Raw genomic sequence first — 72,089 nt, forward strand, 5'->3', positions numbered from 1 at the left:
ACTTGTGAGGAAATCATCAAAACATCTAGGAACATAAGCACTTATCACCTCCCTAATAAAGCTAGCTTGACAGATTGACTCCACACATTGTAATTTTCGATATCAAATAGTTGAAAAGAAATAAGACTAAGGCCATTGATAATAGTAGGACTGAAAAATAGAGGGTGATTATAGTTGATACCTTGCCCTTACATAAAACTGCTTTTGTGAGGAACAAATGTTCCTTAACCATTTTGAGACAAATCTTCATTGACACCTTCATTTGCCATTTTAGATCTGGGAATTGAACATTTGATTGCGAAGCAAATAAAAAAATAACACATATAATGAATACAGATTTTAGCTTTGAATCAAGCTATGACATGCAAACCACCTTCAGAAACCATACTTCACAAAGTATGATGTTTGTGCAACAAACAACAAGGTAAATGTGTGAATCAGAGACCTGATTCTTTGATTCTATATATGCCTAAACCAGCTTTAGCAATATTCATTTGGCCTGATTAAAACAACCTAGGAAAGGTTGTCAGCCTACATAACCAACTTCTCATACCAAGAAAGTCAGGTATCAGATCCCTGTAGTTCGAGCCCTTTTTTTTTCCAGTTCCTGTACGTGGAATGATTTCCAGTGAGTAAAGTAGTCTGGGGGAAAGATAAGCCCTACCCACTATCCTTTCCCAAAAAAAGGGGGCCCGTCCTCGAGAGGACTCAAACTACAACTTATATTTAACTAACCAAAACCACCTCCCCCCATTATTGTTAACGCAATATGTACGGCTTGCGCAAAAAAATCACTATATATCCATAATTATTGGAAGCAATTATAGATATATGACAAGAGCTGTAAATTAGCTTCATTTTGTTCTCCTAGAAAAATCTTTATTACATTAAGTGTAGTGTGTCCTGTTGGGAGTGGCACTAATACCATGTTCGTAAATGAAAGGAGCTCAATCGTGAGTGGACAGAGAAGCTAAGAGAGAACAATTCATGTATTGTGATTGGAAAAATTGATGAGAATACAAGATAGATGAGTTTTATATACGACTCCTTTTAACATTTGTAACTAACTTGCCTAACTAACAATTGGACAAGTTGTTATAACTAACACTCTTAAAAGACTAATCTATCCTTCCTACTTCTAACTACTTTTAATATCTTCTAACAACTTCTTTATATCACAACAAATATGTCACTTCGTATAACAATTAAAAATGATTCACTCAGTAAAGGATATTGATCGGATGTCAATCACGCCTCCTTAGAGATTTTGAATTGTGACAAAAAAAAAATCCAAGCTAATTGTATGATATGATATAAAATAAAATAATAATAATCAATTTTTATGTTTTATGTACCATAAAGTAAGATTAAGAAAAGAAATGTCAAAATTATGATGTCAGTAATAACCGCTATAGATGGATGTTGGGAGGATCAATAAGAAGAAAGAAATATATGAATTAATTGATTTTGCATATAATAATAAAGAGAGATTCTTAATTTCTGATTATTTCTTTTTACTATTTTCTTCATTCTCTTTTATTTGTGCACAATAAATTTTGTACACTTTTTAAGAAATAAAAAATTAAGTGCATATTTTTACTATGATATTCATAATAAATAATAATAATCGTTTTATTTTTTGAGACACAAAGTCACGGATATGATACAATATTTTGACTAAGACAAAAGCCATTAATTTCCAACTTGCACTAGGGCAGAGCTAGAATTTAAAGTATGAATTTCGCCTAACTCACTAATTTAAGTTTAAATTTTATATTTATTTAATATATATAAATTATTAATTTAAAATTTTATAACTTAAATTTATATAAAATTTAAATTCATAAACGACCTTTTTTTTGGAAGATTTTGTTAAGTGACCTAATGAATCATGTGTCACGTGGGGTGACATTATTTTTATGATTGTGTATCCAAACTTACGAATTTTCGTGATATTTTCTCTTTGTTAACTTTTGGAGACATGTCCATGATTCTAAAGATCCACAACCCCACACAATCTTATATATTCTCATAGAATCTATTTCATTATTTGATTCCTAGAAAATAAATAATTTATTTATGTATAAGTTATATAACATTTGGTAGCTAAATAAGAAGTAAGTTATTAATTAGATATAAAATCAATATGACATCTGATTTGTAATTTAAAAACTCGCATAACTAACTGTATAAGTTATGAGGAATCCTATGCAGGATAAAATGTGCAATAACTAATACATATATAACTCTCTGCATAACGATTACCTACATAATATAATGCATAGATTCTTATAACTAATATCTACATTATTTATAAATACATAATTCTAATCAACTACCAAATTAATTTAAATACATATATTAGTATTAAATGATCTACCAATGGTATAGAATTGATCATTAATGGATATTTTGCCAACTTTACTAGTATATATAAATCGAAAATGTCAAATTTTAAATGGAGATATTTATTATAAGAAAATATTTGTCACTGGATATATCATGGTATGCAACTATATATTCATGATGTTTAAATTATTGTCAAGGCAATATAATAGCACGTTCTTCTGACAAAGATCTTGTTGGAATCAACATCCATATAAATTAAAAAAATATTCGAGTAAAAACATGCAAAAATACGTGAAAGGCTACCTAGATGCCATCTAGGAAGAAAGAAAAAATGATATTCGACGATCGAGACTTTTGATTAAGGAATATTTATCGTTTCATGCACAATCTTTGGCAGTGAAGAAAAATGGTATTCATGGATGAGTATTGATTTCGAAAGTGAATGTGTAGAGTAGTAGAGTATATTGTTCTTCGCATATTACTTACATCTCCTTCATTCTTTTGTCATCTTTAAAAAATTAAAGGGACAGAAATACTGCTCTGTAAGAGATAATATTCGTAATTTTATTCTCGATCATACTTTGAGACCGTCCAAACCGTTATTGTTAACAATTAGAAATAAAGTCAAATGCAATAATAACAAAAATTGGCACAACAAAACAATTTGCTTCAAATGTATGAGCTAAACCAGTTCATCTCCTGCAAAGGAGCTCAAAGCATTGGATGAGTTCTATGAGCCTCAAGCAAAACTTATTTGGATTGGATCATCATCTCGGTGTGGTTTTACGTAAGTCTCAACTCATATTCACCAGCCATGGTAATATACCGCACCCAAGGAAGAGCCTGATATCCACTTTTTTCTATTATCTTCAAATGATCTTGATCCTAACGTAGAGATTCAAAAGTATAACGGAGGGTAATTAAATTCCTTAAATTTATATAAACAATATAATGTATGTATTAGTCGTTGGGCGTAAATTTGAATCGCTCTCCTTCAAGAATGTCTTTATCTTCTTTTGTACTTGGAAATATAATAATAATAATAATAATAATAATAATAAGGGAAAAGGGTCAAATATACCCCTAAACTATTCAAAAAGGTCTAGATATACCCCGTATATCTAAACATTTTCGAATAGTTTAGGGATATATTTGACCCTTTTCCCTAATAATAATAATAATAATAATAATATGCCATTATAATTATTTAATCTGTCCAAAGATTCACTATATACTTTTAAAGACTGAAAAGTCGTCATGATTCATGATTCATGAAAATGTGAAGAAGTCAAAGGGTGGTTAGAATTTGTATATATGACAAATAAATATTTAGTGGCGGAGTCATGATTATTAATAAGGAGATTTAAAATCTAAAAAAATAGACGCACGAAGTAATTGAAGGGGGTTCGATATCTACTATATATATCTAAAAAATTATTTTAATCATATATAAATAATATAAGTTTACACCGAAGAAAGTTCGGATGAACCCTAGTGGCCCCGCCACATTGGCAATGTGCAAATATTTCCCTTTTTTTTTTCTTTTTTTCGTTTTGCCAGCTTTGTTGTAATTGCAGTAGTAGTCATGCTTTATGAATTAAAAAAAGAATATAATAGGCTTGACAGGCATAATATTTTGACTAATCTTTGGTTTTGGATTTCAATTATACAGCTCAATAGTTTGACTATCTTTTATTTTGGATATATCAATTAAGAGGCTACAATCATGTAAAATACTGCCCAACTTTTAGAAGTAAAATAAAAACCTAGGGTGTTTGATAAAAGAGAATATTTTTCATTTTTTAAATATTTAATTAATCAAACAAATTAGAACATATTTTGATAGAAAAACACGTTTATTACTAACAGGAGTGGGCTTTTGGTATTCGATTTAGATTTCTAAATTTTGAATTTCGTAATTCGGTAATTGATAGTTAAAAGTAGATATTATATATCAAATTTTTAAATTTCGATTCGATAATTCGATAAACGGTAAATTAAATTTTGATTTGATACAGTTAATGTTGTATTGAAGTATGAAGACATGAAAAAAAACAAATTGATACAACTAAAAGACGTGTACTTGGATTGTTAATTTATGCTTATTCTTTAAATTTCTCTTTGGGCTTGTACTAATGAGTAATGAATATGTTGATATATGACCTTCATTAAGTAAATAATTTGATATTTCAGAAAAACCGAATATTAAAATGGTACTAATGTCTCATACCAAACCCAAACTCAAATCCAAATACCATAACTCTAAAATTTTACTCCCGAATACCATATCAAATACCAAATTATCAAACAATTTGATTCGATTTGATAATTCGATTTTTGATATTTTATGTCCAGCCCTACTTATAAACAACTAAAATGACTCTCTAATAAAAATAGTGAAAACGTTGATTATCTCATCCCACGGCCATACCCCCATTATACGATAATAGTCTCCTCCCCCTTCCATAAACATAAAAGACGGATTTAGAATTTGAAATTAATAAGATGCTACAATAATTTTAAAATAAATTAATATTTATAAAAATTTAGTGATTTTTTTTAGTATATATGCATAATATATGGGAAAAAGCTACTGGTTACCAAGAACTGGACCTAAACCTTTGAATTAACCCTGGTAGGGCAGGTTAATTTTTGGTCTCTTTCACTATGAACTAATACAAGATTAATTAAACATGTATTATTAAAAATGACTTGGAGTTAATGGTAAAGTTATTTCCCATTACATCAAAAATAATTTTTAGCTGCAATAAATTAAAGATAGTAGCTTAATTATCGTTATATATATATATTATCAACGGCAATTACTAGTGACAATTACTCCCTCTGTCAGAAAACATTTCTGTACTATTGACTTTGCACACTTCTTACGAAACTATAAATAGAAGGGTAATTTTACTATATCACTCTTTGAATAAACTCCTATGTCCCTAATTACTTGTCCACTTTTCCTTTTTTAGTTGTCCCTAATTACTTGTCCATTTTGACAAATTAAGAATGGACAACAATATTTTACCTATTATACCCTCAATTAATTATTTTGAAAAAGGTAGAACTTCTTGAAAATCTTAAGTTTTTAATTCATCCACTTCATAATTAATAGGGGTAAAATGGTAAACTCACTATGTGAATCATTATTTTCTTAATAGGTGTGTCAGTTCAAAAGTGGACAAGTAATTAAGGACAGAGGGAGTAATAAATAAAATGTCTTGAAAAATGTAATAGGGAAATGACTATAATTAATGATAAGGGTAAATTAGGAACTAAGTGTAAAATTATCCATTTATTTCATAAAATGGATAAGTATTGCTGGACATTCCAAAATAGTATAATGGACAACTATTGTTGGATGCGGGGAATACATTTTAGTACCCTTTGTAAATGTTGCTAAAGCTAACCTATATCGACATTGAATTTAATGGCAATTAACTAATGTTGATAAAGACTTTAACACTCTTTGTTAATGTGCATATTTACTGCCGCTAAAAGTTATTTTTGTGGTAGTATTCGTGTGATCTATTGGCCACATGTTCGAGTCGAAAAGTAGCTATTAATTTTTGCATTAGGCTAGACTATATTCATCACACTCCTTAAGGCTTGTGCATCCTTCCCCAAATTCTACGTGAACACAAAATATTTTGTACATCAACCTGTCTTTTTAAGCATATATTTTTAAAGGCATAAGACATAAATATATCATTTAACTTGACATCAACTTACATCTATGCCCTCTAATTTTGGGTGTACACAAGTGGGCAATTAAATTTGTATAAAATTGAAAAAATAGACACATTTGTTCTACCTTTGTGTCCTACATGATGTCCAATGTGTATTATGTGACATAGGACGTGTGTGTTTACTTATTTAATTTTATATAAATTTAAGTGTCTACTCATGCACCTTAAAGTTGGAGGACATAAATGTTAGGTGAAGCAAGTAAAATTGCATATTTATGTATTATGCCATTATTAAAAATATCCATATACTGTAGAATTCTCTCGTCTAGGATTAGAGAAATCAAGGGTTGTGTTAATAATTAAAATTATTGAGTATATGCTCCTTATGTAGGGAAAGAATTGTAGAGTCATAAGTTAATTATACTTAGTGTCCTACTACAATACCTATTACTACTATAATAATAAAGCAATTATGAATAATTTAATTCTAGTTGTAATATAATCCTAGTCGACTTCAGCTAGTACAAGAAGTAGCAGTCTAGTCGATATAAGTGACCTAGACCTAGAGTGACTCTAACTCCGTCGTACACGTTGATTGGACTAGATTGTTCAACATGTTTCATGTCTTCAATTTCCTTTATCTTCTATACTTCCTCTCAAGCTAGAGAGTGGAGGAACGATTACTCCTAGCTTGCTTAAAATATCTAGCAAAAACTTGTTTTGTCAATGCTTCGGTATGAATGTGATGTCAAGTTATTGCTTGTGATAGTTCATCTGCAGATTGATACGAGTAGTCCCACCTGTAGAAACACTTAAGAGCAGTACGATTAATCCTACCACAGATTTGATATGGCTTAATACTGCTTTTCTCCTTATTTTCACTTGTGAAACTTTGATTATTCGGAGAACCTAGTCCATATTGACTGTTCTGAGAACCCATTCCATGTTCAGCAGGCTTGAAACCTCTTTCTCTGGAGTGAAGTGTTGTTTTCTCTTCCCTAGCCCCTTTGGGCAGAGAATACCATTTTATGGTTTTGTTGAGGCACATCTTCTTCATCTTCCCTTGTATCAAAACCACTGAAAGCATTGATAAATTGACTAAGGGTGGAATATGGTGCCTTACCTAACATGACAGTCCTGAAGGTCTTGTATTTGAGACCTAAACCTTTAGAAAAATTGATTACTTTGCTATCTTCATCCATAAGTTTGTGAATGGTTGCAAGGCTATCAGATATGAGATAGTTTGTTGGCCTAAGTTTAATGGAGCAAGCAGCAATGAATTGGTAAAGTGAGAAAGTCGACATAGTGTTGATAGAAAGGGTCATTGCAATTTAACGTGTGATTTTTTTTTTTATCAATACTCAGAGAGCTAAAAAACTTTTAAGCTCTGATACCATGTAGAATTCTCATGTCTAGGATTAGAGAAATCAAAAATTGTATTAATGATTAAAATTGTTGAGTACATGCTCCTTATATAAGGAGAGAATTCTAAAGTCCTAAGTTAACTATACTTACTCGTATTCTAATCCTAGTACAAGAAATAGCAACCTAATCGATATAACCTAAACCTAGAGTGACTCTAACTCTGTCATATGCGTTGATTGAACCAGATTGTTCAACTTGTTCTATGTCTTCAATTTCCGGTATCTTCAACATATACTTGCCTTTTAAATACACAAATAAACCTATTAGCTGTCTATCTGTCCCTTCATATGCCTGACACGTCATTGGCTCTTTTAGACCTGAATTTCATACCAAAACGCAATTGTTAATCACATTTAAGAATTGAAAATAAATTATATATATGAATTGAAAAGATTGGTTACAAGTTGGATATGTCAAGTCAAAATCCAGAAAGTCCAAAAGGATGCATTTGCCAATTAAGATGCTTGTGACAAGTTGCTGGATACTTTACATGATTTTACTCGACTTGCTATTTTTGCCTGTCCATTTATGCCTATGCATAGTACAAAATAGTATAGATCACAGTCCTTTCTTCCAAATTAAATATAATGGTTTGATTTTAAGCGATCATTACGTAGATAAGTTAAACACATATTTTTTTTTGTCTCAATTTATGTGTATTTTTTCGTTTTTAAGATTTAAACAATTTAAGTTTGATTGAGAATTTACGCATGGAATATTCATTTTTTTTTGAAATAAAATTTATATATTTGTAAACTATATAAAATGTACTATAAGTCACAATAATTGATAATTCAAAATGTTTAAAAAATCTATAAAAAACGTTCAAAGATAGACTTGTTTGAATTTCGAAATCTGAAAAGTGTCATATAAAATGAGACAAAGGGAGTGATATATATATATATATATATATCACTCCCTTTGTCTCATTTTATATGACACTTTTCAGATTTCGAAATTCAAACAAGTCTATCTTTGAACGTTTTTTATAGATTTTTTAAACATTTTGAATTATCAATTATTGTGACTTATAGTACATTTTATATAGTTTACAAATATATAAATTTTATTTCAAAAAAAAATGAATATTCCATGCGTAAATTCTCAATCAAACTTAAATTGTTTAAATCTTAAAAACGAAAAAATACACATAAATTGAGACAAAAAAAAATATGTGTTTAACTTATCTACGTAATGATCGCTTAAAATCAAACCATTATATTTAATTTGGAAGAAAGGACTGTGATCTATACTATTTTGTACTATGCATAGGCATAAATGGACAGGCAAAAATAGCAAGTACAAATCAACCATAATTGGAATAAATCTGCATTATTCTACTACTTATTGAAGCTATTCCATTTAATTAAAGGAAGTAATATATTTTAAGTAGTTAATTTATCCACGTAACATGCTTTTGATCAATACATGTGCATAGTTAGATGCTTTTGAAAGTGTATTCTGCATTACATCCTATTTTTGGTCATAGAGCTGGTACAACAATATTTTTGGGGGCATAAATTCCCTGAGGACAGTAATTATTATCAAATCCACCATTCCAGCTAATTTTTATTAAAATTTAGCAACACTTATTCCAGCTAATTTTTATTAAAATTTATTCTATTTCTCTATATATCACTTTGACTTTTGTAAATAATAAAAATGTAATTAATAGCACCATACATTATAAGTCAATAATGGACCCAAAAAAATACATTTAAGTCAATAGGAGATAACATTCTCTATCCACTAGTAGTAATAACAGATCACGAGGACCATTGTCCATCTACAAGTACTACTCCTTCCATAAAAATATGACGTTCTTTCTTTTTAGTCTGTCTCAAAGAATATTATTTTATTATAATTAAAAAATTTATTTTAAATTTTATTTTTATGCTTAATGAAATAATTTACGAAATAATCTTCTTTAAAAAAAATAAAATTATGTCAAGTCAAACAGTGCGACATAAAATGAAGCTGAAGAAATAATCTTATTTTAAAGGAGAAAAAAAAGAAAAGAACACTAGGATAATAACCTCTTACATCCATGTGTTTTCTCAAGTTGACTTATTAGTTGGACTAATAATAACATTAGGTCCAATTCAAATAATTGAAACCTTATGTACTCCTAATTATAATTTTTGGGAATTAAAAATAGAAAATATATGCAACATTTTTATATCGCAAATTTATGAAAAACTTATATCCAAGAGAAAAAATAATAATCATTTTTTTTTGTGGTTTACGTACCATAAACTTGTTTAGTAAAGTTTTTTTTTCCCTTTAGACTAAAAAAAATTGTCAAAAGTTTTAATGCCACTTATAAGGTAACCAATATAGATGGATGTTGGGGAGACCAAGAAATAAATTCTAAGTTCTAATCATGCAAGAATATTAGTGGACAATTTAATGGTTTTTTTTTTAGGAAATGAAAAAGCACCCTAATAAATAAAGATAAGAGTGATGAGTTGGGAACCTTTAAAGCACACACGAAAATAGATTTTGTTTTTCATGTATTAAATTATTAAATTTAAGTTGTTGACATAAATTAAAAGTCATTACTTTACGTTCAGGTAGCACTAAAAAGCATTATTACTTGTATTTTTCAAGTATTTCAACTGAAATGTCTACATTATGCATTTTCTATTTCTTATACTAATTCACTGATGGTATGATTCGATCGATCCAATTATAATATTGTAATAAGAGATTGTTTTTTGTAAAAAAATAATAACCTAAATCCCGATAAAAATTCGCATTTACACTCTTTAGGAAGAAATAGAAAGAGATTTGTTTTTCTCCATATTGGATGATTCCAACTATAAATATTTTTTAATATTAAAAATTGTTGAAATGGAGTAGTGTAGTTGTCAACTAGAAAAATAGGAGGAGATGCTTTTCATACTTTTGGCTTTATATGCCTTGAAGACTTTCTCAAGTCATCTCATGAGTCATGTGTTCTGCCAATTAGTTGACTTGTTAGATGAAAATCTTCTTATAAATCCAACAAAATGGGGGTTAAAATTCCCTATCTTATCAGGATAATGAATCAACATCTCGATGTGATAGATTATCTAATATCAGTTTTGGAAGAAGTTTATTTGAGTGTGGAAACCATGATTTTGGAAATTATCTTTGTTAGAAAACTAGTTAGTGAGACTTAATTATAATAGGTCTCATTTGAAAAGAAAAAAATATCACAATACCTATGGACTATGGTTCTCCCAAAATTGGCATGATCCAAATTTGTGTTAGGGAGTCAATTGTACTTGTTGAATACAATGTAGATGTATGTACTCAGCCTTGTATTACAATATTTTTGAGTTTCCCTTTCAAGCGCAAGTGAGATTGATATTGTCGCGATCAAAGTTCATGGTATATCTAGTCCATTTTGGCCAAATAAACCTCACAAATTTGTTTTTCTTTTTTGGGCTAAGTTATTTTTGTGCCAAAAATGAGTGTACCATGTGAACTGTGTTATATTTTAAAAGCTTCTCTTGCGCACTTTCTTCATAAGCTTGACAACGTTTAGTCTATCGGTCCTTTTTGTTGTAATGGCTCAACCCACTAATGATATTGTTTGTTTTGGACGTAGACCGACATATGATTTTTGCGTCACTAGTGTGCAAAACCTGTTAACTTATATATATGTCCAACATCTTATTTATGTTTTGTCGATGTGGGACTTCTTATTTGTAACGACGGGAACCATTGTTATTTAGGAAAAATAAAACATTGGGAAAACACTGGGGTCACTGTCTCGCCAGTGCGGGCTGAATCCCGCTAGAGCGGCAGCGCCACAACGGGATAAGTAGCCGTCAGAGCGGGATAGGCGAGGCAAAATATAAATAACGCGAAGTCTTATTTTCTCCTTCTTCCAAAAACACCTAAAATAGGCGAGGATTACCCTAGAAATCCTCCAAAAGTTGCTCTAGGCTTGGGAAGGAAGGAGGAAGAGAATTCTAGCATAAGGAGATCGATGACTTGCGGATTCTTGGCCAAATTCACCATCTTGTCGCCCAGAAAACCCGAATTGGAGCTATAATTCTATGTAGCAGCTTGGCGCCCAGGTAGGCTAGGTTTATTAAATTGAATAGTTATAAATCTGTTATTCACTGCATAGAATGTTGAAATTGACGGTAGAATTCAAGTGTAGGCTTCTTGTGCACCGAAAAAGGAGTGATTATGCGTATATTCCTAGTTGGTGAATTAGGGTTTGGGAAATATGAGATTTCCTATTCATGGGATGTTGTGACTGGTGTATGTATGATATGTATGCGTATAAACGAAGTGTAACCATAGTAACAAACTTAATGAATTGATTATGAACAATGCGTGCCAGGAACTTGAGTACTTGACTATATGATGTGAGTGGTGTACGTTATGGATGTGATCAATGGTGGAGCCAGAAATTCTAATAAGGAGGTTCAAAATCTGAGAAGTAAACACACGAACTAGTGGAAGGGGGTTCGACATCTATTATACATACCTAAAAAAATAATTTTAACCATGTATAAATAGTAATATTTTTCTCCGAGGTCTGAACCCCCTCATTATATGCTGTCTCCGCCCCTGGATGTGATTGTGTTTGTATTATTTGATGCATGGGATCGGGTGTCACGAACCGACACGCTAACTTGCATTGGATTGGGTGCTACGTTTCGGCACACTAACTGGGATTGGTTGCCACGTACCGGCATAAACATTGAAACGGGTGTCACAATCCGACACACTAACTTGGATCAGGTACCACGTACCGGTACACTAACAGTTTGGGCATGAGTTCCATAAGAGGACCACTGAATTGTCATATATGTGTATTATTTGAGAATGTGGGATTGGACATGTTCCACGAATTAATTGTTGGATTATTTCGTATGCCCTTTTATGCAGGGGTTGCGAAGTGGTAAGTTAATTGGAGATATCTGTTGTGTGAGGAACTGTGAATGGTAGAGTCCCAATTCGGGTTGTAGTATGGTAAGGGGGGAGGGGGGAGTAAGGGTCTAGGTGTTATCCTTGTTAATTAGAATGTGGTCATGGGAATTATTGTTGAAGCTCAGGATGGTGTTTAGGGATAATGTTGATAGTTGGGTTTTTCCCCTTGAGGGGGTGGTAATATAAACGGATAGTAAGCCCCGATAGGCGTAATATGGAGTTGTAAGTTGAGTAGAGAGGAAGAAACGTAAGGGTGTGTCGTGAGTGGTTGGCCGGGTTGGTAGTGATATATACGGGAACTTCCTTAAGGGATAGATTGATTAGGTGTAATCACGAAAGAAGCGAGTAAGGGGCTAGAGGCAAGTGAATTAGCATGATAATATATATATCCGGAATGGTAAGGGCAGGAAAAATATAAAGGTGGAGGAATAATTAGTCTTATTGCATGTTTCTCTAGTTGATTTCTTATATTATGCGGTGGGTATTCGGGTTGACCGATGATGCCTACCAGTACGTGTGTTGTACTGATATTACTCTTGCTATGCCTTTTTGGGCATAGTCTGATTGCAAGATCAGTGATGTTTCATAGGTGAAGACGAAGGCAATCTCCAGCAGCTTCTATTTTCCTTCCGCATGACGGAAGTTATTTCTTTTCAGTATTATGTTTTACTTGTACTCTTTGTAGCTCTTGTACCTGTTTAGACTAAATCCTTGGGGTGTTAATTACTTTACAAGTCTTAACTTTGAATCGTTTTAACTCTTGTTTTTATAAAAATGTTATATGAAAGTCCTTTATTCTTTAGTTTTATTAATTTTCTGCATGGTTTTAACTATTGGGATATGAGGGTTCTCCTACTTAGGTGTTAGAGTAGGTCCCCGCACGGCCCGATGGGTTGGATCGTGACATTATCCTAAGTTGAGGTATGACACTTGTTATCTTACCCTAAATCCCTTATCAACTCGCCTTCATTATATGTGTGTCACATACACCTTCCATTAGGAGTGTACAAAACCGAACCAAGCCGCAAACCAAGTCAAATCGAAAAAAAAAAATCTGACTAGTGGTTTGGTATTGGAAAAAAAACCCAACTATATTTGGGTTGGTTTGGTTTTAACTAAAAAAAACAACCCGAGACCAAACCAACCCGACATTATATATATAATTTTAAAATTTTATTTTATACATAAAAATATTTACTTTGATATAATTTTAAAATATTTCTTATACTATTTCATAGTGTTTATCTTTCAATAGATTATTTCAAGTTTAAAACTTAGAATTCGGAATGGTCCAATAAAGATTATAGTTCATCGATGTTGATAATTATAATAAAATTTAAATCAAAATCAAATTAATACTAATGCAAAAAGAAAATCAATTCAACACAAAGAATGACAATAATATTGAATAATTGTTATTTAGTTTTACATTGGTTTAGACAATTAAAAAACATAATCTAATTTTATTTTTTCTTAAATATTTAGTAATGTAACTAATACTTATTAAACTTATAATTTTAGCATGATTTAGTACTTTTAAATTATGATCATTTTCATTATGACTTTGCAATATTTATTTTATATGATGATTTTATTATTATTTTTAATTGAATATTTTTGTTCATCAGTACTCATCTCATAGTTTGTGTTATTTTTTTAAGAAATACCTTAGATAATTGTATTTTGGTTGGACTAAAGAAATATTTGGAGTACAAGTTAATTATATGTTTGTATGCAAACTTTATCGAAAAAATCTGAGGTTTATTAGTTTGGTTTGATTTATAAATTTAAAAATTCGACACAAACAATGATTTGGTTTGGTATTTGAAAAACCCGAATCAACCCGAGGTTGAAAACCCCAAAAAAAATCGAATTTTATTAATTTGGTTTGATTTATAAATTTAAAATTTTTACATAAATAATTTGATTTGATAGTTGAAAAACTCGAACCAATCCGGTCATTTACACCCCTGCCTCCCATCTTAAGGACTCATCGTACTGAGGTTTGCCCCATTTCCATACTAAGTGAGCGCCATCAAAATCATGGTAAAAGACAGCCTTATCCTCTGATGTTTCTTTCCATGTTATATTAACAAGAACATATATGGATGCTTCTTTTTTCTTTTGGCTTTTTTATCCATCAAAGTGAGAATGGAGCTAAGTGGGAACAACCTAATCTCTTTCAATAAAAAATTATATTATATATAAGAATAATTTTTATATATATATATATATATATATATATATTGAATCATCTTTTTTTTTTTATTTAACTCTTTTAAGAAATATTCTGGACACTGTGATAATTCGAAAAACTATTACTAAGTCTCCCAATGAGTCATGTCAGAGTGACATTATTATTTTTGTAACTTTTGGAGACATGTACTTCATGATTCAAAGGATCATCAATCCCGGACAATCTTATAGTCTCGTATCTAGTGGCATGTTCTTAATAATATATTAAGATGTGAATTAAAATTAAGATGTTTAAATTTATCCTCATATGTATATGCAAATTTGAAGATTAAGAGATTTTTATTATGATTAAGATATTTAAATTTGAACATGTATGTCTGAATGTGTGTACATTATGATTAAGACATTTGAATTTGAGTATTCAGATATTGTTACTAGATCTTATCACTGAATAATTAAGAATGTTAGTTTTAAATATATAAATGTACAAATTTAGTATTTTAAAAATAATTAATATGAAATTCAAATAAAATTAGTAATTAATCATTTGTATCAATAAAATGTTACAAAAATCTCATTTCAACTAAAATTAAATTATTTTTTTATTAAAAATAATGAAGTTATAAATTAATATTTTATATTTGATTAAAATATTGTACTCTCTCCATAATGCAAACAAAAACTAAATCATGGTATGCATGATGTTTAAATTATTCTCCAAGGCAATATATTGACAGAATTAATCTTGTTGGATATTCAACATCCATATGAACAATTTTGGAATAATCGAGTAAAAACACATGCAACATATACGTGAAAGACAAAACATATTCTGTGTGTCAAAAGTAATGAATTCGAATGAACTTGATGTTTTATATATATATATTATTAACAAAATGTCTCATATATGATTTTGACTACTGTGACAGATCTCCAACCTGAAACAAAGTGTGGCTTCAAATGTAGAAAGGTAGATCGAACATTTTTTGACAAAGTACTTTGACAAGTAAAATTCATCTAATTATCACTGGAGATCCATTAAGTCAAGGATAGATACGAGACAATTTTCTAATAGCGAGGATATGAATAGCCTCAAAGTAATAAGAACAATAAAATTAAAATATTTTGTATATGAAAAAATAAGTGAATTTAAATATTCTTTTGTCGAAGCATATATAAAGAATCAAAAGTATTTTAATAAAGTAAAAGAATTAAAATGACATATCATTTATTATATGCACCAACTACAAAAGAAGAAGATCAGATATGCTTCGACAAAAAGAATATTTAAATTCACTATATATATATATTCTACTATATTATAAAAGGCAGTTAATTAACCTGCTCAAGCAAGCAGCAGGTCAACATGCCTGCTTGCTGCTTGAGAGTGTTTTTGTAATTTTAATATTTTTAGCATTTTTCATTGGCTTGATTTGTACATCTATCAAAATTAATTTGCTATTTTTAATTGTAAAGACAATTTTATCCTTTGTAGGTCAAGTCTATTTTTGTGATGAATCACTTTGGTGTCCGCATACATGATTGCCAAGTGTTGCTAGCATGGACTTTCTTCTCAAATTAAAGTTAATTGAATAAAGATTTAGCTTTAGTATTAGTTGAAAATTTTCACTTAATTGTTTTAGTAAATTCAAATAAAAATCGCATTTTATCATTTTGATATTATTTTATTTGTCTTGTTTTTTTTAAAAAAAATTGATCATATACTTAAAAAATTATATTTAAATTATCATAAAATACAATAACTAATAACTTAATATATCCGCGTGTGTATTTAAATATATTATGTAAAAAGTACTATTTATCATTGACAATTTATAACATTTACAAAAATATATATAAAAAGTTGGTCAATTCTCAAAATTCTATCATTGTTACATAAATTGCGACAAAGGAGTAACCTATATCATTTTATAATAACATAAAAAGTAATATAAATTACAATAAATATAATTTAAAGTACTTAATTATATTAAAAAATTATTTAATCTTTTAAATTATTTATGTGTCACATAAATTAAGACAAAATAAATAATATGTATTGGGCTCGTGCTAACACGGGCTCCTAATATCTAGTATATATATATATTCCAGATTTTAAAGAGTGAAAGTCGTCATGAAGCAATGAAGTCAAAGGGTGGTTAGATTGTACGGCCATGTGCAAATATTCCCTTTTTTAAAATTTTTTAATATTTATATTGGAGTCTTTAACAAAATTTATTATATATTTAAAAATAATTCGAGACATTTAATTAAATTGAATCATTTCGTTATAGTCTATGTTATTTAGTATAAATATTGCTAAATAATTTTATGGGAAAAGGGCCTGATATACCCCTCAATTTTGCTATTTGGGGCTGATATACCCCTCGTTATGAAAGTGGCTCATATATACCCTTACCGTTATATAAACGGCTCATATATACCCCTACCGTTACAAAATGAGCTCACATATACCCTTCATATAACGAAAGTGAAAAAAATAGTTTTGAAGTTATATTTTTGACTTTTGATCTTTTTTAAAAAAATATTTAGGGGTATATATGATTTTTTTTAGCAAATTTCAAGATATATTTTAATTTTTCGGACATAATTATTTTTTTTGACTTTTTGATTATCATTATTTGAGTTTCTTATTCTTATTTTATTTTTTCTTTCATTCGTTAGTGTAAAGAAAAAACTTTAAAACTATTTTTTTAAAATATAATTTAGTTTTTGTATTTGAAGAAAAAAATTGGGTCATCTATAATAAATTTTACAAGAATATTAACAAACTTAAATAAATTTGACCATCAAAATAATAAATCTAAATTAGTTATTGAAACAAAAAAAGTTAAAAATAATAATATATGTTTGAGGAAGATTAAATATACCCATATGGGATTATATTTTTTTAAAATAATTAACGAGGGGTATATATGAGCTATTTATATAACAATAGGGGTATATATGAGCTATTTTTATAACGAGGGATATATCACCTCTAAATGACAAAGTTGAGAATATATCAGACCCTTTTTCCTAATTTTATTAGTTTTGCCAGCTTTGTAAGTAGACTAGTAGTCATACTTTATGAATTAAAAAAGGAATATAATAGACTTGACGAACATTATATTTTGACTCTCGGATTTCAACTATGCAGCTCATAGTTTGACTAATCTTTTGTTTGGATATGAATTAAAATGGTACAATCATGTAGGGATGGCAGTGGGTGGGGCGGATGCGGAGCGGGATGAGTTTAAGGCTATGTGGGTGGTGGGTGAAATGTGGGGCGGATTGAAGTGGATTTTTTTTAAAATTAATGCGGGGCGGGTTGTCGATATATGTGATCTTAAGCGGGTTCAAACTTAATTTAAAACTTTTTACATGTTATAAGAGTGATAAAACATTATTTATTAATATGATTTTTTTAAAGCTACTAAAATATTGAAGACAGTAAATGAAAATGATCTAATAAAAAATAATACAATTTCTTACATGTTTCCCAGACCTCTAAAAATAATTTTTCAAGTCATTATCTATTAAATTAATACAACTTAATAAAAAATGAATTTATTTTATAATTTATTTTAGTATCAAACTTAACTAGAAAAAAAATACTAATTTTTTTTTTATGCAGGACGGATTCATGCGGACGGGTCTAACTTTTAACTCGCTCCACTCCTCAGAATTACTAAAGATTGTTATGCAGGACGGAGCGAATTAAATTTTTTAAAGATCAAGCTCAACCCGTGTCCCAACCCGGCACCGCCTCATTGCCATTCCTGTAGTAATTCTGCCTAACTTTTATGTCTACCATTATTACATTAGCAAAATAGGTGATAGCCATATTATAAATAGATAGAAGACTTCTATAAAACGAAATGACTTTCATTTTCGTAATAAAAATAAAAGAAAAGTCAATTTTGAATTAAAAAAGAAGTAAAAGAAAAAAATTCATCACTATAATATTTGGTGTAATTTCATATAAAGTGAGATTAAAAGAAAATAAAATGTACAAAAAATCTTATCCTTGTCTTTGTGGGTTCAATAAGCAATTTTTGATAGATTCTCGCTTAAAAGAGGTGAAATTAAAAATAAAAAAAAAAGAGATGCGTTGACTTTGGAAAATATTTGACAATTACAATGTGTCAACTAATCTTAAAGAATGAAAATAAAGTCCGAGATGGAATAATTTTAGGCTAAATTACCTATATACACACCTTTTATTTTCATAATTTCCATTATTCCCTACCAGTTTTTAAATTTTCCAAAATTCCTTATTATACTCCCAAACTCCAGACGTTTGATACATAAATTCTAACTCCCAAAACTAATGTTTATCCCTTCCTTATTTCACTCCACAAATCACTCCTTATAGCACACCAAAAATGAAATCAAAATTTTAGAAAAATAATTTTTTATTTCTCAAAAATAAAGTTCCAGATCATAATTAAAAAAAAAACTAAAAACGAAATTAAATTTTCAAAAATCAGAATTCTTATTTCTAAAAAATCAAATTTTATATTAAGAAAATAAAAAACAAGATCAAAGCAAAAAAACTTTTAAAAAAAAGCAAAAAATAAATAAATAATAAACTGATTGAATCAGAAAAAAATTATATGTTGACCTAAATTACGAAAAAATATTTGGTGATGAAATTTAAAAAAAAATTACCAACTGATTGAGAATAACGTGGAAGAAAGAAATAGGAAGAAGGATAACAACAAAAATAAAAATCAACTAATAGAAAGAAAATCAATTGGTTGATATACCTTATCAATCACAAATTACTATATTTATGGAAAATTTTTTTGTTATTTAATTATATTAGGAATTTTTTATTTTATTTAATATTATTTCAGCTTACATACACCCTTTTTTCACAACCTATTGTATCAGATACATTATTATGAACTATTAAATAATACATTATATAAAAAAAATGTATCTTATCAACTTGAAATCTTTCACAATTGCATGTTTATCTTTCAAGGCAAACAATGTATCTTCTTCCAGAATCATAGACTGAATAAAGTTACTCAGATGATGCAACAATATGTTAACATTAAAGAAATTAGTGATACATTCCATAAAACAATTATTTCTATGTATCAATCACAAACAATCAAACAACTAAACTTATACTTAATATCAGGTGCAAAATATAACTATAATCTGATACCATCATTCTTGAACATTTTGATACTTTTACAACAAATTACATGTATAATGTATCATCTATAAATTATAGTATTTCACAAACACAACAAGATACAAAAATAGTAATGTATCATGCTAAACATTTGGTCATGATACAATAATTTAAATTATTACCACATGTATCACACAGTAACCTGTCGATCTCTAAGCAAACACTTTAAATGCAAAATTACTTATTTAATGTATCTAATTAATAGGAGTATAGTTCTTATCAGATTATACAAGAAACATAAATACTAATGTATCACGATTGTATAGTCATCTCGAAAACACAAATAAAAAATTGAATTAACAACACAATATATGTAATTTCATACCTCTGATAGTCAGATCTATTTTACTATGAAATTAAAGCTCTGATCTATTTTATACATTGCAAATCGAGGCTCATATTTTTTTCAGATTCTTGAATATCAGATCTTTTTTTCCAAATTATTCACTGTCTCAGCAAAATCAAAATATTCCTGATGTATCTTCTCAATTTTTTTGATAATTTTGAATCAAAATTGAAAGGATCTTCGACGAATTGGGAGAAGAAATTTGAAATCCATCACTTATGTATCGTTCATAACTCACCTTGGTTTTCCAGATTCTTGAATGTATTCATCATGTATCGGCTATTGTTTTCGATTTTTTTAATCTATTACGATTTGGGTAAGAATTGAAAGAAGAGAATTTGAATTGTTTGAAGCCAGACGAATTTGGAATAGAATTGAGAGAAGAAAATTTGAATTGAAGGTGGGTGAATTTGGAAGAGAATTGGGAGAAGAAAATTTAAATTTTGATTTGATTGAATCTGTTAAGATTTGGGAGAGATTGAAATCAATTAGATTAGCGTGATTTGGGGAACTCACAATCAATTTTATATTCTCTTTCATTTAAAAGTGTAACTGAATTTGTTTTAATGTATAGGATTTAATGTATCCGACTTGTTTGCTATATATCCGAATAACATTGATTTTAAGGGATTTTTGTAAATTGAAAAAGAGTAGGAATTGAATGTAATTTAGGTCCTTACACTATAGGATTTATGTAAGTTATACATAATTTTATTTAGACTAAAAACCTAATATGAATATTATATATTTTCTTTGTTTCAATTTAAGTATTTATGTAAGTTATACATAATTTTATTTAGACTAAAAACCTAATATGAATATTATATATTTTCTTTGTTTCAATTTAAGTATTTATGTAAGTTATACATAATTTTATTTAGACTAAAAACCTAATATGAATATTATATATTTTCTTTGTTTCAATTTAAGTGTTATTATTTTTTTTAGTCTATGCAAAAGAGAATGACAATTTGTTATATTTAGAAATAATTTAATTTTGAATTTTTTAATCTACTCTTAATAAATAATTTATTGCCAAATAAACTTTTAAAGCATCTTTTAAAAATAAAAATAAATCTCTTTTTAATATTTTCTTAATCTCTGTATTTAATCAAACATCAATAACATTAGGAGTAAACCAATTCACCGGCTCAAGGAGGGAGGTTATTTCTTTCTATAAGGAGCTAATGGGTCTGCTTTGCTAGAATTTCAACTTTATAAGTTTTAAATTTTATAATGACGATTTTAAGTGATGATAAATGAATTCTAAATTTAACATTTATACATATTTAATAAATTTATTAAGACAAAAATACTATTTGAACAAAATCGACTGAATTCAACCAAACCTGTATGCAGGCTACTAGTTCTCTCGTAGTTTCACATCAGTAAAAGATGACGACAAGGCATGGTGTCTGAATAGGGCTAGAATGGACGCACCAACGACCTGCACATCTTCACTTGACTGACTTCCTCAATTGCTTTACTAAAATACTTATTCGTAATCTGATGTTTATATCAAATCATATTAACAAGTGAAAAAGGTATATTAATTAATTATAATTAAGTAATAAATACTTTGTCTGCAAATACATCTTATTTATTTATTTATTGAGTTAATAAAAATATCAAAACCATACTGTTTTATTCAACTGATTGTACTGCATAATCTTTTAAAAGGCACTCTAAGTGAATTATTAAGCTCCATTCCATTTTCCATTTGAATAAAAAGTCAAGCAACACTGACATAGAGCACAAAGTTTAATTATTTTATTTGTGTTTATGAAAAAAAAAGTGATATAGTTTATCACAATCAAAGTAAATAAGATAATAATAACATTTTCTTCAGTGGTGGAAAATCAAAGTAAAAAAAAGTGATATGATTGTGCCTCATTTTCCCTATTTGGTTTTTGAGCTTATAGAAAACAACCAGCAAGTTACATCACTAGACCATATGCTAAGTCACATAGAAGAGGCCACCACTTCTTTAATTAATTCAGTGATAAGAGTGGCATGATGAGAGTTAAGTGCACTTAATGAGTCAAATCATGCAAGAGACTAAACTTCTAATGTCGAAGTGGAGAGAAGGTAGAGGGGCAGACCCACCATCCATCGACTTTCAAGTCTCGTCTTCAGGGACTTTTCGGTTAAAAAGGACAAAGAAGACATGTTAGGTCATAACTCATGATTGGGACCATACATTCACTCTATATTCTAGTACTGCTTTTTGAGTGACAATGATTTCTCCAAAGAATGACTTAGGATCCTTGGAAATCCTTTCCAGTAAGCTAAAATAAAATAGTTGGATGAATAAACAAAGACTGTTAATGTAGGCCTGTTTGCAAAGATAACCTTTCTTTATTTTAAATAAAATCCTTGTGCCTAACATGTATTATTGAAGCTGATTTACAACAAACATACAAGGGATTCTGAGAAAAGATGGTTCCTTGTAGCAACACTTATTCCGACTTAGCAGTTGTTTTCACAGTCGCGGACTTGATGATATCAATAAATTCAGGCTGTGATGTAACAGAGATTTAACGGTCAGATACTACACAAGTCTACACCAAAATCAATGACACATAAATGTTGAAACAAACCTTTAGTGAAGCACCACCAACCAAAAAACCATCTACATCAGGTTGTGCTGCCAACTCTTTGCAGTTAGCTCCATTCACAGAGCCTGAAAATTGTTTTAGTAAAGTGTCAGGACATAAATTATTTGCAAATCGATGGGTGTTCTACAAATTTATCCATTATTTCAACTGAACTAGAAAATTATAGATTTCTGATTATTCAGGAGCTAAACAGCGACGATTCACATCCAAATGTGATAAAAGATCCCAAAAACAGACACAAATAGTTGCCCCATGGTAATTCAACTTTGACTAAATCCAGTTAGAAAAGGTGAGCACAAATACAACTACCTCCGTTTTGACACTTTCTAGCGCAAATGCCGAACTGTTATTACAAGCAAACGTATTTTACTTCTAAAATTAACAGGACAAAAAACAGAGAAATAGTGGTCCTACTTCACATTCTGCATTTATAATGAGGCAACAGGTATGATTCTACGTACCACCATAGATGATTCTAGTTGAAGCAGCAACTTCTGCACCAACATTCACATGAAGCCATTTCCTTAATTCAAAATGAACCTGGTAGAGATATGAAAATTTCCGTGGTTAAACATGTTCCGATAGAATTACAGACCAAATTAACTTAAGAACCCATCAAAGTTTCTAACATAGAATGCTAAACCTATGGAAAAAAAGGGAAGCAACTTTTCTTTTAGGCAAACATCATGTGTTGTGCGTCTGTCACATAGGTGACCAAGTTTTCTTGAAAATACATACTGAGAAATAAGGCCCCTAGACATGAACCTCGAGATGGCCTCTAGTTGGCCCTGATCTACTACATGATGTAGGCAGGACGGAGCCAGGCAGAGGCTTGACATGCAACAACTATGAGATATCCAGCAAAATACATGTCTGCAGCTTCCAATATAGTCCAAGGAGCATGACATGAGGAAAATAAAGGTCCAATCTAAAGAAGTACTTTCTGCCTTTGAAAGTTGAAAATATGAAGACATATTTGCTGATTATACTGTAACTGTGGAAAAGTTCCCCTAAACACGTCATCTTTACTTTAACCACAATTACAAATACATAAAAGCATACATCATCAGTAATTGAACAGCTAAGAAGCTAAGAGATATTCAACGTACTTCTTGAGCTTGAGCTGGAGTAGCAACCTTTCCTGTTCCAATGGCCCATACTGGTTCATAAGCCAAAACAACATTGGACCAGTGCATGACTTGTTCTGCAGAAAAGATGGTCATCATCATCATTCATTTTTTTTTATATTTCTATAAATGATGATAGAACAGTACATTGGTGTACTTGCACCATATTATGTCAAAAGACTAATAAACTGGAGCTATTCTAGTCTTCAAGAGGGAGTGTAATACATCTAGAATTTCAACAGTTTCTTCCGAGTGAGACTGTCTACACCAAAAACAAAAGAGCAAAATGCAATTCATCTTGAACTGTTGGATAGAATTGCTCGTACTTTCAAAACATCTGGAATTCCTCTATTTCCATATTGTCCAACCATATACAAGCTGGAACCATTCTCCATTTTCCTCCGACTCTGACCTCCAAACCTCCAAACAAGCTTCTTCCCAACTTGCTAGAGTTTCAGAGATCTTTCCCGGATTTATCCATGTGATAATTCTGAGTGCAAGGAGCATCCTGCATAGTTGACCCTGTTATCTTGCAATGGTAAAGATGATTCACCATCTCTGAAGTTTCCCCACATAGGCAGCATCTAAGGCAGATAGTAGTCCCTCTTTTCATCAAGTCATCTTAAGTAAGAACTGCTTCTCTTGCCAAAAGCCAGACATAACATGAAACCTTATATGGTATCTTAGTCTTCAAAATGTGCTTCCAAGGCCATTCTACCATTTGATGATTGGTTTGGGTCATATGTTTGTAAGCTGCATTCACTTTGTAAGCACCACTACTGTGTCTATTCCACCAAAATCTGTCAACTCCTTCCTGTAAACCTCCAAAAGTTCTCAGCAGATTGAAGAAAGCAGTCACCCTACTCACCCCTAGTCATTAGACATTCTTCTTAAGGTAATATCCTAACCTTGAGTGATTGATAAGCTTGTCAACAAAAACCAAATGGCCTTTATTAAAGGAAGACAAATAATAGATACAGTTCTCATTGCAAGTGAGTGGGTTGACTCCAGGTTGTAAGGAAATATTTCTAGAGTAATGTGCAAGCTGGACATTGAAAAAGCATACGATCATGTAAATTGGGGTCTCCTACTAAACACCTTGAGACAAATGGGTTTTGGAGAAAGATGGGTGGGATGAATAAAATTTTGCATAAGCACTGTGAGATTCTCCATTCTTGTAAATGGACAACCGGTGGGTTTTTTCTCTTCAGGAAGGGGAATTGGACAGGGTGATCCTCTTTCACCCTTTTTATTTACCCTGGTAATGGAGAGATATGATAGCTTGATAAGGATTGCTACTCAAAACAGGTGGAACAGAGGTTTCCAGATTAGTGGAAACAATGGTGATATTAAAGAGATTTGCCATCTACTCTATGCAGATGACACAGTGATTTTCTGTGAGCCACAGGAGGAGCAATTTAGATTAATCAAACTAATTTTGTTGTTTTTTAAGCTTGTACAGGTTTGGAAGTTAACTAGGGAAAGAGCAGTTTATATCCTATCAAGGATGTGACAAACATCCAAAGGCTAGTTGACATTTTGGGCTGCAGAGTGGATAAATTGCCCACAACTTATTTGGGTATGCCTTTAGGTAATAAACACAGATTTGGAGATATGAGACAACATAGTGGAGAAGACTGAAAAAAGACTAGCCAGATGGAAGGCTCACTACATTTCTTTTGGTGGTAGACACATCCTTATCAACTATGTTCTAGATTCTCTCCCAATATATATTATTTCTCTTTTCACTATATCGGTAAAAGTGGCTAAGAAATTGGACAAACTTAGGAGAGATTTCCTTTGGCATGGCTACAAAGAGAACAAAGGATACAATTTGGTCAAGTGGGTTTGCATAGAAAAGATAAAGGTGGCTTGGGCTTCAGAGATTTGAGGAAGCATAACAACAGTCTTTTGATGAAATGGCTGTGGAGATACACTGAGGAGAGGCAAGCTTTGTGGAAAGATTTGATTAAATTTAAATATGGAGAGGATGGATTATGGTGTAGTAACGTAAGCACGGATGTTTATGGAGCAGGGGTTTGGAGAGCAATTAGAAACTTATGGACTAAATTAAAAGCAAATTTACATATCAAGGTGGGGAATGGAAGGAGAACTAGATTCTGGTGGGATCTATGGATCAAACAAATCCCCCTAAAAGACCTGTTTCCTGGTCTATTTATTTTGTGCACCAATTCTGAGGCAATGATCAGTGATTGCTAGACAGAACAAAGTTGGAATCTCTATTTCAGAAGACTACTAAATGATTGGGAAATAGAGAGTAGCCAAATTATTGGAGGAAGTGGGGGATTTTGCAGGCACCAATACTACCAATGATGATGTAAGATGGTCTCACAGTAAGGATGGGAACTTCACATTTGGCAAGGCATATAAAAAGGAGTGCAACTCGCAAAGTAGCAGATACTGAAATTCATGGAGAAATATCTGCAGGACTGAAGCACCAACAAAAGTTAAGTGCTTTACTTGGTTGGTCATTAGAAAGGAATGCTTGACACAAGAAGTCTTGAGGAGGGATAGAAAGATCATACTTCCTTGGTGCTCTTTATGTGGGAAGACAGGGGAAACTAATAGTCACCTATTCTTACATTGTATTTTCACAAGTCCATGTTTCTCAACTTTTCAGAAGTGAAATGGACTATGCCAGAACATACAACTAATTTACTTAGTTGTTGGATCAGGAGAGGAGGTAACAAGAGACGGAAGACCTGGTGGAATTTAATTCCACATTGCATTTGGTGGACAGTGTGGAAGGAGAGGAATAGTAGGAATTTTGAAGATATATCCAATTCCATTCACAAGGATAAATGGAATTGCATTGTATCTCTATATTTTTGGTGTAAAGAGATAGGATTAGAGGATTCAGATCAACTTTTAGAATTCTTAGGATCCTTGTAAGTATTATGCTTTTTGTTCTTTTCTGATTTTCTAAAGGTCCCCAGCATATCCTTAATGCTGAAGAAAACAATGTTACCAATTCTCAAAAATATCCTAACCTTAATTTGACCACTGTTCTGCCATTGTATTATGTTGATGAAGTACAAGATTGTAGATGTCAGGGAATTTCTCTTGTAAACTCTTAATCCCTAGCCATTTATCCTTCCAGAAAATAGTTTCACTACCATTTACAACTTTAATGGAGCTTCTATTTTCCAGCGAAGGCCATAAGACCCTGATAGATCTCCATAAATTAACCCCATATGGAGTGTTGATCTCCTTTGTCATCCATCAGTCATCTTCCTCATACTTTGCTTTGATAGCCCTTACCCATAGCATTTGTTCTTCTTGTGTGAATCTCCAAAGCCATTTTATTTTTAAAGCCTTGTTCTGGAACTTCAGGTCTTTGAGTCCCAGTCCCCCCTTCTTATTACTCACTGTTAAGGCCTTCCACTTCACCAAATAGATTCCTTTCTTCTCCTTATTTCCCTGCCACAAGAGTGATCTTCTAATGTTGTCTAGTCTTTTAATAACAGTTGTTGAGACTGGAAATAAGGACATCATGTAAGAGGGGAGGGCATATAACACAGAGTTGATGAGTATGACTCTTCCACCCAGTTTCAACTTCTCCGTCTTTCACTCAAGGCTAAGTGTTTGGTTAAATTTATTTTGCTGGAATAAGCAGAGCAATGTAGATAGTGTAGATCTTTTTTATTTTTCATTTTGTCAGCTCTTCACATTTTGATTAGCAATCAAATGTCAATGTATGGAGCTGCAGAGGCTCTTGATCAGGATTGTACTTGATCAAAAGAATTACAGGTAGCATTTGCAAAAGCATCATTAAAGGTTGCCTAATCAATCTTTCCAGACACTTTCAAAGGCTTTCATTTGACTTGTTGTGCCTATATCTATATCCAGCTTAGAGGTAGGTGAGAAGTTTCTGGTTGCTAGCTTTGGGACAAAACCTGATAAAATAACAGCAGACTTTGCACTGAAGCACGGCTTTACGATGTTGCCACAGAAGCAGCATGCAGTGAGTGGTCTGTAGGTTGAGTACAACACTACAACAATGCTCCAATCACAGACTCATTACATAAGTTATTTCTAATGCTACAGCAATAATGTTCACACATAGATCCACCAAGTATTATGCATCCGAAGTCCAAATCATACTTATATATGAGTCTCATTCACACAGTAAAGTGGTACGGGCAGGACTCAGATCAGGGTGGCTATGGCATCCAATTCACAACAAGCAACATTTCTTGGATATTACATAGGTAAAAGCTTTTTAGTTGACATTTCACAGGGACTATTCAAAGACATACCTGCAATTGCTTTTGTTTGCGCTGCAACTACAGCCATTGTAGATCCAGATTCTCGCTGCTCAAGAGTCTCCCCAACACAGGCAATCACTTTTAGGCCTTGCGAAAGTGCATATGCAACTTTATCAGCCACGAACTGCAGCAAACAGGAAAAAAGGCTATAATCTGAGCAAGAACATACGAAGCTAGTGCATGTCCATCAATTAAAAAGATGCAAGGAAAATATCACATGTTTCCATATCATAGCTTACGTCATTTGATTCATTCAATAAAAGCCTTCTCTCAGAGTGACCAAGGATGACCCAGGGAATGCCCAAATTGACCAGCATCTCAGCACTATAGACGCAGAGAATAGAATTAGTAAAATGCTATATTGATTAAAATAACTATCAACTAAGTAAATAAAATTAACTTAATAGTTGACCAGATTGAGTATACTCAATAATAAAGCATTCCGTAAATCAACCACGAAAGATATACTTGTAAAAAAACAAGAATCAAAATCTTCTGATATGTGTGTGCCTGTGTGCCCTATTTTTTGAGCAAATGGTTCTAGTATATGTTTTACAAAGAGCATAACAACAAACAGATGTTACTTTTTTGTACAAAGAAAGAAACCTGAAAACAGACCAAAAATAGATGACTAAAAGGGTATATTACAAACAGAAAGATCAAGTTACACCGGCGTCTCAAGCTGTATACCCAACAATTGGTTACAGGGACATCTTCTCAGCATGCTTGCTTAAATTTCAAGTTGCAACTTTATCAGATATAGCAAAAGAAAATCAAAAGGCAAATATGAGCATACCTAACCTCGCCAGTAAACGCACCTCCTTTCCTTACCCAACAGTTTTGTGCAGCAATGGAGAAATCACGACGCAATAAGGTTTTGACCAAGGGAAGAAATACAAATGGAGGACTAATGACAACCTCTGTGAGAAAAGCAATCCAAATAAAGCAATAGTGTAAGACTTGGAAAAACCCAAAAATGAAAAAGAAAGACTAGCGGGTAAACTTCCATCTACAACAACCAATAAAAGGTATAAAAGAAAATCACTTTTTATACTTCAGATAGGTATAAATCACTTCATTGAAAATGACAAGACATTAATTTCAAAAGCCAAAGCAAATGCAAACATAGAGAGAGACAAAATTGAAATACAAGAGAAAGTCCCAACGTAAAGAAAGGCAAATAGTAGATTGGTCCAAAGTTAAATCATATGGGTAACCTGATCTGAACATTCTATGCGTGCAGAAATGAGTTGGGAGAGAACTTCAATATCATTTTAGAATTACAACTTCATAAGCAATAAAAATATCTCCATAACCAAACTCTTCTTTTTTCTTCTCAAATTTTATGGAAGCTTAGGATCAGATACTTACCAACAACATCCTCAGATGGAACTTCCGCTTCACTCAATGTGGTCACAATTTTTTTCACTTCCTCCACGGTTCCATTCTGCACACGTATTTCAGTTTAAACAGAGCAAGATTCACAAATAAAGATGTAAGGAAGAGGTCATATCCTCAATCGCTAAGTAACAACTTAAATTAACTAATCATAGATCATCTCTGTGAATCAGCACACCAATACTCTATGGAAAAAGCCATGGGCATCACACATATAGAAGTCCAAGAACTCTAATCCATCTCATACATACTCAGCTAAGCATGCATTGGTTCTACATGGTACATAATAATCTAGATATCTATTTAGAATTTCATAACTTACACATACACTGTATCAAGTGAGCTACTAAATTTAATACCTACAATTTGTGTGATTAAATAGACATGGAATACAAACACCAACTTCAAGTGTTGTATCGAGTCACTCGAATCCAACCACTTAAAGCATACTTGAAATAGTTCTGTATGCATATCCTACTTCTTCATTTCAACTTTTTTCTATTAAGTTAGACAATTGCTTCACCAATTTGGCCACTAAAGTAACCATTGGACATTCTCCAGACACCAATTCCTTACTTTTCTTCCTTTGAGGCAAATACATAATTTTTTGAAGATATATTGGTTGTCAAAAATTTATTCTATTAAGTCCTAAAATGATATTAAGAGTAACACTGCACTCCATTTTTTTAGTAAGGTGCTTCATGCACTTTTTGTAGCAGACCTAATCCTGAAACTATCTCGATTATTGCCTGTAATTTTTTGAAGATATATTGGTTGTCAAAAATTTATTCTATTAAGTCCTAAAATGATATTAAGAACAACACTGCACTACATTTTTTTAGTAAGGTGCTTCATGCACTTTTTGTAGCAGACCTAATCCTGATACTATCTCGATTATTGCCTGTAACATTGAAAAATACTGATAACCTTTTTTTAGGTAGACTAAAGTTATACACTTTATTGTCACAATTTTAGAATTATTGACTGTCTGGATGATTGTGCATGTGTCAAAGCTACTTATATAGAAATATGTTTTGACATATATGAAGATTTAACTAACACATCTCCAGTGGACTATAACTAAATGTTATAAAGATAATCATGCTTAATTCAGCTTTGTTACTTGTGATTATATTTTTATTTTTGCTATTATTCCATAGATTTACCTTTAACCAAGCAGTACCATTACATATTGCAACGAAAATTACCATTTTACTAAATAGATTTTTTTTTCCTTTTTCAAAGATATGGTGAACCCTAACCACTCCTTACCAAGTAGCCTAATAGTGAATTTTCCCTTTGTGCTCGGCAATCGGCTCCAATGCCTATCATCATGTTTGGAGGTGGAGAGCCCTTTCCTCTAGGCTATCCTCCCTTGTCAAATAAATGGATTTAACAAGTAATTGTAGATAAATATTACAAAAGAACCTATATCTCAGAACTCACACATCTTGGAGATGCAAATAGCGGAATGAGGATGTTGAGATGGATGTGTGGGTATCCTAGGAGAGATAGGATCAGAAACAAAGCTATCTGAGCCAAAGTGAGAATGTGCCTCCGTGGTGGACAAGATGAGGAAGGCCAGGCTGAGATGATTCAGGCATGTGAGGAGAAGATACTTGGATGTCCCATTCAGAAGATGTGAGAGGCTGGTTATAGTGGATATAAAGGAGAGGTATAGGTAAGCCGAAAAAAGTCCCGGAGAGATGATTAAATAGAAACGACACTCCTGTAGCTTACTGAGGCAATGACAGAAAAATATGAGGGTCGAGGAGTAGGATAAAAAGTTAGTAGGTAATCCAGCATATTTTCCTTCTCAGTTTTATTAGTGTACTCTCCTGCTATCCTATTCTTTGATTTTAATATTACCTGTTGTTTTCTCTTGCTTCAGTAATTGTATTATTTGTTGTTGTTGTTCTGTTCCTCGTTGCTTTACTTTACATACTTGTTGGCACCTAACACTACAAGATTAAACGCATTGCTAGTTAAATTTTTGGTTCAACAAGCAACTTTAGCACATAGAAGTTTTGAAAGCTGCCTTCAGCGATCTAAAGTGCAGTAAATTGAGTCCTCATTTGAAACTTTTTATACAACCTCAAGCATATAAGAGTTCTGAAAGCTATCTTCAATGATCAAAATCCACTAATTTTAGAGAAATTTATCATACTACACAAAATTTATTGATCTCAAACTTAGTCAAATAAGTTACCTATAAATTGGATACAAAATCTATAAAAACATTTCACTAATGTTTTATCAGCATTCAACCAAAGACATTATACAGACTAGAGACACTTGAAAATCTTCTCAAAAGCACCAACATCTGCAGTTCTCCTACCATGATACAATAACCTGATGCTATTTCATCCTAAAAGTAAGAACACTACTTTCCAGTATCCAACTATGTTATCAACTGCAATGACAACAATTTAAAACAACACCTTTACTATTAGAAGCAAATGAACACACCAGACATAATTTTCAGTTCTAGGTTTACGCATCCAGCGCGTTAAATCAGTATAAATATAGCCACTAGGGTTTAACCAGCTGTGATACCGGTCTAAAATTCCGGTGTGGCCGAGTGATTAGTGAAGCTAGAATGAACGAAGATGATAAGATATTGGAATTGAAATCTCAACATAGTCAATAAGCATGATTTGCAGTTGATTAATAGAAGGAAAAAAGAAACAAAAAGGCATACGCATTTCCAGTTGCCGCCGACGAAGAACTTTCTGGCCATTGTTTTCTTTGAGTTGGGTTGAGAAGAAGGTAGAAGGGTGTGTTGTTGCTGTAAGAATGCACTAGAACAATTGCGCTTCAAGAGTTGGGTAAAAATAGCTAAGACCAAAAATATAATTATGTCCAATAGCTATAATTTGTTTTTATTTAGTCCGTCTCAATTTATGTGATATTTTTCGTTTTTCGAGAGTCAAACAGTTTAGTTTGACTGTCAATTTGCGCATGTAATCTTTAAACTTTTTGAAATGAAATTTAGATAATTATAAACTATGTAAAAGTACTTTAAGTCACAATAATTGACAATTCAAAATATTTAAAAGATATATGAAAAATTCACGGTCAAAGATAGACTTGTTTGAATCTCGAAATCCAAAAAGTGTCACATAAAATGGATGGAAGGAGTACTTTTCATAGTTATATGTTAGAAAAGGTAAGAAGAAATCGAGATTGGGAGAAAGAGGAGAGAGGCGAGTTGTATGTTTATAATTAGGCGAGGTATTTTGATAATTTTTTTAAAAATAATATGGAGTCTAGCAAGGGAGAAACTAATGTAAAGAATTTATTTTGAATTGTTTGTAAAAAAAATGTTCATAAAATATAGTTGCTAGAAGAGAAAGATGTTGCCGGTTGCTAGAGAATCATGCTAATAAACCATTAAGTAAAATTTTATAATTAATTAGTAAGATCTGTTGAAAATTTTGCACATTTGGGTTATAGATATTAGGGGAGTGTAAAAATCGAATCGATTAATAAATCAAATCAAATCAAATCGATCGATAAATCAAACCGAAAAAATGTTGTTGATTTATTGCTATTTGGTTATTGGTTTAACATGTTTTAATTGGTTTTATAAAAAATAAAAAAAATAAAAAATTATCGGTTTTGTTTTGATTTTTTAATATTGAGTTATTGGGTAAATCGAAGCATAATAATTTACTACTTTATCTCTATGTAAATATTAAATATTAATCACAGTAATTTACTAGTTACTCATTTACCTTGTAGTCTTCGATTGATCACATGTAGGGGTGTCAAAATGGCGGATTGAGTTGAAATTGAAGATACTAAAATAGGTTGAATAAAAATTGGGTTGGGTCGTGACCCGGCTAAGTTTACTTTGGCTCAAATGGGCTAAAATGGGTTGGGTCTTGACCCACTTAATCTCAATAATTTTAACATATTGTTATTTAAGTTTTATATGCCACAATTTCAATTTCAACTCAAGAAAATTTTAAAAAAAGTTACAAATGGATAGATAAATCCTAGATGATATAAAGTAGATAGTAATTCATACCTTCAATATAGGAACATACGTTACATCAATGCAAATAAAGAGTCTTGATACGAGTTGAAATTGGAGATTAAATTGAACCAAATTGAAGATTCTTTTAAGGAAAAATTACTTTGATGGATACCTTATAATAAATAATTATTGATTTTAGCGATACTTTTTATTTATTATCATTTATAGCAATACATAGCAATACTATGATAAATCTGTAAAAGTGAATTATGTATGCAATATATATGTATTATAGTTATTTTAAAGTATATTGTATTTGTCTGGTAAGAATTTGACACATTGTATTAAAATGTGTGATAAATATATTATCCATTAATAAAACTTGTATTATATGTGTTTTATAAATTGCTATATGTAATATGTATTACAGAAAACATTCTTACTATATAAAGAAGCAATCAGTGTGGGAAACACAACCGAAAACGGCTTCATGGGTAATACAGAAGATCTGCACAGCTAAACACTACCTGATAAGGGCTGGAGTATGTGTTAACGAGTTTCAACAAGCTAAATCATTCTCTATACAGAACATGTACAAAACATTTCAAGGGGCATTCCCAAAGGTGACATGGAGGAAGCAAGTGTGCAATAACAAGGGTTGTCTTAAATGGACATTTATATTGAGGCTGGCAATTATGGAAAGACTGGCAACCAAGGATAAATTACATAAATGAGGTATTATAAAGGACACAAATTGTCCATTTTGCAATATGGGTGAGGAAACAACACTGTTGGGAATAAACCCGCAACAGAAATAATATTTGTGATAATAAAAGCAATAAAAGCGGAACACAACAATACAGTTAATCAACAAGAATAAAAAGAACAATAATGACACCAAGATTTTATGTGAAAACCCTCATGAATAAGGGAAAAACCACGGCCCGAGAGGAGCAACTGATATCACTATAGTATGGATTTTTACACTTGTAGGTCTGAGTAAAAACTTCAAAGACCACTACACACTCAAAAGAAATAACCCTCTTTTGATTTTCCCACCTCACTACATATCACTCACACTCTCTATTTTTCCTCTGTGATGTCTCACTCTTCTTTTCTCTCCTTTGTTTTTGGTGCATTTGAGAATGAAGAATGACCCTCCCTTTTATAGATAACAAATGGAGCAGCCTCACAATTTTTTTCTTCTTCACAGCTTACTAACATTTGACTTTTGAGAAAAGCTGGAAAAAAAATCAGCACATGTATATCCAATATCTTTCAAATCTGCCAACCCTTTGACATTGTGAGATTTATCAAAGTTTGGCACATGGGGATGGACCCCACAATCTCCCCATCCAAACCTATTCACCTAAAGGAAATAGCTCTAAGTTTCTAGCTTGAGTGCATGCCGACAAGTTCTTTGCATAGTTCGAACTTGTCTCTTAATACCACCTTGGTCAGCATATCCGAAGGGTTTTCACTAGTAGGGATCTTCATGACTTGCATAGATCCGTCCTCTATCTAATCCAGTGATATCTCACGTCGATATGCTTCGTCCTTGCATGATACATGGTGTTCTTGATCAAGTCTATTGCACTTTGACTGTCACAATAGACGACATACTCCTTCTGATGCAATCCAAGTTCTTGAAGAAATCGTTTCAGTCATACCATCTCTTTGCCAGCTTCAGTAGCTGCAATATACTCTGCCTCAATTGTAGAGAGTGCGACACACTTCTGCAACTTTGACTGCCATGATATAGCTCCTCCTGAAAATGTAAACAAATATCCAGTAGTGGATTTTCTGTTATCGAGGTCACCTACCATATCAGCATCTGTATAGCCCTTCAAGATTGGATCAGATCCTTCAAAACACAAGCAGTCTCTTGTGGTACCTCTCAGGTAGATGAGTATCCACTTAACTACCTCCCAGTGTTCTTTTCCAGGATTTTCAAGGAATCTGCTAACAACACCAACTACATGAGCAATATCAGGTCTTGTACACACCATTGCATACATCAAACTCCCCACTGTTGAAGAATAAGGAACATTGGTCATTCCCTCTTTCTCCTCTCTTGTTGTAGGACACATCTGTTTGCTCAACTTCATATGACTCGCAAGTGGCGTGCTAACAAGTTTAGCACTCTTTATGTTGAAGCGTTCTAGTACATGTTCAATGATAGCCAACTTTCTTTTTGTTCGTTTTCGAACAATTTTCATCCCTAGAATTTGTTGTGGTGGGGCCAAGTCCTTCATGTCAAATGACTTGGACAAATCTCTCTTCAACCTTGCAATCAACTATTTGTCTTGTCCTACAATTAACATGTCATCCACATACAACAACAAAATAATAAAATTATTGTCAGAAAATCTTTTGAAGTATACACATGGATCAGAATAGGTCTTTGTATACGTTTGACTTTTCATGAAAGAGTCAAACTTTTTGTACCATTGCCTTGGTGCCTGTTTCAACCCATAAAGACTCTTATTCAATTTGCACACCATGTGTTTCTTTCCAGATACTTCAAATCCCTCTGGTTGCTCTATATAAATCTCATCTTCAAAATCTCCGTGAAGAAATGCAGTTTTCACGTCCAATTGCTCCACTTCAAGATCTAGGTTGGCTGCTAGGCTCAAAATAGTTCGAATAGAAATCATTTTGACAACAGGTGAAAAGATTTCATCAAAATCAATACCTTTATTTTATTCGAAGCCTTTTACAACCAATCGAGCTTTCTACCTGACCAACTTGCCATTTCCATCTTTTTTGAGTTTAAAGACCCACTTGTATTTAAGAGGTCTTTTGCCTTTTGAAAATTCAACTAGCTGGTAAGTGTCATTTTTCTGTAGAGATTCCATATCTTCTTGCATAGCTTTTATCCATTGGCTCTTTTCTGGATGAGTGAACATCTCTTTAAGACTTTCTAGCTCCCCTTCATCATTGATGAGGACATACTCTGAGGAAGGGTACTTGGATGACTCTACCGTTTGTCTTTCTGATCTCCTCAGAGGTTAAGAATGTTCTTCTTTTTTCGGGTACTCCATTTACTCGGTATTATCACCAAGTTGCTCCCCATGCTCAACAATCTCATCAGGTTGCTCTTCTTGTTCAGCAACTTCATCGATCGTACTTTCTACACTTATGGGATGGTTAGAAAAAGAAGGAATGGTAACAAGATTAGAGACTATACCATTCTTTTTCTTGGCCTTCTCGGATAGATCATCATCAATTCCAACTTCATTTTCTTGAAAGATTACATCTCTGCTTCTAATGACCTTCTTCTTTACAAGATCCCACAGTCTGTACCCGAACTCTTCATCTCCATGAATATGCAGGGAACTGATATATCATCTAGCTTGGTCTCTGTTCCTTCGGTACATGTGCAAAAGATTTGCAACCGAACACCTTTAGGTGCAAGTAAGAAATCTCCTTGTTGGTCCAAACTCTCTCCGGAATGTCAAACTCCAATGGAACTGATATACTACGATTGATAAAATAACATGTTGTCTGAACTGCTTCACCCCAGAATGACTTAGTTAATTTAACCATTCTGAGCATGCTTCTTACCTTCTCAACAATGGTACGATTCATTCTCTCAGCTAATCCATTGTGTTGTGGGGTTACATGAGCTGTCTTTTCATGTCTGATTCCATGGTTTGAACAGTACTCTTCAAATTCTCTTGAATTGTACTCACCTCCATTGTCAGTTCGGAGACGTTTTAGCTTTCGACCCGTCTCTCTTTCTACTGGAGCATGAAACTTTTGAAATACTTGAAACACCTGATCTTTGATTTTCAAGATATAAACCCACAATTTTCGTAAAGCATCATCAATAAAGGTAACAAAAATTTATTACCTCCCATCGATTCTATATCCATTGGACCACAAACATTAGAATATACCAAATCAAGTATATTCAACTTTCTTTCAGATGATGTCTGAAATGAGACTCTATGTTGCTTACCAAATAAACAGTAGTTACAAGGTTTTATCGTTGTACCTTTGGCAAAAGAGATAAGTGATTTTTTGGAAAGAATTTGCAACCCTTTCTCGCTCATATGACCCATTCTTCTATGCCATAAATCTACAGAAATCTCTTCGTGAGCCACAATCAATTCACTTTGGCATATTTCTGCATTTGTCATGTACAACGTGCCACGAGCAACTCCTTTTGCAATCACCAATGCCCCTTTGGTGAGTCTCCATTTTTTATTTGCAAAGTAGTTCTCATATCCATCTCGGTCCAAAGAAACTCCCGAGATCAAGTTCATCAGCAGATCAGGTACGTGGCACACATCTTTCAAAACTAATGTGCATCTGACATTTGTCTTTATGCAAACGTCTCCGATCCCCGCAATCTTTGAGTAACTTCTGTTACCCATTTTCACATTGCCAAAATCACCAGCTACATATCTGTAAAAAAAGATCTCTTACCGGTGTGGCATGGTAATATGCTGCTGTGTCGACCACCCATTTCGACTCTACACCTGCCAAGTGCATGCATTCCTCTTCCTTGTTTATGAGGAGAACAACATTGTCATTATTTTGCACCATTGCAGTTGTGTTGTCATCATTTTTCTGGCCGCTGCTTTCTCCTTTGCCCCTTTTTAGATTTGGACAATATCTTTTGAAGTGACCTGGTTGATCACAATTGTAGCAATTTCTGGCCTTTGATTTTGATTGGACCTTGTACTTTCCACGAGCTCCGAATCTACCATAGTTACTTGAGCTTCTTTGGTAACTTTTGCCTCTACTTTCAGTGATGAGAGCCTGCCCGTGATTCTCAGGCTTTTTTCTCATCTTCTCATTAAGCAGAAGGGCTGATGTGACATTTTTCAACTCAATAGAGTCCTTACCATGTAAAATGGTTGTTGCCAAATTAGCGTAGGAAGATGGCAACGAGTTTAGGAGAACTATGGCTTTATCTTCCTCCTCGATCTTTACTCCGAGGTTTGCTAGCTGCGTCATTAGTCCATCAAGCACATTTAAATGGGACAAAAAAATTGTACATTCACCCATATGTAGGGCGTATAGCTGCTTCTTTAGGTACAATTTATTTGTCAGCTTTTGGACATGTATAGATTTTCTAACTTTGTCCAAATGCCACATGCACTCTCTTCATCGATGATGTTATTAACCACATCATCTGTTAAGTGCAACTTGATTGCACTAGCAGCCTTTTTATCCATTTCTTCCTAATCCCCAAGTTTCATGGATTCGGGGTTTTTGGATTTGCCACCTAGTGCCTTGTGCAAACCTTATTGGATGAGCAAGTCTCTCATCCTTCTCTGCTACGTTGAGAAACCGCTATCACCGTTGAATTTTGCTACCTCGTACTTTACTCCAGACATTTTTTTTCACTGAGTATAGTACGATAAGCTGCAAAAAATATTTCTGTAAATGAGCAGAACCTGTGCTCTATTACAAATTGTTGTGAATAAACCCGTAACAGAAATAATATTTGTGGTAATAAAAGTAATAAAAGCGGAACACAACAATACAGTTAATCAACAAGAATAAAAAGAACAATAATGACACCAAGATTTTACGTGAAAACCCGTATGAATAAGGGAAAAATCACGGCCTGAGAGGAGTAACTAATATCACTATAGTAAGGATTTTTACACTTGTAGGTCTGAGTAAAAACTTCAAAGACCACTACTAGGGGTGTACATGGCCGGGTTGGTTCGGGTTTTTCAAATATCAAACCAAACCATTTGTGTCGGATTTTTAAATTTATAAACCAAACCAAACCAATAAAACTCGAATTTTTCAACCTCGGGTTTTTTTGGATTTTTTCGGATTTTTTGGTTTTTCGGGTTGTTTCGGATTTTCCGATAAAGTATTCATACAAACATATAATTTACTTGTACTTCAAATATTTCTTTAGTCCTATCAAAATACAACTATCTAAGATGTTTCTTAAAAATATAACACAATATGATATGATTAATGACACTAAAATATCCAACAAAAATAATAATAATGAGGTCGCGTAAAACACATATTGCAAATTAACAAGTCATAATGAAAATGATCATAATTAAAGTACTAAATCATGCTAAAATTAAGTTTAATAAGTATTAGTTACATGACTAAATATTAAAGGAAATTAAAATTAGATTATGTATTTTAATTGTTTAAACCAATGTAAAACTAAAGAACAAATATTCAATATTATTGTCATTCTTAGTGTTGAATTGATTTTCTTTTTGCATTAGTATTAATTTGATTTTGATTTAAGTTTTATTATAATTACTAACATCTGTGAACTATAATCTTTATTGGCCCATTCAAGTTCTAAGTTTCAAACTTGAAATAATATATTAAAGATAAAAACTATAAGAAATATTTAAAAATTATATCAAAGTAAATATTTTTATGCATAAAATAAAATTTTAAAATTATATATATAATGTCGGGTTGGTTTGGTCTCGTCGTTGGTTTTTTTTAGTTAAAACCAAACCAACCCAAATATAGTCGGTTTTTTTTTTCAAAACCAAACCAAGTCAAACTAAACCACTAGTCGGGTTTTTTTCGGGTTGACTCGGTTTGCAGTTTGGTTCGGTTTTCGGTTCGGTTTTGTACACCCCTAACCACTACACACTCAAAAGAAATAACCCTCTTTTGATTTTTCCACCTCACTACAATATCGCTCACACTCTCTATTTTTCTTCACAGACTATTTTTCTCTGTGATGCCTCACTCTTCTTTTCTCTCCTTTGTTTTTGTTGCATTTGAGAATGAAGAATGACCCTCTCTTTTATAGATAACAAATGGAGTAGCCTTACAATTTTTTTCTTCTTCACAGCTTACCAACATTTGACTTTTGAGAAAAGCTTTTAAAAAATCAGCACATGTATATCCAATATCTTTCAAATCTGCCAACCCTTTGACATTGTGAGATTTATCAAAGTTTGGCACGTGAGGATGGACCCCACAAACACAACACCTTATTTTCCCAATGTCACAACCAAATGGATATGGATTCATCTGCTAAAGTGGCAGGGGATACAAAGGCCTTGTATGTCATGGAACCAGGAGATTGAAATCTATCGATTGACTGTAGCAGTCGCAATATATTATATTTGGAATGAGAGGAACAATAGAATTTTCAAAATGAAGTGCAGATCACCACAAGCTATTACAAGAATGATCATCCAGGAGATACACATCCAAGCCAGTGGCATGACTAAGTTGGTTGGATATCTACGAAGATTCAATTTCTACCCGGGAGGAGTCTAGATTATAAGAGATAGGATGCTATAAATTTGTTTAGAATAGAACTGGGATTGTTTGTCCAGTTTGTTCTTTTTTTTTTTATGAGTTGTAATGTCTACTTTGGTAATAAATAAAATCTTTATTTACCAAAAAAAAAAAATATGTATAAAAATTGTATTATAAATGAATTAAAAGTGATCAAGTGAAAAAATATTATTGCTATAAATGATAAATATTTTCTTAATATAGTATATTCATGTAAGTTTCCTTTTAAAATGGATTAAGACTTGAATGGGTTGAGATTCAACTCAATTCAAATTATCTTGAGCTCAACTCATAAAATTTGGGCTCATTTTGACAACCCTAATCACCTTATACAAATCGTCAAATGTAAAGTAAGAACCTTATTGCTCTTAATTTCTCTGTGTTGCACATGTAAGTTCTTTGCATGTTATTTATTATTATTATTATTATTAGCGTTTTTATAAAGTTACATCATTGTCTTATCACATCAAATTATTGGAGAAGTCATATATTTGTTTTATAAATATTTTCTTATTGGTTAAATCGAAACTGAGCCGTTAAGGACCAACATCAATAAACTAAAAACCGATAAAAATTATTGATTTGGTTATTGGTTTAGCGTATTTTAAAAACAAAAATCAATAATTGAACTGATAATACATAAAAACGAACTGAACTGGCCGATGCACACACCTAATAGACATAGATGCAATGATTAAGCTAAGGCTAAAGTACAAATCAAGGCAAGCTTGTATTTCTATATACCAAACGTTGTGCTGCGAAGTATAGATTAAAGAAGAGATTATGCACATCTATAAAACTAAAATAAAATTTTGGTACACAAAACTTGAGATAACTCATTTTAATTATAGTAGCCCATTTTATAAGAAGAAAAATAGTCCATTAATCAGGCTCATACTAAAAAATCGAATTAAACTTGTTTCGTTATTCGGTATACATTAACAAAATCCAGAAACCAAATCAAAGTTTGAAAAAAATGAACCGAACATACAATCCAAGATTAACCACCCATCTCCCCGTTGATGCCACCACCTCCTCTCTAACGTTGAATATTTGATAGTCTCACATCTATCTTCTTCACTAGAGAGTCGCCCCAAAGTACCAGCACCTTCATCAGATGATATTTTTGAAGTGATTCATGCCATTATTGCACCCCTCGCAACCACTATGTGTGAATTATTTGCTTGTTGGGACAATTTGATGAATAAAATGGAAGATCCCATTAAATTCTATATCAAGTAAAGAAAAAGTGATAGCACATCTAAAAACAAAAATTTCATCTGATGGAGCTCCTGATTCTTTGGGGCGAGTCTCTGGTGAAAAAGAGAAAGGTTAGACTACAAATGTTCTGGGACAAAGGGAAGACACAGAGATATCTGGAAATGAGTTATTAGTTACTTAATGAGATATACTAGTAAGAAAAGGATTCTTGCTAGCATTTTTTGCTAATAGTAATAAATGTTGGTTGATCCAACATATTCAATAGCTGAATGATATTTATAGAATTGTGAGAGTGAAACATGAATGCATCTGGACGAGATACTGGTAAAAGTGACAAAGTCATAACAAATGAAAAGGCAAGTGACACTTACCCGAAGTTTTGTGCAAAGATCACGGGAGTTGTGTTTTTTTTGGTTGTATATTTCAAAGCACGATCCTCGTGATCTTTACACAGGACTCTCGTGAAGACTGAGCAGTGCCACTTGCATGTACACATCATTTTCATTGTACTATAAATATCGACCATGTGTTGAATATGCTGGGTCAAGCAACACTTGTTATTCCTTCACCAATAACCCATTTTCAGTGATTCCATTGATATCAACTTTTCTTTACTTGGTATAAATCTGGTAGCAGTGCTTGTGAATGTGGTCCAGATAATTTCCTAATATGTTTTTGTTGATATAAAGATTTACCTTGCTTTTGTTTGTGTTAAATGCAGTGAGTAATTTTATTGGATTTAAATTGATCGTTGTAGTGGAATTCAGGAGAGGAGACAAACTACTATATATCTGCTATGTAGATCGATATGAGCATCCCAAAAGACATAACAAAGTTGGTGGTTCGTCACGAGATGTTGGGAGCTATCAACAAGTTGCTCAGCGATTTCAAAGAATATCAAGTCGCAAATAATTCAGATGCAGCAGTTATGGAGTGTACAATGATTGCACGAATCACTTTAAAAATATCATATGATGAAGGTGATAGTACTTTGGAGCGAGTCTCTGGTGAAGAAGATATACATGAGATTATATTTAAGGTTGCATAGAATAAATGGTGAAAGAGAAAAATATGTGAGCCGATTTGTCTTTTAAAACTCCAATTGAAAATGAAATAATTAATAGGGGTTCAATCATTTGAAGAAGCAATTGATTATGGAAGAACCTTAAGGAAAGGGATTTTGAGTGAAGTAAAGGATTCACTTCTCAAGAAGACTGATATAGAGTTCAATCTCTTCTTTTTCTTTTTTCCACTTTAGAAGCAAAGGAAAAGTTAGCAAGAAAAAATAGTAAAAAAATAGAAAGAAGATCTATTTTTTTCCTTAATATGTATTAGCTTATTTTGACATGAGGTCAAATTGTTCGTATGAAAGTTATTGGAATTGCTAATATTGTATTAGCTTATTGGAATTGCTAATATTGTCTTAAATCAAAGTTGGAAGTACTTATATTTCTTGTAATAAGACTCATATCGTACCTATTTCTTCAAAATTGTGCCACTATGGAAGTGTCCAATTACAACATTTAATAGTTTTGATATGCAATATTAAAATGGGGCAATATCTATTGAGTTGGCTTGAAGCGAGCACATTCCAGATGGTCTTATATGCATAACTTTGATATTCGATTTGGTCTTGATTTTAGGATACCGATTCTTCGATTTAATAAAAAAATTATTACATAAGTTCGAAAAGTAAGTACCCCTAAAAGTTCATATCGACATACACCTGACCTAGTCTAAGTCCACCCCTTTTTCCCAATATAGTATGCATTGCTTGTTGAGTTGCTAGAAGTAAGAAATAATTCGGGCGACAGCTAGAGGCAATGGCTGAAATTTCAGATATCAAACTCAAATAAATAATAGTTGTGGTGTGTTTTGATAAATAGATTATGAATGATGATAGTTAAGTATGAAACTCCCACACCTAGTAACAGAGGCGTAGCTACATGATTGTCAGGGTGTCCAATTGGACACCCTTTGTCGGAAAAAAATGTCTTATATACAAGTAAAATGATACAAACAATGATTAAATATTATATTCTGGACACCCTTGACACAATAAGTTATTGTAGCCCAGTGATTTTAGACACCTTAAATGAGCCAACGCTCAGGTGTTCAAATCTCACCAACACCAAATTGTGGGAAAAGAGCTTTTGTTATTTTTAAATAATTCAAAATTAATATTAATTATTAAAAAATTTAGTACTCATTGGCCCCAAAAAAATGTACTTGTGCAATTTATGAACACCCTTTGTGAGATTCCTGGCTCCACCATTGCCTAGTAGTTCTTGGACACCCTTCGTGAAATTTTTGACTCCGCCGCTGCCTAGTAGTACAGGTATGAAATTCAAAGAATTGAGATACTTTAGGTATATTTTTCTCCCTGCACTCTCGATTATACTTATTTCATGCTTTTGATCCTTTCCCAAGTAGATAGATATATATTTTCCCATCTGAATTAAACTTTGGGTACAAAACTTATAATAACTCATTTTTAATTAAAATAGTTCTATTACAAGAAGAAAAATAGTCATTAATCAGACTCATACTAATAAACCAAAACAAATCGAATTCGGTATACATACATTAACGAAAAACCAAAACCCGAATCAAAGTTTGAAAAATGAACCAAACATCTCTAGTTGATGTCATCACCTCCTTTCTAACCTTGCATATCGATAGTCTCACATTTCTCTTCTTCCCTTGAAAGTCACTCCAAAGTATACCAGCATCTTCATTAAATTATATTTTTGAAGTGATTCATGCCATCATTACACACCTCAAAATCGCTATGTATGAATTCTTTGTTTGTTGCTTAGTCCAACATATCCAACATCTGAATGATATTTATAGAATAGTGAGAGTGAAACATGAATGCATCTGGATGAAATGTTGATGAAAGTGGCAAAGTGTAACTGTTGAAAAAGGTAAATGACAATTTGCACATGAGTTTCGTTCAAAGATCACGGGGATCCGTGCTTTTTTTGTTTGTTTGTATATTTTAAAGCACGATCCTCGTGATCCTTGCACAAAACTCTCGTGAGAATAGGAATGTCACTTGCATTCACACTTCATTTTAAATATTCTATATATATCGATCAAGTATTGACTATGTTGGATCAAGCAACACTTGTTACTCCTTTACTAAGACCCATTTCAGTGATTCCACTTATATCAACTTTCCTTTACATGGTATCTCTTTAGTACTAGTGAATGTGATTGGTATATCTTTAGTACAGTGAATCTGATCTAGAAAGCTCCCTAATATATTTTTTTCGATATAAAAATTTACCAAGTTTTTTTGTGTTAAATGCAGGGAGTGATTTTATTGTAATTAAATTGAATGTTGCAGTGAATCGAAGAGTATATATGCTATGTAGATCGATATGAGAATTCCAAAAGGCATAGCAAAGTTGGAGGTTTGTCATGGAATGTGGGGAGCTATCAACAAGTTGCTCAATGACTTCAAACAATATCAAGCCGCAAATAATTCATGATGCAACAGTTTTGAGGTGTGCAATGATAACACAAATCATTGATGAAGGTGCTGGTACTTTGGGGCAAGTCTTTGGTGAGGAAGATGAACATGAGATAATATCTAAGGCAACGAAGGAAAAATGGTCGAAAAAGAAAAAGAAAAAGATTTGAGCTAAATTGGACCTCGCTTGTTGTCTACTAAATGAGCATTTACTGCCTACCCGACCCATATCTTTAATTTTAAATAAAGTGAAGTCAAATCAATGAAAATAAAAGTCCAGCCTCTTTGTTTGAAGCTTCCAACCCTCAAGGAAACAATCAGTTTCGGAAGGAACCTTAAGGAAGGAATTTGAGTCAAGTAAGGGATTTAATTCTCAGGATGAGTGATAATTAGAAGCCGAGGAAAACTCAAGAGGAAAAAATTGTAGTAAAGAGAAAAAGATTCCTTAGTAAGTATTAACTCATTATAAAATTGTTGATATGAAAGTTAACGATGAAATTGCTAATATTATCTTGAATCAAAGTTGAAATTACACATATCCTTATAATAAGTGTCATATCATCTCTTACATGTTTCTTTAAAATTGTACCACGATGAAAGTGTCTAACTATAGTTTTTAGTAGTTTTGATTTAATTTGTAATATAAAATGGAGGCAATATTCATTGAGTTGGCTTGAAGTGAACACATCCACATGATTTTATATGCAAAATTAGATAAGACAGGTTGACAAGTTAGGTGTAGCCACATGGAAGATCAGAAAAGCAATAGTTATACACCGAAGGTAGGAGATACGATCCATCTTAGAGGAACGAAACCGGATAAAGGCTCGCACAACCGAATGAAGAGTTATCAAATGACACCACTCGTTTTTTCCCCTATAAATGGAGTTGAATTTTCATGTTTAGGATCATTGAATTATACTTAATCAATAATATATTTTGTTTTTAAAAAGTACGTCAATATCATTTGTTAGTTCTCGTGCACACCAAATTGGTCTAGTCTGACACAACTCGTACCCTATATAGTGATGAATTGGGTTGGTTGTTTTAAGGTCCATCAAATTGTTGGGTTAGCCCGAGTACTTGACCAATAAAATTCCAAAGCCCACATGGGAATCAAAGTTCTTTTTTAATAAAAATTAGTTACACTAGACGCCCCTTTGTAATGCCACTTAATTTCAAATACACTTCTTGTATTTTAAAATAAAATACCTTCTCCTCTATCTATATATAAAACCCTGATTTCTTCATTCACAATCAAGTTGAATTTTGTAATCAAACTCTAATACTTATTGAATTCGCCACTTATTAATTAATTAATATGATATGAGTTTTCAAAATCCTAGACAAATTGAAGTCTAAGGTTTGACGTACCCCACTACTCATCCCTACAGGATTGATTAATTATCCTCTTTGACTGACTAAAAGTTTAATAAAAACCTTATAGAGGCAGGTGATAAGACAAGATTAATTAACGTCTAGAGCAAAGACACATGATAGTCTAGCTAATATAGGATTTTCATGCAAACGTGACATAACATTTCCCACCATTGTAGTAAAAAGTTCATAAAAGGAGCTAGCTATAGGTTTTAGGGTGTGTTTGGTATGTGTGAAGTTTCTTACTTATTTTCTCGGCCCCCATATTGGCAAGTAATCAAAAAATGTTATCTCAAAGATATTATATATAACCTAGGCAAACACTATAGTGGGGAGGGAAAGAGAGGGTATGAGGGATCAGCGGTTTGGCGGGGTGGGGAGAAGTTTGTGGTGTGGTTAGGTGAGGTGGAGATCGGAGGAGACATTGACATGAAATGTTACTCATAAAATTTGTTTTATCTATTTTTATTAATTAAGAAAAATATTTTTTTTTTATTTTTGAGCAATTTCTTTTTTTAAAAACAAGATATTTATTTATTTTTTATCAACTAATTATGAAAAGATTAAAAAAAAAATTTGTACCAACCACACCCTCAATGATGAGTATCGATCTAAAGGTTAAGTAATAAGTAAAGTCAAATTTTTCACCAATGAGTATGGTGAGATATTGGACAACGTCTTTTCAATCTTAACAAAATTAAGTTTTGAGCTTTAAAAATAAAGAAACTTTTAATACATTAAAGAGTTTGTGTGGATCCTTAGATTATAAGACGAATGTAAATTGATTAACTTTAAACTTCTGATAGAACATACAGAGAAAAGAGAAAAGTAAAGTCAAATATGTTCAAGTCTCATGCAGCTACAAGCCATCATTGACTGATATGAAATAATAAAAATAAAATTAAAGTCCTAACAAAAAAACATGATATTCTTTGGTACTCTCTACAAGTAAAGGTGAATTATAATATTATTAAAAGTAATTAGAATCTTCTTCGTAACTGTATAAAAAAAGGTGAAAACCAAACCCAACTTTTGTTTATATTCCAAACTTTCTCTTTTGCCCAATCATGTCATGTTTTCACACTACATGTACACAATCATTGTTTAATTTTTCAATGAATTTGGTGAACACATAGATTAAAAAAGGGAGACTACTAAAGTTTTAATTAATTAGAAATATGAAAAAAAATATTCCATAGATACACACTTAATTTTAGTACATATATACACTTAATTTTCGAAATGGTTTTATTAAAAATGTTGCCTTGGCGGCCTGGCCACCGCGACTTATCAAGCTGCAGTATTAACCACCTGCAATCACAAATATAATGGTGTCATATATATGTTGAATATATATCGATCCTTGACGTTCTAATTAGCATTTTTTTAACCTATATTGAGTCTGTTTCGATCTTCAATGGGGTTGGTTTCAATAATTATTATCTTATCGATAATATACAACAAAGGCATATACCAGTTTTTCTTTATTCCCATTTAACAAACTTAGGTAAAATCGAATGGCACAGAATTATCAACAGTATCACTAAATATATAAATGGTACCCAAAAAAATTGAGAGTTGTTGTAAAATGGAGTCCGAAGTGTTGGGAAAATGCGGACTAACACAAAAATATATATGGTCAAAAGATAGAAATAAAATGAGAAAATAATGACACCAAAAATTTTACGTGGAAAACCCTTCTAAATAAGGGAAAAATCACGGGCCAAGAGGAGCAACTGATATCACTATAGTAAGGAATTTTACACCGTATAGTCACGAATACAATACTCAAAGTGACTACTACACACTCAAAAGGAATAACACTTTTTTGATTTTTCACCTTACTAAAATATCGGTCACACTCTATTTTTCTTCACAGACTATTTTTCTTATATAGTCTATGAAAACCTCATAGCTCTCTATATTTTTCTTTCTCTGTGAATTGGTCTTTTACAAATGAGCTAATAAGCTCCTTTTATAGAAGAAATTTGCAACAACAAATTTCAACACCCACCGAAAGTTATGTTTCTCAACATTTGCTGCCAACCATTGACAATTGCATGCAACAATTGTTGAAAAGCAATAATTGAATAATGGTGCAACAAATGTTGAAAAAACAATAATTGAATAATGGGGCTGGACCCCACAAATCTCCCCCCTCCAGTCCCCATTCACTGGAAGGGGGTATCTTCATCTTCTTTAGAGAGAACTCATACCCATAAGTTCTTTGCATAACTCGAACTTGTCTTTCGGTATCGTCTTGGTTAGCATATCTGTAGAATTTTCACTTGTGTGGATCTTTTTGACGTGGAATGATTCACTCATAACTTCTTCACGAATCCAATGATATCTGACGTCGATGTGTTTTGTCCTTGCATGGTACATGGAGTTCTTGCTCAAGTCTATTGCACTCTGGCTGTCACAATAGACAATATATTCTATCTGATGCAAACCAAGCTCTTGAAGAAATCGCTTGAGCCATAGCATCTCCTTGCCGGCTTCAGTAGCCGCAATATACCTAGCTTCAGTTGTAGATAGTACAACACACTTCTGCAACTTCGACTGCCATAATATAGCTCCCCCTGAAAAAGTAAACAAATATCCAGTAGTGGATTTTCTATTATCAAGGTCACCTGCCATATCAGCATATGTATAACCCTTCAAGATTGGATCTGATGCTCCAAAACACAAGCATTCATCTGAGCTTCCTCTAAGATACCTGAGTATCCACTTCACAGCTTCCCAATGCTCTTTTTTTGGATTATCGAGAAATCTGCTGACAACACCAACTGCGTGAGCAATATCAGGTCTAGTGCATACCATTGCATACATTAGACTTCCGACGACGGAGGAATATGGAACTTTGGCCATTATCTATTTTTCCACCCTAACTGTAAGACACATCTTCTTGCTCAACTTCATATGACCAGCAAGAGGTGTACTAACAGGCTTAGCATTCTTCATATTGAAGCGCTCTAGTACACGTTCAATGTACTTCTTCTGTGACAAATAAATCTTCCTTTCATCTCTGAGACGAGTAATTCTCATGCCCAAAATTTGCTTGGCATGACCCAAGTCTTTCATAGCAAAAGACTTACGCAACTCTTTCTTCAACTCGTCAATCTTGGAAGTATTCTTGCCCACAATCAACATATCATCCACATACAACAAGAGGATGATAAAATCATTGTCAGAAAAATTTTGTACAAATACACAATGATCTGAAGAAGTTTTCTTATAGCCTTTCTCCCCTATAACAGATTCAAACTTTTTGTACCACTGTCTAGGAGCTTGCTTTAAGCCATAAAGACTCTTTTTGAGTTTGCACACAAAATTTTCTTTACCTTCTACTTTGAAGCCCTCAGGTTGTTCCATATAAATTTCTTCTTCTAGATCACCGTGAAGGAAAGCCGTCTTCACATTCATCTGCTCAATCTCTAAATTAAGACTAGCAGCCAAACCTAGAACTGTACGAATCGATGACATTTTCACTACAGGAGAAAATATTTCGTCAAAGTCAATACCCTTTCTTTGACCAAATCCCTTAACAACCGATCTAGCTTTGTACCTTGGCTTCAAGTTGTGTTCTTCAACTTTAACTTTGAACACCCACTTATTCTTCAAAGCTCTCATGCCCTTGGGCAATTTTACTAACTCATAAGTGTGGTTCTCATGCAAAGACTTCATCTCATCTTGCATGGCTTCAATCCATTGATCCTTGTGCTCATCTTCTATAGCCTCCTCATAACATTCAGGTTCCTCCCCCATCAGTGAGTAATACATACTCATTGGGTGAATAACGAGAGGAAGGAATCTGCTGCCTTGTGGACCTCCTGAGCGGAATATTTGATTCGTCCACAACTTCATGAGCAGGAGGATCATTAATAACAATATCATTGTTATTATCAACATCAACATATTGATTCGATACATGATTATGGGCGTCACCGTGATCATCAAATCCAAGAACATCATGCATACTTGTGTGAGGAACTTCTTCTAGATGAATTATGCCATCAAAACATGAAGATTCTAACTTCTCCGTTTTGTCAATATGTTCAATTGTTTGATTCTCCATGAAAATAATATCACAGCTTCTCACAAGTTTCTTCTCAATTAGATCATATATCCTGTAACCAAATTCATCAAGGCCATATCCAACAAAGATGCATTGCCTTGTCTTGGCATCTAACTTTGACCTCTCATCTTTCGGCACATGTACAAAAGCTTTGCAACCAAATACTCCCAAATGGTCATAGGAAACATCATTTCCATACCAAACACTATTTGGTACATCACTTTGTAAAGCAACAACAGGAGATAGATTAATAACATGTGCAGCGGTCAATAAAGCCTCACCCCAAAATGAGCTCGGCAACTTTGCTTCAGAAAGCAAACATCTAACTCCTTCCATCAAGGTCCTGTTCATCCTCTCAGCTAAACCATTTCGCTGAGGAGTCTTCGGAGGAGTCTTCTGGTGTCTAATGCCTTGATATTTGTAGTATTCGTCAAATGGTCCACAATATTCACCACCATTATCAATACGAATACATTTCTATTTCTTTCTAGTTTCTCTTTCAACTGAAGCCTGAAACTGCTTGAAGATACCTAACACTTGGTCTTTAGTCTTCAAGAGATAAACCTAAAGTTTTCTCGAGCAGTCGTCAATAAAAGTGACAAAGTAGAGTGCACCACCCAATGTCTTTGTCTTCATTGGACCACATAAATCAGAGTGCACCAATTCAAGTAACTCTGTCTTTCTTGAAGGGGGGTAGGACTTAAAAGAAACTCTATTTTGTTTACCAGCCAAGCAGTGTTCACACTTTTCTAATTTTACACTTTTGAAATTTAACAATAATTTCTTCTTGGCTAGAACATTAAGTCCTTTCTCGCTGATGTGGCTAAGCCTCTTGTGACATAACGTTGAAGAGTTATCGCTCTTAATTGCATTCACCTTATCAACACAAGCAGAAACCGTAGTCCAGTATAGACCACGACGTTTGTTACCACGAGCCACAACCAAGGAACCCTTAATGAGTTTCAATTTTCCATCACCGTTGGTACTAACATATCCTTCATCATCCAAAACACCAACAGAAATCAACTGCAGACGAACAACAGGAGCATGTTTCACATTGTTCAAAATTAGTTTAGTTCCAACACTAGTTTTCAAACAAATTGTACCAATACCAACCACCTTAGAAATAGTCTTATTACCCATACTCAGGGTTCCAAAATCACCAGGAGTATAGGAAGAGAAAAAATTCTTCCTTGATGTCACGTGAGATGCGGCACCTGTGTCCACAACCCAGCTTGACTCATTACAAGCAATATTTATCATATCCGCATCAAGGACGGTAACAAGATCTTTGATAGTGACGGTGGCTAGGCAATTTTCATTGCCATCATCTTTAGTTTCCTCTTTGTTTTTGTTCTCCCTCTTCAACTTCCTGCAGAACTTCTTTGTGTGCCCTTTCATGCCACAATGATAGCACTCAATATCCTAAGTCTGCTTCTGGATTTGCTCCTATTTTGTTCTCTATTTTGAGAACCACGAGTTTTGCTTCTCCCCCTGGAGCCAGTTATCAGGACATCCGACGAAGAAGAACCTTGAGATTTTCTTCTCATCTCTTCGTTCAAGACACTACTCTTGGCAGAATCCATTGAGATCACACCATCCGGAGAAGAATTTGACAATGAAGTTCTAAATGTTTCCCAAGAGTCTGGTAGGGAACCAAGTAGAAGCAAGCCTTGAATTTCTTCATCAAATTTAATGCTCATAGCAGATAACTGGTTCATGATCCCCTAAAAATTATTCAGATGGTCTGTCATCGGAGAACCTTCATGATACTTTAAACTCAACATCTGCTTTATTAAGAACATTTTATTGTTGTCAGTTTTCTGAGCATACAAACTTTCAAGATGCTCCCATAGGGTTCGAGCATGTGTCTCCCCAGAAATATGGTTCAACACATTATCGTCAACCCGTTGCCTAATGAATCCACAAACCTGTCTATGCAACAAATTCCACTATTCATCTGTTTTATTATCAGGCTTTATAGTGGTAAAGACTGGTTGATAGTTTTTTTTGACATAAAGCAGATCTTCCATTTTTCCCTTTCAAATGGCATAATTAACACCATTTAAAGTAACCATTATACTTGTGTTGGCTTCCATTGTTTATCCCAAAAAAATATAGATATTGCAAACCAAAGTAAATCTTTTCTGATGTAGAAGTTCAGACTATGCAACAACCATAAAGCATATTCAGATAAAATCTTGGCTCTGATACCAGTTTGTTGGGAAAATGCGAACTAACACAAAAATATATATGGTCAAATGATAGAAATAAAATGGGAAAATAATAACACCAAGAATTTTACGTGGAAACCCTTCTAAATAAGGGAAAAACCACGGGCCAAGAGGAGCAACTGATATCACTATAGTAAGGAATTTTACACAGTATAGTCACGAATACAATACTCAAAGTGACTACTACACACTCAAAAGGAATAATACTCTTTTAATTTTTCATCTTATTAAAATATCGCTCACACTCTATTTTTCTTCACAGACTATTTTTCTCGTATAGTCTATGGAAACCTCATAGCTCTCTATATTTTTCTTTCTCTGTGAATTGGTCTTTTACAAATGAGCTAATAAACTCCTTTTATAGAAGAAATTTGCAACAACAAAATTCAACACCCACCGAAAGTTGTGTTTCTCAACATTTGCTGCCAACCATTGACAATTGCATGCAACAATTGTTGAAAAGCAATAATTGAATAATGGTGCAACAAATGTTGAGAAAACAATAATTGAATAATGGGGCTGGACACCACACGAAGCCTAAAGGGCAAAAAATATTAACCAAAATTTCAAAAGGGCACATTAAATTTTTTCTAACCAAAAGGGCAAAATCGCTACTGACGTAGTGATTTTGTTTGACGCCGTTAACAGATGGTAGCGATTTTGGTGGAACTATTTTTTTTTAAAAAAAAATGGTAGAAATTTATTTTCTTTTGTTTTTTTTTTAAATTATTTTTGTCAATTAGTCAATATCTAATTGTAAAGAAAAAAAATTCTTTCCTATGGAAGCGATTTTGGTGGAATTTTTTTACTTTTTTTTTCAGAAAATCGCTGCTCATGTAGCGTTTTTACGATTTTAAAAAACAAAATTAATTAAAATTGCTGCTATGGCAGCGTTATTATAAAAACAAATTTATTTTTTTGGAAATTGCTGTCTTGGTAGCGATTTTCGATAAATTTTTTTTAAATCACTGCTGTTGCAGTGTTATTATAAATTTTGTGTAATTTTTGTTTTTTAAAAAAATTGCTTGGTGGAACTATTTTTTTAAAAAAAAAAAATTCGCTGTCCTGACAATGATTTTGGTGGAATTTCTTTTTCTCTAATTGTAAAAAAAAAAAAAAATCAAAATTACTGCCTTAACAGCGATTTTGGTGGAATTTGTTTTAGAAAAAAAATTCTATCAACTAGTGAATATCTAATTTTTGAAATCGCTGCCAGGGCAGCGAAATTTCCCTATAACTTTTTTTTAAAAAAATATATCGCTTCTGACACATCGATATCATAAATAAAAATTTTCTCATATATTCATGATCATTATTTGAATTGGAGTGTGGCAGATTACTATATGGGAGAGTCTAGCCATGCTTCCATGCACTTAAATTCTTTTCTATCAGAGTCAACTAATAGGTAAAAAATGTAATGTTTTTTTATTTATTAAAATTAAAATTTTTTAATATGCAATATATTTATATTATTATATTTTATAGATGTGACCAACTTCAAGATACAGTGAATTATTGTACACAAATTGTGAATAATAATATTATGGGTGATGAACGAGTTGGTGAGTTGCTTAGTGATGAACATTTGGAGCATGAATTAACAGACAATGATGAAACGTATGAGGATGATGATGATGATGATGATGATGTGGATGATGTGGATGATGCATCTAATGCACCCGTTGAAGATCAAAGTGTTAATCATCATTCTACAATGATTCCACACTTAGATCACACAGAAGAAAGTGCAGAAGATTTTATCTATACAAGAGATGATGGTTCTATCCGAACGACACTTTTGGAATCTAAGCAATCCTAAATATATCCGATCAGGTTCGATTGTTGCAAACTAAATATTTTATAGTTATTTATTTATTTTTTATTGATTAATCTAATTTGTATATGCAACTAGGTATGTTATTTATGAATAAGAAGCAAATGAAATCTGTCGTAAGAGCATATAGTCTTGCAATAAAAAAAATAATTCTTTGTGATCAATCCAAGAGTAAAAGTTGGAGAGTTATTTGCAAGCGTCATGAGTTGGGGTGTAATTGGATGATTCACTTTAGAGAGATTTCAAGTGGTATATGGAAGGTAGGAAAAATGATTGAACCGCATACTTGTCTTACAGATAATTATAAGGAGGATCATTTCAATTTGAATAGTAACATGATTGTCACTTCATTGATACCGTATGTTATGCAAAATCCAGACAAAAATATTAAGATGATCCGTGAAATCATCAAATGAAAGCATCACTATACTCCTAGTTATAGAAAAACACAAAAAGGTCAGAGAAAAACATTTTAAATGGTTTATGGTGATTTTGAAAGTTCATTTAAGGCATTACCTTGATACATGGTTGCATTACAATTATTCAATCCAGACACTATTATTGAGTGGGAGCATCATTCTACAACAATGCAAGGTGAGCAAATCTTTAAATTTCTTTTTTGGGCTTTTAAGCAGAGCATTGATGGTTTCAAAAGTTGTAGGCCGGTCATTTCCATCGACGGCACACATCTTTATGGTTTGTATGATATGAAACTGCTAATTGCGGTTGGGATTGATGCTAATGGAAATATTTTTCCACTTGCATATGCTTTAGTTGCACGTGAGAGTTTTGAGTCTTGGTCGTGATTTCTCAAGTTACTATGAACACATGTTGTTTGTGAACGACAAGGAATTGGTCTCATTTCTGACTATCATCAAGGAATTTTGCAATGTATTCAATCTTATGATTGGTTAAGTTCACCCAACACAAACCATAGATTTTGTGTTCGACACTTAAAAGCAAATTTTAATAAAAATTTGTTAATAGTGAACTCGAGAAATTAATGTGGTTAGCTGCTACAGAGCACTAGAAGAAAAAGTTTGTGCAACAGATGCAACAAATTAAAATATTGTCTCCTGCAGCATATGAATGGTTAAATGAATTTCCTTTGGAAAAATGGACAATGTATAAGGATGGTGGTCGTAGATGGGGTGCTATGATGACAAATGTGTCTGAGCCATATAATAGTTTATTGAAAAAAGCTCGGGGGCATCCTGTGACTGCCATGGTTCAAATGATGTTCAAAACTCTTGTTGATTGTTTTATCGAAAGAAACAACTTTGCAATCGTATTACTTCAAAATAATATGTCGTGGCCTCTTGCAATAGATAAAAAAAATTAATGATTATTATCAAAAAGTTCAAGGGCACACAAATATGATGACTTACAACACTGATGATGAAGTATTTGAAATTCTTACTTTTGCTCATGATGGTAAAGGTGGAAATGTCCACAAGGTTACTGCAAAAGGTAAGAAATGTTCTTGTGGAAAATGGAGAAATTATCATATGCCTTGCTCGCATGCCATTAATTTTTGTGGACTTCGCGGAATCGAGCCAAAGTCATATGTAAGTAAATTCTACAGTACAAAATATTACAAACAAACATACACTGAGACATTTACCCCAGTGGGTGATGAAATGTATTGGTTGCCAACTCCTTTTAATTTAATTGTAAATACTGAGTATTTGCGAACATGTTTTTTTTTTTTTTTTTGGGTTTAAATTGGCTCATATATTCTTTTTCTTTTTTAATGTCTCATTTGATCATTGATGTGCAAAAAGTTACAATTTTGAGTTTGGAATTCCAAACTTTGTACATGATTATTGAGAAGAGACTAGAGCTCTAGAGACTAACAAAATAAGGAAATTATACACAATTCAAGGTGGATCATACACAAAATGAGAAGGTTTAATTTTAATCTGTCTAATGGATGGGAGACTCTATTTGTCCATATTTATTAGCCCTCGAATGTTGTTGGGGAGATTAGAGAAGAGGGTGAAGACCTTGATTTCCTCAATTTTGTGACTTAGCGAGGCTAATGCATCAGCTGGCTTGTTAGCCTCTCTAAAACAGTGGACGATACTAAATTTATGGTCCTCAATCATCTTTTGAATCTCCTGTACCTGGTTGTTGATTTTTCAAGGGGGTTTTCACTCTCTTTTTACAGTTTTGGATAAAAGTAAGGAGTCTGTTTCTCCAATAGCCATCTCTATGCCTTTGCTAGCGCACCATTGAAGACCATTAAGTAATGCTTTTGCTTCCGCCATGTTGCTCGTACCATTGCCCAGGGGGATGGAGTAGGCAAAGATGAAGTCTCCCTTTTGGTCTCTTATTATTCCCCCACCTCCACTTTGACCGTTAGAGCAACTACCATCACTGTTTAATTTTACTCGTAGCGGAGGGGGTTTGATCCATGTTATCGGTGTGCTAGTCATTTGTTGGATATTTGCTTCACTAGCTTTGCATATGCTCCTCCAAGTTCCCCAATATTTATTTTATTGAATTGTTTCTGGGTCACCTGCAAAATGAAGTTAACAATATTAGAGTTGGTTCTGTATCTAGAGGGTCTAGTTCCTTCAAACTTATTACAACATCTTGATCTCCAAAGTTCCCAACAAATAACTTGAGGAAGAATTTTAACGATGTAGTCGGAGATAGGATTAATGGATTTGTAATTCCACCAGCTAAGGAGGATCATTTTGAGATTATTTTCATTGATTCATATGCTCAGCAGACCAGCAAAGTATCTCCAGATACTCTTTGCGAAGTCACCTTTACAAAAGAGGTGTTGCACATCTTCTAAATCAATTCTAGCATGAGAAGTAGTGCAGCAGTAACATTTGGGTTCGAGGGTAATGCCCATCCGTGCCACTCGTTCATCAGTTGAGAGCTTATTATTAACGGCTCTTCACACTAGAAAAGCCATTTTAAAAGGAATTTCTTTTCTCCAAAGTTTGCCATAAAAGTTGTTGACCTCTTTTTTTTGCCTTAAGTTATCCCAAGTAGACGCAGAGGAGAATTGCCCTGAGTTGGATAGTTTCCAGATGGCCCTGTCCTTCTTGTTTTCATCTAACGTAATACCTATGGAGTAGAGTTTGTCCCTGATCTCATTAGTAGGCTTGGAGGTGAGGATATCCCAATTCCAAGTTCTTCTATTGAGGACTTCTCTAAGGTTTACGCCTGGAGGGGTAAAGTCCACTGGCATGTGCTTGTAGATAGGCCCCCATGAGCACCACTTATCATACCAAAAAGAGACCTCTCCTTTGCTAATTTTCCACTCTATATGAGACTCCATCTCATCTTTGATGTCGCAGATCGCTTTCCAATTCTGCGAATCTCCTTTTTTCCAAGAAGCATTTGAAGGGTGAGAATTATGACAATATTTGGCTAACATAAAAGAGCTCCAAAGGGATTTGGAAGTTCTGATATTCCACCACTGTTTAGCTCTAAAAGCTTTGCTAGAATCGGTGATGCTTCTAAAGTTAGCTCCTCCTTCAATATAAGGATAGCATAGACTTTTCCATGATGCCCAATGGTATCTTCCAGTATTTTCCTGCCCTGACCAGAGGAATCTAGCCACAAATTTTTCTATAAGATCCAACGTACCTTTCGGTGGATTAACAGCAATTAAAAGATGGACAGGTAGTGCCAGGAGCACGTGTTTAATGAGGATAGCTCTACCTCCCATTGAAATTAGTTTAGTATGCCAACCCCTGATCTTACCAATGATGTTGTTCACAATGTCAAAATAATACTCAATTTTTTCTTCCCTGTGGTTAGAGGGCACCCTAAGTATTTAATGGGGAATTTTTGGTATTGCACCCTCAATGTCAGAATATGCTTAGAGTAATGCTTGAAACTAAAATTTAAAAAGAAATAAAAAAGAATTTGTAATTCACTTTGTTAACACATTTCACTGTTAATTCTTATATTTAACAAAGTACAAAAGATGTTAAAGTGGATAAAATAATTTATTTTAAAAAAAATTATACTTTTTATCATGCCCAGACACCTTTTCATAGATGGCTAAGGTATTGAGGACCCTTCTCATGCTACTTATGCTTCCGTTGCAGAAAGAATGGTATCATCTGCAAAGGATAGATGATTCACATTAGGACAACGGTTATTCATATAAAAAGAGGTGTACCCAACATAATTGTACAAATTATTAATCAATTTAGAAAGAAATTCAGCAGTAAGAATAAAAAGAGATGGAGATAGTGGATCCTCTTGTCTTAGACCCCTCTCTGACTGAAAGAATCCATGTATTTTCCCGTTAACTAGAACAGAGTACCAATTGTGAGATATGTAATTATGAATCAGGTTGGTCCACTGTTCTCCAAAGCCTAGTTTCCGAAGGATCCTCTTCAAGTATTCCCAAGACACTATATTGTAAGCTTTTGTCATGTCGAGTTTCATCACCACATTGCCACCCCTATTAGGTTTGTTGATATCACTGATGATTTCTTGAGCCAGCAAAATGTTTTCTGAGATAGATCTTCCCTTTATGAAACCACTTTGGTTCTTGGAGATGATCCTAGGAAGGATACTAGAAAGTCTATTGTTAAGGATTTTGGAAATAATTTTAGAAAACACATTACAAAGGCTAATGGGTCTAAGATCTGAAAAGCTTTGAGGGTGATCAATCTTGGGAATCATAACAATGCAGGTGTGGGTATAGAACTTGGTGAGGGTGGCTCCTTTGAAAAAAGAAATTATAGCATTATGGACATCGAGAGAAATAATACTCCAACACTTATGGTAGAACATTCCACTCAATCCATCAGGCCCTGGCGAGCTGTTAGGATCAATAGAGAAAACAGTATCCGTCACTTCCTTAAGCTCAGGGAAGGCATTAATCATAAGGTTATCTTGCTCCGTGATGCAACTATCAACACAATCTAGGGAACTGAAATCAGTATTGGTAGAATCTTGAGCAAACAGGTTCCGATAGTAATTCACCGCTCCATTCGCTATAGCATCAGTGTCTTCCAGCCAGTTATTATTATCATCTTGGATTCTTCTGATATTCAACCTCTTTCTTTTATCTTTAATGGTAGCATGGAAATAGGTTGTGTTAGCATCTTCTTCATTGAACCATTTAACTATAGCTTTTTGGCTTAGAATGGAATCCTGAATCTTAAGATATCTGGTAAAAATAGCTTTATGCTTGGAGAGTTCACATCTGTTCTCAGGAGAATTATCGATAATACATTTCTCCTCTAAGTCTCTGATAAGTTTTTCCAACCTCTTAGGTTCTTCATAAATGTCCCCAAACGTCTCTCTCGACCATCCACTAAGAGTTTTAGTGGTGTTCTTGATTTTCTGTTGAAGAATGTAAAGAGGGTTGCCTTGGATGGTGATATTCCAGCTATTCCGTACTGTCTGTAGAAAATTAGGGTGGTCGGCCCAAAAGTTTAAAAACTTGAAATATTTAATACCTTGAGATTGGTCCTGTAAAAGATCTACGAGCAGAGGAGCATGATCTGAGCAGGTTCTAGAGAGGTGGATAACATAGGTGTTATTAAGGTTGTCAAACCAACTATCGTTATAGACAAGCCTATCAAGTCTCTTCCAGATGGTATGAGGAGGATCTCTATGATCGCACCACGTAACTTTCGGGCCTGTGAAACCAACATCCTATAGCCCACACTCATTTAAACAATCAATAAAATATGTGCTTTCCTCCAACCTGTGAGGTCTACCTCCAATTTTTTCCTTTCTGGTAGAAATAACATTAAAATCGCCAATGACTCCCCACGGATCATATTGGCTGCCATAGTTCTAATATCAGCCCACAATTCTCTCCTCAGTACTTCCGAGCATTTTGCATAAACAACCGAGAGATAGAAAGAAGTGCAGTTGTTATGATCCACTTTAATATGGACATGTTGTTCCTAATCTTGGAGGATGGTAATGTTAATGTCGTTGGTCCACATAAGCCAAATTTTGTTGGAACAATTGTAGAAAGCTTGATTCATACCCATTTTCCTTTTGAATTTGTCAATCTTACTATTGTCTACCTTCGGTTCTTGGAAGCAGATAAGAGGAAGCTGATACTAGTTTTTGAGAGTTTGGAGTCTCTCAATAGAACCTTTGGACCCTATACCTCTGATATTCTAGGAGATGATCTTAACCATCAGAAACAGTAGGATTGGGGTTGTTTTGCTCCTCCATAGAGAATAATTGAGTGGAGTTACTGAAGAATTGACTTCCTCCAATTTGGTCTTGATTTCTTGGGGATAGATTGTTATACTGGGCTATTTTATGTTACACTTGGTTTATCTTACTATGATTCATGTCTGTCTGCTTCCCACTGGTGCTTTCTCTTGTGAGTTCATCATCAGAAATAGAGGTTTCCATATCATCTTCATGGTATTTTTTAGTCATCTCTTGTGGTTGTTTTGGCTTGTCTCCTAGGGTCATGATCTGATCCTGCGGTTGTTCCTTTATTGCATCCGGTGGATCTGGTTCCAACACTTGTTCTCTTATATCATCATCTTTCGTGTGGGTCGCCCCACTAGGTAGATTGATAGGGATCCAAGCTACGGTCTTATCAACTTTATTATGCTGCCATTTTCCTTCCAAAAACACTTTAGTAGGTATGGTGATTTTGCTTTCAAACCTTTGCTTTTTGCCTAGGAGATTTTTTATGGGATTGCCTGCATTGGGTTTTGAGCATTCATCATTTTCTTGAACATGTTTCACCACATTCTCTTGAGAGGTTTGGTTATCTTTTATGGTGTGTCTGATTCTGAGGTTATGACGATGTCTTATAGTTTTCTCGCTCTGTTTTTCCTTTGTCTTAATGGCTTGAGCTTTGTCCCATCTGGTATTCTCAGCTTCAGGAATAGTGATCTGCAACTTGTTTTGGTTTTGTCCTTCTCCAGATCCCCATTCTTTTATGTCCATATTCACCTCCATGTCTAAGTCAGTTAGTTTGTTGAAGGCGTTGCTAATCTGTTTATCGCATATGCTGACCCCTGTAGTATCTTTCTTTTCCACATTGTCGCCTGAGGACGTAGATGATATGAGTCTCTTGTCATTGATTTTCCTTCTATTCTTCTTATTTTCTACATTTTTCCATGCTTCAGTTTGTGTATTTTCTATATCTTCCATGTTTACAGCAGTGTTCATCAACCTCTGTTCTTTCCCTTGTTGTACAAGTCCCTGCTTGTTGCTCCCCGAGGCTGTGGCTTCCACATGGATAGCTTGCATTTCCCTTTTGTTGGGTTGATACCGCTTTCTGATTTCCATTTGGCTTTGAAGTTTCTCGTAGTCTGCTTGTCTGTTAATTTGGTTTCCTCCTTGAGGGCCAAGAATAGTTCTCTTGCATTTATATTGGGAGTGATCTTGGGTTCTGCAAAATTGACAAAAGGTAGGCAGTGTTTCGTATTCAATCTTTTGGTTAAAGGTATCGACTTGTCCTTCGAAATTCTTTATGACCACTTGAATATTGGTGAGTAGAGGTTTCAGAAGATCAATTTCCACACGGAGTTTGGCCGTGGTTGGTCGGGTCTTGGATTGGGTGGCTTTGTCCATTACAATGGGTTTACCAATTGGTTCAACTATACGACACAAAGCGGCCCATTCATAATAATGCCACGGGAGGTCCGGAAGATTAATCCACACTGGAGCAAGAGTAGATGAAGCATTAGGCTTAAAATCAGTGGTCCATCTTTGAATTGCCATATTGTTATCTTCTCCCAACTGGATGAAATTGTAAGAAATTATGGTGTTGTAGTCTTCTTCATTTTCCACATCGATGAAGACATGTTTTTTATCTTTTGCCCCAATTTTAACATGTCCTTTTGTAGGGACAATTTTGGCAAAGTCAGCCCGAATTTGGTCGATTTGAGGTCTGCTTCGTTCAAACATCCCTATCAGCGTCCACCTACATGTGTCTGCAAGCATATCATGTTCTTCTTTAGTGAAAGTGACCACTGGTTTCCCTTTGAGGATCTCATGCTTCCTTGGTAGGAGTTTAATCTTGTTCTTCTCATAACCCTGAACTCTTCCTCCCAAAGCACCTTTATAATGCATATTACCAGAAGTGGGACTTTGGATCTGGGTAAATTGTGTCTTATTGATGTTGTTAAAGATTTGGGAGTTTGTAGCAAGAGGGGGGAAGTTGTTAAAGTCAGGTGGGTCTGGCGGTCTGTTTGCCGACGGAGCAGATCGATTAATGTTGAAGCTCATCCTGAGCAACGTCAAAATTAGCCGTTATCGGTGAAATTGCCGTTGAAGAAATAGAGAGTAAAAAATTCTTTTTGATTTGCGGACATGTGGTATGCAAGTAAGAAGCTGATTTAAGAATAATATCTATATAGCTCCGGCTCGCATGGCCAGAGAATGCAGTGTTTGTAAGGAAAAAAGTCACACAAAGGCACGATGTCATACTCGATTTTAAATATATTGTCTACGTTTTTAAGATGAATGCAATTTTTCTGTCTTGTTATTAATATTATAATGTATCGTTTTTAAATACTTGTTGACATGAATTTAATGTCTTATTGCATTTTAAATATATTGATTAAATTAATCTTTCAAGTGAGTTAAAAAGTAAAAAGATAATTTACTATTTTGTAAATACACTACATTTATATTATAATTATATAATTGATTTGACCTAACTTAAAAAGTATTGATTTGACCTAACATAAAAAGTATTGATTTGACATAACTTAAAGGAAAAGAAACATCCTGCAAATGTTGAAAATAAAGAGGAGAATCTCACTTCAATAACAATAAATTTCAAACTCTTTGTTTAAATTTACACGAAACAACAAATTTTAACACACATAAAAATCTGATTTATTACATAAAAATCTTTAGCCTTTCAAATAAAGATACATAAAAATTATTCTTCTGAGTTGTCCGAATCTTCTACGTCTTCAACCAATTTATAAGAAAATTTGAAATGAAACACGTGAACTTTTTCTATTTTTTAGTCATGCATGTGAGTTGGATTTTTTTTTATTATGACATATGAATGTTTGAACAATTAAAAAAAGAAATTTGGAAGGAAATTTCGCTGCTTGTTAGTGAAAATATATAAATTTAATACGATTTTAAAAAATATAATTGGCAGCGATATTTATAAATAAAAAAAAATTCCACGAAATTTAAAATAACACTGCAACAACAGCGATTTCCAAAAAAGTAAAATAAATTTATTTTTATAAAAACGCTGCCATAGCAGTAATTTTTATTTATTTTTTTAAAGAAAATCACAAAAACGCTGCACGGGCAGCGATTTTCTGAAAAAACAAAAAAAAAATCTACCAAAATCACTGCCAAGGTAGCGATTTGAATTTTATTTTATTTTACAATTAGATATTGACTAGTTGACAGATTTTAAAAAAAAAAAAATCAAAAGAAAAAGAATTTCTACCAAAATCAAGGCAGCAATTTTTCGAAAAAAGAAAATAAATTTGTTCCTATAAAAACATTGTCATAACAGTGATTTTAATTTATTTATTTTTAAAATTGCAAAAATGGTGCACGTGCAGCGATTTTCTGGAGAAAAAAAAGTTGGACAAAATCGCTGACATCAGTAGCGATTTTGATTTGTTAACGGCATCAAACAAAATCGCTATGTCAGTAGCAATTTTGCCCTTTTGGTTAGAAAAATATTTGATGTGCCCTTTTTGAAATTTTTGTCAATTTTTTTTGCCCTTTAAGCTCCGGACTTTTGTAAAATGGATGTCCAGACAAAATACTTTGTGTCCAAGTAAAATACTTTGTGCCCAAGTTTTATAACCTATATATATCTCCTCTTGTAATATGAAAGAATACGAAGAAGTGAAATACATACAATAATAAAGGAATACTGCTACTATTACTTTGGGTCTTTCTATCTCTACTCTTCTTAATTTCAATTTCTTATCTTCATTTCATAACACGTTATCAGCACGACTTTATTCTTCTATACACAAGCTAAGGTATGATGATTTTCTACTTATCTTTCCTCCAATATCTTATTTGTAATACGAACTGCAAACTTTCAATTTGGATACTTATATATTACAAGAAATGGCATTGTAAGTTACTTAATTAACACTTTAAAGAAATATCACAGTTAACATGTATACTGTGAATTATTCTTCATGTTATAGTTTATTACAGGGAAGGTCATGTTCTACACATATTTCAATTCATAGTAGAGTTAGGTATTTGAAATTAGTAAAGTATTAAAAAATAAATAAAGGGGGTTAGATAATTGTGACAGAGAGTTTCTGATCCATCTTGAAATTTTATTCTTTGTAAAATAAATAAATAAATTATGTGTGTAAATTATAACATTGAAACAAAAATTTTGTAAATGGAAGCATGTTCGATGACCTTGAAAATAAAATTATATTCTATGAATCTTTTATGTTATTTGTGGTGCGTTAAATACCTATACATTTTCATAGTATGTGTGGTATCTACTTTTTTGCACTGCATCTCAATATAAAATTATAATCTGAATAATAATTATTATAAATGTAACTCACATGAACTTTAGTAGAACTCATGAGAATGATTATATTTCATGTTTTCTTGAAACTAATTAATTCACTTATGCGTATATATAATCACGAGGTGATATTTAAGTACTCGAGTGTGAATTCTAATATATTTTGATTGAAAAATTAAGTTATCATGTAAAGTTATGAAATGTATTACATTCAAAGTTAACGGATATGTGAACTCAATATGATTGCATATATTTCCTAATCCATTGATAAAGTAAATCTCTGCACTATCTCTTTGGAGTTTAATTACTCACTCAATTGATTTACATGGTTATTTTATTTTGGATAAACATGAAAGCAAAGTTACGTGAATATTTTTAATTTATGCTAAATGATTATATTCTCCTTTCTTATCCATGATATTTGATGTTAAATCTGAAAATTATGTTGGTTTGGCCTATGACATTGTTGATCGAGGGTAAGACATCTATTAAAGTCTCGATGCATCATGATAATAAGATTTTGGGTTCAAGTCCCTTCGCATTTTGACCTAACACGTCTTTATATGAATAAGACGTTGGGTTAAAGTCTTCATGCAATATATTGATATATAATGATGACTGAGCAAATCGATATGCTCTTGATTAAAATAAAAATTGTGAAGTCTGTTCCACTGAATATGCTCCATTCTTTTAAGTGAATGTGATAGCAATACAATAAAAGTATGAAAGATGACAAGATTATTTTATGATTGGACATATGAATATGAACGTGAATGGACAAAATAATAATACGCATCATAGTGAAAATTATAAAAGAAAGAACATTGTGGGTTCTCAAAATGGTCTTTCAAAGAGTGAAGGTAATTTTTGTCATCAAATGATATGAAAGGTCATTAAAAACATGTTTGTTATGCGACCTAATAATTTGATAAGTTTATAAATCCTCCATCAAAGAAAATGATGAAAAAGTGGTGATACACTTGACTTTCAAAAGTGATTTCAAGGTATGTCATATGAATATGATAAATTTCAAAGCATGACATTAAACTTCTAATGGAAGGAATAATTATGAAGCATGTATATATGATTACGGTCAATTCCTTGAAGAGAATGTGACTTGTGATAAGTTTCATGAAAAGCGGACCGTTCTTGAAAATGAATGTGTCAAGAGATGATGAAAATTATAAATAAGGACATACTAATATACTCCCTTCGTTTCACAAAGAATGGTGTACTTTGACTTGGCATGGAGTTTAAGAAAATAAAGAAGATTTTTGAATCTTGTGGTTCTAAATTAAAGTTATGTCAAATGTACAAAATTGTCCTTTAATCTTGTGGCCTTAAACATGCTATGTGAAAAGCTGAAATTAAAATGTTACCAAAAAGAGAAAAAGGTCATTCTTTTGAAACTGACTAAAAAGGAAAGCAGACCATTCTTTTTTAATCGGAGGGAGTATGATTTAATAAATACCACAACTCACTCCTATGGGAGGTTAGAGAGAAATAAAGAAATTTATTTTGGTATGAATGTTCACTGGTCAAGTACTTTTAGTACATCACAAATATTATGGTATGTTTTATTATGAACTACCGAAAGGGCAAAAGAAGGAAATGATTTTTTGCCACAAAAAATATGTTATTAGTTATGTATCTATGTATGCCAAAAATATTTTGTCAGATATTAAATAAAAAGGGAGGAGATACGAATTACAAAAGTAAATCAAGAAACAAGTTTTGCTTGTAATGATTTTGACCATGAGAATAATGAAATAAATTTCTCCTTGAAAGAGATGTTTACCACACAAACAATGTTATGAAGTATGTGGTAGTATCCAATGTTAATTGTGTGCTTTGGTGAGCTACTGTGCTACTACTCAAAGAAATAAAATTACTCATGATATTGGAATTGTAGTAAGTTTCGAAAGAAACTTTTTATGTTTCAAAGAAATAGTCAAAGAAAAAAATATTGAGACTATATAATGTGGAAAGATTTAAGATCTTCATATTACTACAATCAAAGTGGATTATAAATATTTATGTGAAAGATTACCTATTTTTCATATTGTTTGTGGTAACTAAGTATGGGCATGATGGTGGAATCACATGCAAAATAAAGTAGAAGTTTATTGAAATAAACATCAGTTGGCATGACCCGTTGACGACCATCCCGGTTCAAATATTGTTAAAGAATGACAAAAGTCCCACATTGGTGGTTAATGAGATGGATGGACTCCTTATAAGCCTTGGGCAATCCTCCTCCCTTAGAGCTAGCTTTTGGGGTGTGAGTTAGGCCTAAGACCTAATTTAACAAATATATATTACAAAAGTAAATGAGAATTCATGTGGTTATATATTGAAGAAATAATAAATTCTTCAAGAATTCTCTTGTGTTGTTTGATCTCATGATAAATTTATCGTTGTACCAGCTAAGGTTGAGATTGTATCTCCTGAAATTTTGAAATGTATAAAAAGGTGAATATGGGTCCGTTCATCTACCATGTGGACCATTTACTATTATATGATTTTAATAGATGCATTTATACTATGGTCACATGTGCTTTGTAATCAACCTGCAATTTGATTTTCGTAAAGGTTATTTGCTCGAATTGTTAAATCAAAAGCACATTTCCAATTATAAAATTATATTGATGATGCTGATTTATACCAAATGGTTTAAGCAGAAATTATATGCCTTCAATTATAGCTAAACCATTGGTTATGAGAACAAAACTATCAAAATAAATTTAGTATTAGATGTGTTATTTAAAATGTAGCAACACTTGTACGTATTAAGCCAACAAGATTTTCCTATCACAATTGATTCAGGGTCAGGAACCAAATCATTCTCATCTATAAAATTTAAATGTGAAATATATTATTCAATTGCACCACCACTACACAATGCACAAAGATGAGTTCCCAAATAAAGTTGGGTGAATATTAGATTCTCTAACATTAGGGGGAGATGATAAGCAACTGGAAAATAAGTTATACATAATGACATATCATTGATAAGATCCTCGTTGAAAATATAATTTAAGTCAATTGTCAGGCATATTCACTGACCATATGTTATAATCCAGTTATAAATGCTCCAATAAAAGGTCCTTGAAGGACATAATTTATGGCACGCCAAAAGCGTGATAGATAAATCGATTCAAAAGATAAAACTTCTTGAAAAAGAAGAGGAGCAAATGATTAAGATGGTCATAATAATGAGGCAAGTGGTTTAGAAAAAGCACCATGACATAACAATTCATAAAACCTTGGCAAATGATCAGGTACCTGAAATGATGAAAAATAAAGAGAGCTCGACAAGTTATGTCATATTAGAATCGATATCAAATAACCGTCGACGATATTTTTAATATAATATAGCGCTCAAAATTATAAATGACAATGAGGATCTTGATTTTAAATATGTCAAACAATGTGGACAGATAAATGATTGGCCAAAGAAAATACAATTCAAGTATATTTTTATTCACTTGGAAAAGTGATGTTTTGGGCTTATATTGTCCATATATCAAAATATAATGTCAGTGGGGTACAAATGAATTATTGTGCGATAAGTAAAATCGTAAAATATAAAGTACGACTTGTGCATTGGAAAATAAAAAAAATCGCAAAAGTCCTGACATTATTATATGGAAATTTATTCTCTTAAGGTGGACGCAATGAGGTTTCTATTAGTCTGACAATATATGAAAAACTTGAATTAATACGCATGATGAATTATTATCATATGTAGCTAGAATATAAATATTATATGAAAATTCCTGAAGGATTTAAAAGGTTGTAAAGCGATTCCATTGAATAGTACCCCAATAATTGTAAGATTGCATAACATAAAGATCAATTTCAATCTCATTAAAATGGTTAGAAAATACCATGTCATAGTGCAATTGGTGCACTTATGTATCCGGCTATTCTTATTCGTGGTAAATAATTTTATTAATAAGCATGCAGAACATAACATCACTCTTATCAGTGGAGATATTAGAGTGAATCAAATATCGATATAAATTATTAGATCAATTGTGTCAAGATTTATTGACTGTGAAATTGCAGGAGATTATGAAGTTTGACCTGAAGAAAGTTATTTCTTTTCATGTTGGAATACTATCATATCAAATCATTCCACAAGACAGTCAATTTCATTATTATACAAGTGAAAGTATCTTTCAGTGTTTGGTTGTTGCTACTAAAAATTCAAATGAGAAATTTGTCTAAACCAACAAGATCACAAATTGAGTAATTGTCAAAATATATTTGGATGAGATCTATAAACATATCCAGAAAATATGTGATCTTCCTTTGAAAGGAGATATTCCAACAACATTATATGAAGACAATGTTGCATGTGCTCAACTAAGAGAAGGACACATCAAAGGAGACTAACCAAAATATATTTCATCGAAGTTCTTTTTTCTTACTCATGATCTTCAAAAAGAAGATGAAACAAATGTTCAACAATTCGTATTCACCAAGACATTTCCAATTTCAACCTTTGAGAAGCTGAGTTACAAGATCGGAATACGTCATCTTCAAGATATTAAGTAATGGTTTCATCAGGGGGAGTAAATATGCGCTAGATTTTATCGGCAGCTGAGTTACAAGATCGGCAGCGCAGCACTCTTTTTCCCTTAACCAGAATTTATCTCACTGGATTTTCCTGGTAAAGATTTTTAATGAGGCATCAAATAAAGCGTATTACTATACTTTTTCTTTCACTAATTTTTTTCTTTTACATGGACATCCAAGGGGGAGTGTTGTAAAATGGATGTCCACACAATATACTTTGTGTCCAAATAAACTTTGTGGCCAAGTAACTTTGTGGCCAAGTAACGTTGTGCCCAAGCAAACTTTGTCACCAAGTTTCTTTGTGCCCAAATTTTACAACCTCTATATATATATCTCCTCTTGTAATATGAAATAACAACAAGAAGTAAAAACATTCGATAATAAAGGAAAGTTACTACTATTATTATTTTGTTTTTCTCTATCTCTACTCTTCTTAATTTCAATTTATTATCTTCATTTTATAACAATGATATATTTATTAAGAAAGGGTCTTTTTTTTTAATCAAACTATTAGCAAATAGGGGTATTTTTAGATCAAACTATTAATGAAACACATTTTTGTTCAATTTCACATAGTTTAAGTGCATTTATCTTTTAACCTATTTCGTTTCTACTATTGTTTGGTTAGGGAGAGTGAAAAAAGAGAAGTTTGAAAGCATTTCACATTCACTATTCCTCCCCTACCCCCCTCACACACACACACAACAACACAAAATAAATTGATACTACTTGTTTTGGAAATTTCCTTCAAATAGACAATTTGCGTTGAGAAGCTCCTTACAGACACTACTAAATTGGAATATTGCATAAATGTATAGCATAATCATTACTAGATAAGCTCTAACACCAGTAACATTATACTTTTCTAATCAGATGTTGCATTTTCACAAGCACCCTTCATTGCCAATAATGCAGCTCCATAGGCAGCTTCAGTCTGGTCTGCCTTGCACACAGGCAAACCGAGTACCCTCTCCCGTATCTTTATCCATTTTTGGTTTTTAGAACCTCCTCCAGAAGTGATCACTTCTTCAACAGGGGTGGCCCCTAGATCCTTCAGTAACTTGTATCCCTTTGCCTAAATGTCATAATGTCAGTATTAGCAAGTCCTAAATAGAAGCAAGATGTTAGTTAGATTAGGAGGAACATGCCACCAAACTACCTCAATGCGAGCAATTGATTCAAGAATACCATGCAAATATTCAACATCACTTTCTGGACGTGGATGTAACCTGTATGTAAACGGTAAGTGAGTAATGAATTGTGTCGAAGATGAACATTAGAAAGCACATAGATTGGTTATTATGGCAAATAGTTTACTTTTACTTTCTAACAACAACTAATAATCAGAAAAGTGAAGGGGTGCGCATTATGATCTACAAAGATTGGGAATTCGTATTTTCCAAACATTGCAGGTAATAAATCTATCTTCACCATAAGGACATGACTCTAAAGTCCCCCTGCACAAACAACTCCAAACTTCTTTCGCTTGCTGCATATTTCAATACTCTACGCAACAACATACATATGGAGAATTTCAAAAATCCGTGGAATCTACCACAACAAGACACCATGAAATGCGGAGAATCTATTGTACAGTATCTGTTCTTGAAAACAGAATGAGCAGAACTCTAAGACAGCAATAAATTATTTTGGGTTCTAGTGTTTTAAAGGTCTCATATGATGAAATAAACCATCTCTAGTTTATACACAATTTGTATGCTTTGGCCTTTGCATAAAAAGGCAAATCATCTTGCTGCAACTTGTATTGACTAAAAAGTCACAGCATATACGATTATCGTCCCTATTACTTCAGTCATCAAGTAAATGAACGTTGAGCACCTTCTTAAGACTCATGACCACTATTCACAGAGTTGGATTATACTATATTAACAGAAAACAGAACACCAGATAGCACCTATGATATCATCAAATACTTTAACTCTACTTGTATTGAGTAGAATCCTTTAAAGTTAATGTGAG

General features: G+C 32.8%; 1 protein-coding gene and 1 long non-coding RNA gene across 2 annotated transcripts in view; both read right to left on the reverse strand.

Annotated features, from left to right (window-relative positions):
* Positions 1–22,496: 22,496 nt before the first annotated feature.
* Positions 22,497–32,373, reverse strand: LOC102577900 (triosphosphate isomerase-like protein). The gene is given in 9 exon segments (NM_001288506.1): positions 22,497–22,677; positions 22,759–22,841; positions 23,238–23,316; positions 23,886–23,980; positions 28,184–28,316; positions 28,432–28,516; positions 28,989–29,112; positions 29,564–29,639; positions 32,292–32,373. Coding segments are annotated over 9 exon segments (774 nt in total). The 5' UTR covers positions 32,331–32,373; the 3' UTR covers positions 22,497–22,617.
* Positions 32,374–70,828: 38,455 nt separating this feature from the next.
* Positions 70,829–72,089, reverse strand: part of LOC102588844 (uncharacterized) — a 2,267-nt gene continuing 1,006 nt past the window's right edge. The window contains exons 1-2 of the long non-coding RNA XR_368394.2: positions 71,269–72,089; positions 70,829–71,184 (exon numbers count right to left, since the gene is read on the reverse strand). The exon at positions 71,269–72,089 is cut by the window's right edge and continues 1,006 nt beyond it. This is a non-coding gene — a long non-coding RNA (uncharacterized lncRNA). The remainder of the gene's footprint in view (positions 71,185–71,268) is intronic.

This window comes from Solanum tuberosum, unplaced genomic scaffold, assembly GCF_000226075.1.
Source record: "Solanum tuberosum cultivar DM 1-3 516 R44 unplaced genomic scaffold, SolTub_3.0 scf00337, whole genome shotgun sequence".
In the NCBI taxonomy this organism is placed as follows: domain Eukaryota; kingdom Viridiplantae; phylum Streptophyta; class Magnoliopsida; order Solanales; family Solanaceae; genus Solanum; species Solanum tuberosum.